The 72,089-nt window shown below is 41.2% G+C and overlaps 2 protein-coding genes and 2 non-coding genes across 4 annotated transcripts in view; 3 read left to right on the plus strand and 1 right to left on the minus strand.

Moving 5' to 3' along the window:
• Positions 1-16,318: 16,318 nt before the first annotated feature.
• On the plus strand, positions 16,319-16,390 carry trnaq-cug (transfer RNA glutamine (anticodon CUG)). The gene has a single exon. It is a non-coding gene; the product is annotated as a tRNA-Gln (tRNA).
• A 975-nt stretch (positions 16,391-17,365) lies between these two features.
• On the plus strand, positions 17,366-17,437 carry trnap-ugg (transfer RNA proline (anticodon UGG)). The gene has a single exon. It is a non-coding gene; the product is annotated as a tRNA-Pro (tRNA).
• Positions 17,438-35,147: 17,710 nt separating this feature from the next.
• Positions 35,148-42,934, plus strand: LOC132099218 (polyunsaturated fatty acid 5-lipoxygenase-like). Its single transcript, XM_059505657.1, has 14 exons — positions 35,148-35,354; positions 37,632-37,830; positions 37,918-37,990; positions 38,784-38,906; positions 39,088-39,194; positions 39,347-39,519; positions 39,730-39,876; positions 39,966-40,163; positions 40,767-40,853; positions 41,604-41,782; positions 41,933-42,057; positions 42,181-42,281; positions 42,375-42,545; positions 42,635-42,934. The coding sequence occupies exons 1-14, from the start codon at positions 35,196-35,198 to the stop codon at positions 42,812-42,814; spliced, it is 2,022 nt and encodes a 673-aa protein (XP_059361640.1). The 5' UTR covers positions 35,148-35,195; the 3' UTR covers positions 42,815-42,934.
• Positions 42,935-70,030: 27,096 nt separating this feature from the next.
• The window catches only part of LOC132099225 (membrane-spanning 4-domains subfamily A member 4A-like), a 15,962-nt gene continuing 13,903 nt past the window's right edge, over positions 70,031-72,089 (minus strand). The window contains exons 8-10 of the mRNA XM_059505663.1: positions 71,677-71,940; positions 71,318-71,549; positions 70,031-70,229 (exon numbers count right to left, since the gene is read on the minus strand). Coding sequence (XP_059361646.1) covers positions 71,866-71,940 — 75 coding nt within the window. The 3' untranslated portion in view covers positions 70,031-70,229; positions 71,318-71,549; positions 71,677-71,865. The remainder of the gene's footprint in view (positions 70,230-71,317; positions 71,550-71,676; positions 71,941-72,089) is intronic.

The following is a 72,089-nucleotide window of genomic DNA, read 5'->3' on the forward strand; positions in this document are numbered from 1 at the left end:
TCCCACAACAGCCGGACTGTTTGCGGGTGTAGAGACCATTCGCCCGTGGGAATGTTGTTTCTGGACAGCCTGTCTGGACCCAGATTCTGTAGCCCAGGCACATGAACTGCCCTCAGCGAGCGCAAGTTGCGCTGAGCCCAAACCAGGAGGCGTTCCGCCAACCTGTACAGGTTTCGGGACCCGAGACCGCCCTGGCGATTTATGTAGGACACCATAGACATGTTGTCCGAACGGACTAAGACGTGGTGGCCTTTGATTCGGGGACAAAAACGAGTCAGCGCGTTCTCCACTGCCAGCATTTCCAGACAGCTGATATGTCGGAGCTTTTCCCGTTCTGACCACAGGCCAAAGGATGGTCTGCCCTCGAGCAGCGCTCTCCATCCCAAAGTGGAGGCATCCGTCGACACCATCTTCACTCTCGAGGAAGTCCCCAGGCTTACCCCTGATTGGTACCAGTTGTTTGCTGTCGAGGGTTTCAGGGCTGTAACGCAGCTCCGATTGACCCTGAGACGCAGCCGACCAGATACCCACGCTCCGCTCGGTACCCGCACTCTCAGCCAGAACTGCAGGGGGCGTCAAGACAAACTTTAAGTTGGCTTGAGAAAGCCGGACCAGAAAGTTTGAAAAAGTTTGAAAAGTTTAAAAAGTTTAAGAAGTTTAAAAAGTTTTAAATTTGATGGTTTTCAGTCTGAGATAGATAGATAGATAGATAGATAGATAGATAGATAGATAGACAGATAGATTTTGAATAGCAAGAAACTAACATGTTGTTAGCATGATTAGCATGTTTCTAGCATGACTAGCATGCACCTAGCATGTTGCTAACATGATTTTAGCATGATTAGCATGTTGCTAGCATGTTTCTAGCATGATTAGCATGTGACTCGCATGTTGCTAGCATGTTTCTAGCATGACTAGCATGTTGCTAGCATGTTTCTAGCATGACTAGCATGCAACTAGCATGTTGCTAGCATGTCTCTAGCATGATAAGCATGTTGCTAGCATGATTAACATATTGCTAGCATGTCGCTAACATGTTTCTAACATGATTAACATGTTGTTAGCATGTTTCTAACATGACTAGCATGTTGCTACCATGTTTCTAGCATGATTAGCATATTGCTAGCATGTCGCTAGCATGTTTCTAACATGATTAGCATGTTGCTAGCATGTTGCTAGCATGATTAGCATGTTGCTAACATGTTGCTAGCATGATTAGCATGTTGCTAGCATGTTTCTAGAATGACTAGCATGCGACTAGCATGTTGCTAGCATGATTAGCAAGTTGCTAGCATGTTGCTAGCATGACTAACATATTTGTAGCACATCGCTAGCATGTTTCTAGCATGATTAGCATGACTAGCATGCGACTAGCATGTTGCTAGCATGATTAGAGGCCATGAGACCCAGCATCTTCTGAAATTCTCTGAGCGAGACGGTTGCTCCGCAGCGGAGAGAACTCGTTGAGCGCTGAATGCCCAATGCGCGCTGTGGTGACAGCTGCGCCGTCATGGAACGTGAGTCCAGAGCTATACTCAAAAACAGTATCGTCTGACTGGGGTTCAGCGAACTCTTCGTCCAGTTGACACTGAGACCGAGTTTCTCGAGTAAAATGGCCCAGTGTTCCACGAGCTCTGATCGTGATTGAGCCAGAATCAGCCAGTCGTCCAAATAGTTTAGCACTCCCATGCCTCTGAATCTGAGAGGAGCGAGCGCTGCGTCCATGCACCTCGTAAACGTACGAGGAGCCACGGACAAGCCGAACGGCAGGACTGTAAACTGGTATGTCTGGCCCTCGAAGGCGAATCTCAAGTATCGCCTGTGACGTGACGCTATCTGTATTTGAAAATACGCGTCCTTCAGATCTATTGACATGAACCAGTCTCTTCTGCGAATATGCGCGAGGAGTTTCATGGTCGTAAGCATTCTGAAACTGTGTTTCACCAATGCCTTGTTCAGCTGCCTTAGATCCAGTATGGGCCTGAGACCCCCGTCTTTCTTGGGAACTAGAAAGTATCTGCTGTACAGCCCCCCTTCGCTTTGAGCTTGAGATACAGGCTCTACAGGCCCTTTGCTCAACAGTTTTGATATTTCGGCCCGAAGTATGTGTGCTACTTCTGTTTTGACCGCAGTTTCGACGCGCGCTAAAAAACGCGGAGGGCGTTGAAAAAACTGTAGCGAGAAGCCTCTCTTTATAATGCCTAGCACCCAATCCGAAACCCCTGGAAGCGCTGACCATGCATCTGCATGAATGGCTAAGTGCTGGATGCGAAGCGCGCTCTGTTGACTGGGCAACTGCGGCGCTTCGATGTGCTGCACCATGGGCGTTATGCCTGTGGCATTTGAGGCGGGCGCTGATCACAGCGGGCAGATCGCTCCTCCTCGACCCCGTCACGGTGCTTAACCGATTGAGGGAGGGCTGAGCTGTGATGTCTGCGAGTAACTGTGGGCTGCAAGTGTGCACATTTACTGCTTTCGACTCGCTGTCTGCCGGGTTTCGTTTTTACAGAAACCACTCGCCGTGTGTGACATAGTGTTTGTGGGCACTGGGGAGTGGGCACGTTTACTATGTAGCGCGCGCGCGATCGATCTTATGGGCGCGAGCCCTGTGTGCAGGGCTGTGCTTACATGTGGAGATGGGCACTGAGGAGTGGGCATTGTCACTACATTTATAGCACCATCGGCCGTGGCCAGAACACCAGAAATAACACTCTTTTCGGGAAATATCTGGGTAGCCGTGATAATGGCTTTTGTGTGCAGGCAAGCGGGCAACTGTGCAAGCTTGCGCGTTGCAGAAAACGCTGAGACAGTCACAATTCTTGGAACTGCAACAGCGGCGTGCTTGGGTGAGAGCTCGGCCACAGCGGAACTCGTACACCAGGGCTTTCCTAGAAGGGCTAGGATGACTTCGGGGCTTCCGGCTTCAGCGTAATCCTCTGCCGTGACTCCCGCGGCGTGGGGCGACGGCTGGAAGAGCGAGAACGGGGTCTCGAGCTGCGTTGCTGACGCTGTCGCGATGAAGCAGCTGGAGACGGGGGGCGTGACTGAGAGCTTTGTGGGGCCGGTCTAGCGCGATTCGCTGCAGAACCGGAGCGCTTCGGCAAGAAGTGCTTAAAAGCTTGTGACGCTTTCTGGTCCTCGACGAATCTCTCGACAAACTCGTTGACAGACGATCCGAAGAGGCCAGCAGGAGTCAGCGGGGCGTCGAGGAAGGCAGCGCGCTCAGACTCTGCCATGTCCGAAAGCTTTAGCCACAAATGTCTCTCAGCCACCGTAGCGGAAGCCATAACCCGTCCCATGGCCTGTGTAGCGGACTTAGTAGCGCGGAGGGAGAGATCCGAAGCACTCCTCAGATCTGCGAGACAGATCGCTTCAGGTCCCATCTCATCCAGCTTGCGGAGGAGATCGCCCTGGAAAATCTGCAGCGTGGCCATGGTGTGTAGCGCAGACACAGCCTGCCCAGCAGCAGAGAAGATCCGTGCGAGCAGAGATGACGTCATGCGGCAGGCTTTCGATGGCAACGCCGCTTTCGTCCGCCGTCCAGCAGAGGACGGGCAAAGGTGCGTTGCTATAGCCTGTTCCACCGGCGGAAGTGACTGGTAGCCTCTGTTTTTAGCATCGTCCATTGTGGAGAATGCTGGCGAAACAGATAAACGAACTCTCGCCGAGAACGGAGCGTTCCAAGCTTTCGCCTCTTCTTCATGAAGCTCAGGAAGAAACGGGGAGTGCTTCGAGCTGGGAGAAATACGCTCATCCGGGAGAAAGCTACCATCCAGCCGGGAACGAGAGGGGGGCGCTGGTGCAGACCACTCGAGGCCGAGGCTCGCCGCGGCCAGCGTGAGCACTCGCATCAGTTCCTTCTCGATATCAGCCCATCTGCTGGGCCTCTGAGCAGAAGGCGCGAGATCCCCGGAGCTCGGAGCGGAGCAGCGGAGGATGCAGGATCAGAGAAGAATGCCGGGCGAGTCCTCAGAGTCACCATCGGCAGTAGCTCGCAGTGAGGGCAGCCGCCGTCAGCGAGCGCGAGCGCTGCATGATCCTCACCCAGGCAGGAGACACAGATGACGTGACGGTCTCCTTCGCTGAGCGGGGCTCTGCACGAGCCGCACGAGGGCATCTTTAAAAAGACGCAGCTCTTTTACGAGTGTGCGTCGCAGGGCGAACACACACAAGGATATAAAAGGATATAGGCGCCGGAGAGCGCAGCAGGAACGGCAGTGGAAGGCGACGAAGGCCAGCGGCTTCAGAAGTGGCTCGTCCCACTGAGATGCTTATCAGACGGCGCTTGCTTCCTTCGTGATCCAACGATGCGTGAGCTTCGCTGAAGAGATGAAAAATCAGGTGAGTCAGCCTTTTCGAACTCCTTTTATAGGGTTGGGCCACACCCGTTTCGGCGGGAAGTGGCATGAAGGGCGCGAAGCTGGTCTGATGTTGCATCAGTGCGCGCTCGATAGGCTTGTGCAGTTGCCGCAGAGCAGCCAATGAGCGAGCGAGCCGTCTCGCCTATGGCTGTGTGCTGCTGCAAATGCATTTTACAATAATTCAAAATTAAGGATAATTTTTTGCTTCAGTATTTCGTGAAAAGAGACTTTTCCCGTAGCGTCTTAGCTAAGACACAGTACGAGAGAACTCTCGTAAGAGAACCCTGTAGACTGATTAACCTGACATCGACGCTGATCGCATAATCAACAGAAAAATAAAGCAATCTCCGTGTTGTATTTTGATTAATTTCCACACAGAAGTACGCAGAAATGTAGGGAGGATGTTTCCCCATGTCTTTGATATACCACTATCCGCTGTTAAATTAAAAAATCATTTATTATATACATCTAGCCAAGTTTCGTATGTAAGTTTCCCTTATAGTTAATGCGAGCGTCACAAGACCAGAAGTATGCACACACTCGCGTCGCTGAAGCTCACCGGCGCCATCTTGTGCACCGAGCCCATTGATATTTATTGATGTTTTCAGCTAATAACAGCTGTTTGAGCCCTGTAATTTTTCCTTCACTTTGCCATGTCAATAAAAAGTTCATAATTAACAAATGCTGTTTGTTTGTTTATTTATATAAAACCTAAATAGAAGCCACAATATATTATAAAATCAGGTAGATAGAGGGATGACAATTAATATTAATAGAAGAAGAAGAATGAACTTTAATGCTAGGTATTGTCAGGATGTACACTGGAGACAGAGGTAATTGAATTCAACACAGTGTTTTTATTTAAACAAGAGTTCGTGAGAGGTGAGTAGGAGTTAGTTTCAGGTGCGGGTTCTGTGAAGTTCAGCTTGGGGAAATACAGGTGAAATGTCCGGGACACTAATACATGTCTCCTTTGCTTTACAGGGAAGGCCACTGCCCGGAGATTCTTACGAGAACACAGGTACAGGGTGTCTACAGGTTTGACCAAGTTAAATTTAAGACTTTTTAATACCATTTCCAAACAAAATTTAAGACTAAATTCAAAGTCACGCAAAAGTCAAGCACAAAACCATGAGGATATTTTAAATTATTATTTTATTTAACTGATTGTTCTTGAGAATATATTGAACAAAAAAACACTATTCCAGAAGAAGAAATTAATTTCTATTTCATGACTGTCAAGGCACTCACACACTTTGAATCCAATGTAACAGTAACAATGTGAATGCACAAACACTTGAAATGTAAGGTCACTTATGCTGCTTGAAGCACTTGACAATACTCTCACTCACACGTACACACACACACACAAATACTTTCTCTCACAAACACACACACAATATACTATATTCTTACTAACTGCACAGTACAACACAATACACTTTCTCACTCACTCACTCTCAGACACCCATTATACCATTTTTCTAAGTTCTGCTGTTTTATGCTCCAACTCGCTCTCAACCCCTTTCAGTTCTGACACTTTTTCTTTGAAACGCTTTCTAAGAATATTTGATTTCGTGATCAGCTGGGCCATGAGGGTCCCCGATTTCCCTTCTGCTTGCTCGGCGAGTTTGTCAGCATCTTTTTCAAGGCTGGTAGCCACTTCATTAAGGATCACCCTCTTCTTTTTTAGTTCCTCGAGGTGGTCCTCAGCAGCCTTTCTTTTTTGTTTCTGAGCCTTGCTCTCCAGTTTTTTCTTTTCATTTTCAAGGTGCAGACGGTACTGAGACCTGGCGGAGGCAGCAGCTCCCAGGAGCTCTTTTGTCAGGGGAACTTTAAGAACCCCTCCACAGACAGAGACATAATCACATATGATTCTCTGAGCCACCACTGCATCCTCATGCATGTTGTCAGTCTCTACCTCCTTATTTACAGAGAAGCCCCTTTCCACTGTTGCTTGGCCATGGGAGAGTAGGAGTAGTTTCCTACAGAAAGTCCAGAGCTCAGGATAGGATTTGCACAGGTGTCCATGCAGGAAAACATCAAGCCTGGTTTGCATTGGTTGGAAAGAAGAAAAGGATTCAGATTTTGCCTCCATGGTCAAAAATGTTTCAAACTGCTGGAGAATCACATCACCTGATAAAAAAAGGACACACACAAACATGATAACAATATTCAAGGTCAGGAAGAAAATACATAATCAGAAAAAGGCATCCCTATTGCAATGGGTGACTGAATGAACCTAATGTCTAGTCACATACAGTACAGATTTTAATCTAACTTTAGCCTGGTTAAGTTTAGTACCGGCAGAGACTCCTCCTGACAGCTGCCTGTGTTGCAGAAACTTCTGGACTAGGCGTTTCATTCTTTCCTTGGACACGTCAGGGTCAGAAAACATGTTTCTCGGGTCCAAGGATGCCATTTGCCTCACGACTGAGTACTTCAGTGGGCTCGTAAGCTGCAGTTTTTGGATGATTTTAGTCATGTAGTCCATGCAGTCCTGTCTAAATTCCAACTGCCTGCGCTCACTTATGCTGCTGTTGGGACTACTCTGGATTTCCTAACAGGGGGAGTCGGAACAAAGACATTTCCTGATTAGACTACACTACCCAGGCCATCTCTTCATTACAGTCAGATACACATTCTGCCTCCATGCCTCTCTCTCTCCCCCATCTTGCACATGCATTATTTCTTTATTCTCAGATGATTTCTTTGATTTTGTATGTGTATGATTATGTATTTGTTATAATGTCAGGTGACACATGCACTAAATGGGCAGTTTAGAAGCCAGTAAGTCAAAAGTTTTGATCTTCTCAAGAATAATAGCCAATTGCTTGATCATTGTAACAGGCCTTTCAGGTTGCATAACAAAAAATATTTTTGTGTGTAATATCAAGAGTTTATGTGACTGATCAATCAAAGAAATCAACAAGTCTATTCCAAAAATACTGGATAGTTGCCGCCCAAAATATCACACTACACAAACTTCTTTAATCTTAACACATACATTGATCCCTTAAAGTACACTCACACAGTATGGTCTTATTATATTTTACCTTAAGGACTGCTTCTGCCCCCAAGACAATCTCCACATTCTTTAGCTGGACCCTTGCTGCCATGTCACTTGTGTCCAGTTTGACTAGCTGTAGTGGAGTGATGTGATGGAGGACCTCTGATTTGATGAACCTCTTCAGCAGGCTCTGAGAAGACATACAATGCAATCAGAATCAGGTTTCATTGCCAAGCATGTGTGAGAATACAATTTGTCTCTGGTTCTTAACTACTCTCTAATGACACAAAAAATACATCTAGACACATTTAGACCCACTGAAGGTGAATTCAAATAGAAACAATATACACTGTAATCTACGGCAGCTATTCATTACCTTGATGAGCACAGTCAAATCTTGACTGATGAATGGCAGCACAGGCTCATCTGTTTGGTACTTTGTCAGAAACGGGGTGAAGGTCCTGGAAAGTGCCATAAAGAAATGGAACTTGGCCATGATAAGAGGGTCGTTCCTCGCCCCAGCAAGACAGTCAAAGGATGATGTTCTAGGATTTGGAAGCTTTTTCTGGGTAACTGCATCCACATACATTTCTATATGTGGCCATATTTCAATGGCTCTGTTCACCACTGGTAGATTTTCAATCCAGCGATGTCCACAGAATGGCAATGGAAAGACAGATGACTTTGTTAACGTGGTGAAGTCTTCTCTTCGGGCAGGGGTGTTGTGGAATACTGTATGCAGTGCTTGAAGCACCTTATCTAGCTGCCAGACACTGAATCCACCTTTAAATGCATTGTGAAGTGTATGCAGCCCACAGCTACCCACTACAATCAGTTGTGAACCACCAAATGCCTCTGCATGCTCCTGCTGGAGATGTTCAAAAAGCTTCCAATTCACATTTGGGCCATCCATCGAGACTGAAATCATGTTTCTCAGGTCAAGGTCCTGCACACACTCCAGGAAAATAGAAAAAAGGCATTAGGGACATGACAGTCTAGGTCACAAAAAAAATCTAGATGTGAAGAAGCATTTACACCACTAGGCAACTTGTGTGACAAGCCTACAGCCACCTTTAATTAGCGTGGGATAGCCTATACCAAGATGCCAGGAGGTAAACACAACCCTATTCTAAATAGGTTATGACATACATGTGATAGCTGGTCGATGAGCTTTTTGAAAAAAAACCAAAACAAAATGCCTTCATCTCAAAATAAAGTTTAATATAATAACTATCAGGAGGAGCCCTATCATCATAAATGGTCCTCCTGACCGAACAAATCTGCTTAGCACAACACAGCAGTCCGACCACTATTCTGCTGCTATGATGTTGGACAGGATAAGTATATATTAAAAAAGAAAAAAGAAAATCCACAACAAAACAAACTAACCAATTGAACCAATGGAACCTACTGACTTAAATGACTTACAATTGCCAATTGCTTTTCTAAAATGCTTATATACCTTTCATGGTTTCATTTAACCCTTTGATGCATAGTGTGCACTACAGTAGTGACCAATTTAAAGGTTTTCTAATATATGCATGGATGTGGTAGCCTGGTAATATGGATGTGGATGGTATCTTTGCAAAGTTCTCACTTCAATGGAAATCAGTGACTCATCCAATATTTCGCCACTCACTGGAGAGTAAATAAATATATTATAAAAATGTGTGTTTGTGTATGTGTATTATATATATATATATATATATATATATATACACACACACACATACAAACACACACATATACATACACTGTAATTATCATGTTGCCTTAGCTGTATAATTTTCTCGTCCTGTTAATCGCTGTGTTTTTATAGAATATCCATGGCTGGACTGGCCATTGGGCATACCGGGCATTTGCCCGGTGGGCCGACGTGCTTTTTGGGCCGACATATCTCATCCTTTTTTTTTTTTTTTTTTTAAAACGGCCCATAAAATTTGTACATCGACGGCCCATTCGTTTTGTTTTGTTTAGCTTAATTGGCGGCGCTGGGTTTGTGCCGGTGTAATGCATTGGTCAAAGTCAGTGTTAGTTTTTTTTCTGACAGACCAGCCCATGAAACACGTAGATCAGCGGCCCATTGGCTCTTTTCTTGATTGACACTGGGCTGGCCCAATCACAACTTTAAACGAGTGAGCGAGCGGCAGCAGTGTCAGTGTGTATCTGTAAAAAAAAGATGGAGAAGAAACGCAAGGAATGTGCAGATAAATAGCGTGAAAAAATAGAACCAGGCCCTTAAAGCAGACACTGTAAACTGTGTCAAAATATATGTTTTCTGACCTTCATCAGCTCCTGTGGCAGATGATGATAGTGAGGTCGGAGGATCAGGAGAGAGATGAGAAGCCTGCGGTAAGCATAACTACTTTCAAAACACTTAGGCCATGTCATGAGTGTAGATTATTTCCACATCTGCATAGTTGACGATTACCGCAATTCACTAGAAATTTAATAAGAGGCGTTTGTAAACCATGTTTTCCGCCAAAATAAAGCTTGATGCAGTTTGCGTCAAAATAAAAGATCATGTGCTTATCTCTTTCAAGTATAGAAATTGGTACAACTAATTAAGAAAGTTTCCTTTATTTTTTTGTGCATTTGTTTTACAAAATATGGCTATTACTGTCATTGGATTAATATTATAACTATTATTATGTATAGGTGTAATGTAAATAGACACTAACTAAAAGAGGTTTGAATTTTTCTTTGTTTAATTTGCACACTGAATATGGGTTGGAGCTTTTAATTTTGAACTCTCAAAGTGCACCAGATTAATGAATTTAACATTAAAATGCACAAAATTTTCTCACGGGGGGGGGGGGGGCATGCCCCCAAACCCCCTAGAAGGACCGAGGACACACCACCATAGTTTTAACAAAAATCCTGTAAGAAACACTGGTATTGCTATGCCAGAGCCGCTTATAGCTTGTTTTAGGATTCACCGCTGTGGAGTATAGTTCAACTGTATTAATAAATATAAAATTGACTTATTTCATCTGTTAACTCTCACTCGTTCCTATACTCACTCATTACATGGCATTAGTGGTTTTAATGAATAGGAGTTGGTATGCATATAATTAAGGGCGTGCAAAGATGGGTGGTGTTTATGATCATATAGTGGGCCGGTCTAGGCAAAAATGCCCAGGCCGATTTTTTGTCCCAGTCCAGCCCTGAGAATATCTATATCATATAAATATGACACTATATTATTTTATGAATGGCTTTATATAAAAGATTTTTTTTAACTAAATAAATTAAAAAGTCGAATAAGTTTAAGATTAAGAAAAGCATCACTCAACATCTGTAGATGTTAAATGTTGTATGTGAAAAAACGTGGTGTTTAATAACTCATGCATCAGAGGGTTAAGGAAGCTACAACCGGAATCGTAGGCCTAATATTATTCATAGCTAGCCGGGTTTGGCCAATACATATTTTCTATCCGAATAGTTAACAGACAATAAAGCACTTACTTTGAAATGATGTAGTAGGTCCTGAGCAGTCGCATGTCCCAAAAATTGTGAGCTGTAGAATCCCGACTGAACATGGTTGCTTTTCCAGAACCGTACCTGTAGGTCGAGTTGCTTATTCTTCGTGGTATGGTTTAAGCTCTTGTCAAACATGACGACAAATGGCCCACTGGACTGGACTTCAGCTATAAGTTATTTTTTAAAATACCGGGCCAGACCGAATGCTGCCACGTATTGGCTTTTATCTTTCCCACAAGAGAAAGACTGAGCAAGCACGGAGTCAGGAAACATTGCCTTAAAAATGTCATCGATTCCGTCATTTGACCTGTACGATTGATGGCTCGTCACAGTCCTCAGCACCCAAATTACTTCTGCCCTCAGTGTCGGAGTAGAGCCAAATGTTGTTTGGATGTCTGACGATGCCTGTGCTTGTTGAGCTGGCTGTGTCCTCGCACCCTCTTTTCCGTTAGCAGTGGCGGTACAAAAGTCATTTATTTGAAGCTGATGTTGGCGGGTTGTAGCAAAAGCTACGTGTTTCCCGCTCTGCATGTGAGACTCCAGCGCTTTGATCCCCATTGTACCCAACTTAAACCGTTTACAGCAAACCGCACAGTAAGCCTCACTGTCATCTTTGGGCACCGCTTTCAGCCACCACGAGAAACTTGGATTTTCGAGCCATTTGTCGCTAAATTTACATTTACCCATATTTGCTTGCCTTGTCTCGAGACTACGCCGACTAAATCCAGATAATTCAGTAAAATCCACCGCTGGGGTCAGGGTTGCCAGATCTGACTGACAGTTTCCAGCTCAAACACGACGTTAAACCCGCCCAAATCATGAAAAGCCCAATTTGGCAGAATATCTGGCAACACTGAGGCGTTGTCAAGCAAGCGCGTACCTAGCAACATAACAGATTTAGAACCTGCGCAGGAGATTCTCCTCAAAACGAAAAACGTTTTCTTTTCAAAGTGTAAAAAAAAACATTTTAATGATGGAAAAAATCTTTGTACAATTAAGATGAAAGTTTAAGACCCTTGGGTTCAGATTTAAGACAAATTAAGACATTTTAAGGCCTTATTTTAGGAAAACGGAGTTTAAGACTTTTTAAGACTTTTTAAGGACCCGCGGCCACCCTGCAGGAGACATCGAAGCTCGTAGGGAATTCAGGTCACTGATTTGTCACAGGCATCCTGGAGACAGGAGAACAAAGACACACAGGTTAACTTCTCAAAAGGTAAGTATACGTTACTTCTAGAGGTCTTCTGAAGTCGAGGTGCGCTGGAGATAAGATTGTAAGGTCAATTCCTGTTGGAGGCTTGGTGAACTGGTGCTGAGGTGAGTGCTTTATAGTGCCATCCTGAGGGTGATCAGGTGCGGGTGATTAATACTCAGGGGAGCGTGAGCGTTGTGGATTGGCTGGGACTGGGTCTGTCTGGTCCCTGACAGGTATGTTTTCACGTATGAGGAATTTGTTTTTATGGCAGAAGCTTCCGCAGTGGAACAGAATGACAGCGGTAGAACAAAAACACAGATGATAAAATAATAATATTATTTATATCAATAAATTATGTATATATAATGTATTAATAAATAATATATAAAAAACAATATTAATACAAATATTAATAATCAGAAAATATTTAGGCTACTTATATTAACTGAAAATAAATTGTAACACTAGGTTCTATAAACTTGTCAAAGCACAGTTCTTTATGGAACCTTATTTATAAAGGATTCTATTCAGAACCAAAAAAATGGTTGAAAAAAACCCAATTTGGTACTGTTTAGAACATTTTACCGGGAAACTTTTGAGGATGTTGTTGAAAAAACAGATTATACAATGTTTTCAATAAAATATTGGCATAATGTTCCACAATAATAAGGAAGAACTTTCTTTCAGCCACATTAGGAGAAAGCTATGAGGATATCGTTTTGAGATCTGAGATGACGAAATGTTCTTGAATAAAATAGGTTTATAGTAATGTGACATGTTAAAAAAGCTAAAACATTCCTAAAATGGCTGCCTCCAGTGGTCAGCAGAAGTCAACTGAATTCCAGGGTCTCGATTACAAAAGGCATTTGATATCTGTTGCCGAACATGAATAACAGTTCCAGGAGACGACAAGCGCTGATTGGGCCACGTTGAAATCCACCAATAACTGCTTACTCACCAATCACTGCTTACTTTTCTTGTGACGTACGGTAATTTGAAATTGACAAACCACGCGAATGCCGAACGGTTGTTGAAGATATTGGTGTACAGTGTTTGTCAGAAAGCCTATTTCAGGAACTAGACACTAAAGTTCAATTCATGTTTCCTAGAGGGACGCATATTACTGTTACTTGCCAGTGAAGACCTCTGTCTGTCTTTGTTTATGCTGCTGCTATGATGTCTGTAATGTGTTCATATAATACAAGTCCGAACAATATTGTATCAAATAATTATGTGTTATGCATGCTATTGCTATTTCTGATGTTTATACTGCTCGCTGTGTCCCGTTTGATCGGCTATTTGCAGCCGCAATTTGCCGCGATTGTTGTGCTGAGTCATATATAATGTCCATGTCCATAAGGTCCATGTATCTGTCACAAACGTAATACTTCTATAATTACGTATACAAGCGGGTATCCCCCCCCCCCCCCCCCCCCCCCCCCCATTGTGTTATTGTTGACCATATTGTCACTTTCAGTACAGGCATTGGTTAAATATATCTGGGTTACCATGCATATCTGCTGACAAATATTAAGTCAGTAGATGTTATAGGCAATTAATACATTTGGTAATCAGAGTAATTTGTAAATAATTAAATAATTACACATGCTAAAACTGAATTTGGTAACAAAAAAATATGGTGAGAAAAAATGAAACATTTCATAGGGTCCTAATCTTGTAATTTTTGTTCAACTTATGTTAAATTGATTTGAAAATGTATAAGTTTCATGATTTTATTTAATAAGACTTACTTTATGATTAATAAACTTTAAAAAGAAGTGGAGTAAAATTAAAACTGGAAAAAAACTGAATCCAGAAAATTTAGATAACAGAATTTGGACATAAATAAAATGGAATTTAGGAAAAAAATTAAACAAATTTCACAGGGCCCTATGAGTGTGTGGTAATTTCAACATTTACTATTACAATTACTGTTATTATTATTATTATTATTATTACTACTACTTCTAATACTATTATTAGTATGGTTCAGTACTGTTTTTTTTGTAAATGAAACACTATTTTCTTTTTTTTTTTTTTCAGTATCCATTTTAAAAACTATCGGTTAATCGGTATTGGCCAGTGTGGTCAAACCTTGCTATCGGTATCGGCAAAATCCAATATCGGTTGACCTCTAATAGCAATAGCATGCATAACATATAATTATTGGATACAATATTGTTCTGACTTGTATTATATGAACACATTAAAGAAAACATAGCAGCAGCATAAACAAAGACAGACAGCGGTCTTCACTGGCAAGCAGTGTTGCCACAGTTACTTTGAATAAAAGTAACTTAGTTACTTTACAGATTACTTGATTTAAACAGTAACTTAGTTACTTTACAGATTACTTGATTTTAAAAGTAACTAAGTTACTTTAAGAAATTACTTTATTAGTTACATTCAGCAGCTGCCTACAACATAAAAATGACAACCGGTTTTGCCAACACTCACTTTATTGGAAGTGTATTTTTAACAGTAACATCAACAATCTATCTCCTGACAATTAAAGTTGAACTTAAAAACTATTTCCTGAAAATACATGTTTTTACAAAAAATAAAGGCAGTCTTTCTTGATTTAACATAAATACTTGTTTTAATAAAAAATAAAAGTGTTTCTTGACTTCACTTAACATAAATGTTTTAATAAAAAATAAAGGCAGGCTTTCTTGACTTAACATAAATACTTGTTTTAATAAAAAATATTAGATTTCTCTCCATCACTGCACACTCCTCCATGTAAGAAGAAAAAGCTGTTCTGTGAGGCAGCGCGGCATTGACAGTGGTAGGGATCTTGTTTATTATGGCACGAAACAAGGGCGAGTCAACCGTATTTAATGGCAGCATTTCCTCCACAACAAACTGCGACCGTAGCATCGAGCAGAGTGAAATACGTAGCAAAGTGGCCTCCATTGAACAGCAGCCTCTGGTTCGATGGTCTAGGGGTATGATTCTCGCTTAGGGTGCGAGAGGTCCCGGGTTCAAATCCTGGACGAGCCCTCTTCTGTCTTTGCAGCATCTTTTGCAAATCTTGAGCAGTTTCAGTCCATTCTGCCATCCTTGGGCCAAACATACGCCACTTTCAATTAAGACTAAAGCTGCGTCTGCATGTTTTCATGCCCACTTCTCGCTGCTCTTCTTAGTTCCTCATCTGCAGTTTAAACTTTGCCTTGACATTTTTCTAAACATTGGTTTAGGAATGCAGCCCAAGTAGTGGAGATATGGCAAAAAAATAGATTCTTGGATCGCTTCACGGCGCTGTGAGCCTTCATCTTGCGTTTGCTAGTTGCAGGAGCATCTGAGGGCTTGTTGGTGTTGGGGTGTGTTTTTTTGTTTTATTGCTGGTACGGGAGCAAGAGGGCCCGAGCTCAAATCCCAGATGAGCCCGCTTTGCAGCTACTTTTTTTGAGTAGTATCTGGGTACATGGTGGCTCGTTGGTTTAGGGGTATGATTCTTGCTTTGGGTGCGAGAGGTCCCGGGTTCAAATCGCGGACGAGCCCACATTGAGCATCTTACTGAGAAGTAGCAGTCAGTTCTGCCTTCTTTTGGCCAATAATACTTCTGCATGTTTTCATGCCCACTTCTCCCTGTTCTTAGTTCCTCATCTGCAATTTAAACTTTGTACAACAGAAGGGGGTGTGTCTAAGATGGCTCAGATTGGCTGCCATGCAGGGTAGCCATTTGCGGTTGACTGGAGGCTTGTGTCCTTTGCTTTGATGTTTTTCTCAATATTGGTATACTGGGAAGTCGTGGCCTAATGGTTAGAGAGTCGGACTCCCAATCGAAAGGTTGTGAGTTCGAGTCTCGGGCTGGCAGGAATTGTGGGTGGGGGGAGTGCATGTACAGTTCTCTCTCCACCTTCAATACCACGACTTAGGTGCCCTTGAGCAAGGCATCGAACCCCCAACTGCTCCCCGGGCGCCGCAGCATAAATGGCTGCCCACTGCTCCGGGTGTGTGTTCACAGTGTGTGTGTGTGTGTTCACTGCTCTGTGTGTGTGCACTTCGGATGGGTTAAATGCAGAGCAAAAATTCTGAGTATGGGTCACCATACTTGGCTGAATGTCACTTCACTTTCACTTTCACTTTACAACGTTCGGAGAGAGTTACACTGAAGATTTAAATGTCCCAGGTTCGATCCCAGGTTTACTCAGAGTGTAGCCGTGAATGCTTTTCGGACACCATTCTAATGCTTGCTGATTAGTTGCTTTTCGAAGAGCCTCCTTGAGTGTTTTCTACACTTCAAACAGATGTGCAGACACTGTTGGTTCCATGGTGTAACGGTTAGCACTCTGGACTCTGAATCCAGCGATCTGAGTTCAAATCTCGGTGGAACCATCAAGAGTCTGTCTGGCAGTGCTTGGTAAAGAGGAGCTTGGGGTATGTCACAACTTTCTCTGTGGCAGTGTGTCTAAAAATGTATTGCTACAGTGGCCTCCTTTAACCATGGCCTCCAAACAATCTAGAACTCACATAAAACTGAGCAGGAATTAAATTGAGAAGACAGATGTCACCTGACCCTCTGTGGAGAAGCATTACAGACCTCAGACAGCTTCTAATAAGCAAGATTTGTGTGGCAGTGCCACGATGTAGATTTCTGCCATTTAATTCAGCTCATGTGTTTTCTCGTTGATATTTTAATCAACATTTATCTACGAAGGCAGGCCAAGCTAGAGCCGGTACGTAAAAATTGAGTTTCTCAGAAATCTGGTCAGTGCATGAACTCTATTTCTGCCCTTGTCAGCTACAGAGGCAGGATGTTGGAGCGACCGTAGCATCAAGCAGAGTGAAATACGTATCAAAGTGGCCTCCACCAAACAGCAACCTGTGGCTCTTTGGTCTAGGGGTATGATTCTCGCTTAGGGTGCGAGAGGTCCCGGGTTCAAATCCCAGACGAGCCCTCTTCTGTCTTTGCAGCATCTTTTCTTGAGCAGTTTCAGTCCATTCTACCATCCTTGGGCCAAACATACGCCACTGTCAATTAAGACTAAAGCTGCGTCTGCATGTTTTCATGCCCACTTCTCGCTGCTCTTCTTAGTTCCTCATCTGCAGTTTAAACTTTGCCTTGACATTTTTCTAAACATTGGTTTAGGAATGCAGCCCAAGCAGTGGAGATATGGCAAAAAAATAGATTCTTGGATCGCTTCACGGCGCTGTGAGCCTTCATCTTGCGTTTGCTAGTTGCAGGAGCATCTGAGGGCTTGTTAGTGTTGGGGTGTGTTTTTTTGTTTTATTGCTGGTAGGGGAGCGAGAGGGCCCGAGCCCAGACGAGCCCGCTTTGCAGCTCCTTTTTTGAGCAGTACCTGGGTACATGGCTTGTTGGTCTAGGGGTATGATTCTCGCTTTGGGTGCGAGAGGTCCCGGGTTCAAATCCCAGACAAGCCCACATTGAGCATCTTACTGAGAAGTAGCAGTCAATTCTGTCTTCTTTTGGCCAATAATATGTTTTCATGCTCACTTCTTAGTGATGCTTTCCTGTTCTTAGTTCCTCATCTCCAATTTAAACTTTGTACAACAGAATGGGGTGTGTCTAAGATGGCTCAGATTGGCTGCCATGCAGGGTAGCCGTTTGCGGTTGACTGGAGGCTCGTGTCCTTTGCTTTGATGTTTTTCTCAATATTGATTGAAGATTTGAAGATTTAAGATGAAGATTTAAAGGTCCCAGGTTCGATCCCCAGATCAACGACTCCTTCACCCTGGCTCAAAAAGGGTTCTAACAGAACTGCGCCGCCAGTATTGGATACTTTGAGGCTGAGGAGCAGTTTGTAAACACCAGCACAGCTGTCGAGAATGTCAGTACTGGCGCACCAAACTTAAAACCCCAAGTCTGGCAGATCTACCCCCCTGCAGATTAAATTTGTATAAGACACCTTTCTATTTTACTGGTGTGGACTGCTTTGGCCCATTCGCAGTCAAAATATGGCAGTGTCAAGAGAAAAGCTGGTGGATAATTTACAAATGCTTAACGACACATTGTGTGTATTTGTTGGAGCATATGGACAGTGATGTTTTCCTGCTCTCCCTGCACCATTTTATAGCCTGACGCGGCAAGCCTATGGAGCTTTTGCGCGACAATGGCACCAACTTCGTTGGACGTGATTGTGAGTTATGGGAATCCTTTGATGCCATGTAACCAAGGCTACAAGAACAGGTGGCGGAGCTGAATTGTAAGCTGATATTTTTCCTGTCAGAATTTGACACTTGCAACTTTTTTCATAATTCTGAGAAAAGTCACTGGCACTCATGCATTTAAATACAGAGCCACTATAATCTGGTTTCAAATTAGCAGAAATCTGTAAGAAATGTTATGATCCATAGACAAAATAAATGAAATTTAGTTGTTGTGACTCACGTTCTGACATATGCTACAGCTGTGCACAAGGTAACCCGAGTTTAAGTCTCGGCTCAAGGTTCGGGCCTTCAAGCCAATGTCAAGTTGTGTTATTAATGTATAATTGATTACGTAGATTTGTTTTAAATTATAGAAGCAGTATATATATATATATATATATATTCTCATAAGGTGTCATGTATACTTTCAGTAAATTAGTCTTTTCATAGTTTGTGAAGACTAATTAGGCTGGCTAGTTTAGAAAGTTTTCAATATTGTTCGTTATCTTAAGATGTAATAATTTCTATTCTTTCGGTTTACACTGTTGTATGCTCCTCTGTTATAGGCCATGAGGAAGAACTCTATCATGCACACAGTGAATAGAGCTCAGTGCTGCTAACTGGGAGAACAGCTGGAAAACTGGAGGAGAAGAACATTGGAACATGCATATTTTTCTGCAAAGACGATGAGCACTATGAGCAAACAACAGTCAGATGCTTAATTATGCACGCCACTTTAGTGAGTTCTAAAATATTTGATGTATTTGTCACAGGCCGGAATGGCCGACCCACCACCACCCCTAATGGGCGTGTCACCTCAAGGAGCAAACCAGTGAAAAGGCAGGACAACAAAGTTAAAAGAATAAAAGTCTTTTAAATATTCTGGTTAATGAATAATAAATAAAGCAGAGGCAATCGTCGTATCTTCTCTAGGCTTCAAGTGGACGCTGGACTCTGGGCAGGTGGCCGTTCGGACAGCAGAGCTTAACAGTGGAGCGGCAAAGGCAAGGTAGATGGCAGGTAGCATATAACGATTCCTCTTCAAGGGAGGTTAGACTCCAGGTAGGTAGACACTCGGACAGCAGGGCTCCACAACATGGATCAAGTAAATCCTCAACCAGCAGGGCTCCAAGCAGAGAAGAGGTTACGTATCTCACCAGCGCAGCTGTAGGCTTACAGGGCTCAGCCAGAGAGGATGACAGGTGTTGCACCAATGCAGCTGTACACTCACAGGGCTCAGGCAGAGAAGAGGTTACGTTGATCAACCAGTGTAGCTGTACGCTCACAGGGCTCAGGCAGAGAGGATGACCGGTATTGCACCAATGCAGCTGTACTCTCACAGGGCTCAGGCAGAGGTTAATAGTATTTCACCAGCGCAGCTGTACACTCACAGGGCTCAGGCAGAGAAGAGGCTACTTATCTTACCAGTGTGGTCTCTAGACGGTGTCGGTCTCTGCAAGACTTTCCATCGACTCTGGTACTTTGCCCCACAAAGCAGAAGAGACTGGAAAACCTCTCTGTATAACACCTCTTCGATAGACAGAGTCATTTAAACAACATAGCTCAGCAGCCCCAGCATGGGAGAAAGTGATCAGCTGTGATTTGGAGTGGAAAAGAAAAACCACAAATCCACACTTACTTAAATTCACCAGAATACTGCAAGAACTCACTCGTGCTCACTTAAACATTTGGACTGCAAAATTGAACAGACTCACGGTGAACCCAAGGCATTCCTCTCACCATCCAGCTGGCATTTCCTTCCCAATATATCAAATAAGCAGGGGCTGCACACAAGTCAGTTTAACACTGTTGTTCACTGGCATCAAAGAAATCAGGAAGACGTTTTAGTTAATTTCCAGTTTTCAGACACATGACTCAGCCTCCACAGTGGAAACGGCAAATCTTTATCTTCTCATCAGTAATCATCAGAAGCCAATAAGGAGAGGAGTCGAAGCTCAGTCAAACTCACAGCATGTTTTTCCACAATCCTCATTATTCATTTAAAGAATATATAGCTCTTCACCCACTTGAACTGTTAGAAGTCTTCACAATCTCTGCTCTACTGCCTGTATTCCTCTGAGTCCACGACAGCCAACCCTTCTCTCATTCAGAATGGCTTTTATAACCCTCTCTCCTAATACGTGTCCCAATCACGGATCATAATCCCACGCATCGCCACCTGACGTGAGTTTTCTCATCAAGCCTCGCCCACCGCCACGATCTTTTCATAGGGAACCGGAACCGTTCTGGTGTTCTGCTGTCATTGTTCCCCAGGGGAACATATCCCAAAAAGAAAAAGTTCCGTCAGGCCGCTTGTCACTCCGTGACATCTTGGTTTGTTTTGTTTTTAGGTTCATACAATTATATGTTTTAAGAATGTAATAGCTAAGCATTTTTTAATGTTTAGGATTCTGGGAACAAAATAAAACTAAAAATTTTGTGAGAATGTTAGGGAATGATGTTCTAACAATGTTATCACTAAAGATTTTTACAATGTTTTTAGAGAATGTTATCCTAATTTTTGAGAGACTGTTCTGGGAACCAAAATAAAACTACCCACTAAAAACATTGCTAGAACAATGCATGGTAATGTTCTTAGAACATTTTTAGAACACAATATTTCTAGCTGGGGAGTTGATTGCGACTGCAATCCTGCTTCCAAAGTTTAAAACTTATTGGACAACTGATGCTGCCATCCTCAAAACTGGTTTGTTGCCAGGCATTTAAAATTAAATAAAGAGCATTGACATTCTAATTAGTGCAGATTTGTTTTGTTTTTTTAATTAATCGCAAACTGATTTTGGAACTAACAAACATTTAGATGGAATAATGGGTGTTCTAGTATTGCATATAATTTTTGGGACATTTGGGAATATTCTATTTACTTTTATCAGTAATGTATTTTTTTGTTGTTGTTTTTTGAGCTGTGGAATGCTGAGATAATATATTTTAAACTAGATAAGTATATATAAGCTTTATAATTTTAAAAGCACTAAAAATGCTTTTGAATCAGCTTCCAAGTGATGCCACTTCTTCAGAGGAAGAGGATTTCTTCAAGCCACTGAAGTCATCCCTGGCACAACCAGGCCCAGCAGTGCTTGATGGCTATCTGGCACGTGCTGGTGATGAAATGGGTGTCCTGAAAACCTTCCCACCTCTACTGAAGTTGTCATTAAGGCTCAACACTCCCCTACCTGCATCTGCTTCTTGCGAGCGACTCTTTAGCACTGCTGGCCTCATTTTCAGTCCAAAAAGAGCTAGAATAAATTCCAAGAACTTTTAGAACCAGCTTTTGTTAAAGTTGAATAAAAATATTGGCCCCTTTTACTCAAGTATGGCTTTCATGTAGTCTTTACACCTCTGCACACAGATACGTAGATACGTAGTACAACGATTCAATTTCGTTCAAGAAATTACAAATCCGGTCTATTTCCTGTTCGTGTCAGTCAATAGCTGCATGTGGTGTCCACGTTTGGAAATAAAGGACTAAACCACAGCCTCTGATATATTTGTTTAGTGATTTCATATATTCTTTTACTCATCTCCCTCTCACTGGTGTAACATTGTATTGTGTGACGTAGTCCAGTGGAGGCGTGTAAGGAGCCTGGATAGCCCACAGTCACTATGCTACACCATATGCTACACCTCTACTGGATGTAAAATGCTAGGCAGTACATTTTGTCATTTCAGAATGTAAAGTTCTACTTCTGTAGTTATTTTTGTGAAAATAACTCAAAAGTAATCATAAAACACTACACAACCACACAAACAATTTTCCCACTTCAGAACTGGGAAATTCGTCTAACCTGTCCAAGAAAAACAGCAACCATTTGTGCTCTCTCACAACACAACACCAAATCCCCCGTTGTGAACACTGCAGACCGACAGCGGAAACACCACCACACACACACAATACTGGCACCCCAATTCTGAAGGGAAAAGAAAACAGGATGAGATACAAGCAAATCACACACATACACAAATGCACTTTCCACGTTATGGTGTGTCAAAAACATTCATGTGCTGCAGTACGTTACACAATAATGGTGACCGCTCACTAGCTGATGCTCACTGTTGGAAATCCCAGAGTTATCCTATAAAAATACAATTTAAAGAACACACAAAAACATGCAAAGCACAAATACAACAATTTCCAAACAAACAATACAAAATGCAGCAACATTCACAATAAAACAATAATAGTGACAAACACGTAGCTTACCCCAAGTCCTCTGGTCAACAAATGCTGGAAACTACTGAAGGTGATCCTTGCTTGATGAAATGAGATCGTCAATCAATTGGATTAATATTAATTAGACAACGGCAACAAATGCATCGTCCGATATGAGGCAGAAGAGTGGTCTTTCAGAGAGAATAACAAACTCTGATCCATCTGGACGCTTTCAGGTTCAGGCATTCATTACTGCATGCTGAACACAATTCATATGGCTCTAGAATGATGTCAGTATTAAAACATAAGAACTTTAAGATTTACAAAAGGAAAAAATTACCATCTCTTTAACTTAGGCATGAATGAAAATAATAACAAACCTGCGGATAACTCGCACCACCCTGCGCAATAGATAGACATTCAAGTTAAAGACTCACAGAGATAAACATTCGCTCACGTATCCGTATTACTCCTCAGTCACACTGTAAATTAAGTGAGTCTCAAATTACCCTTTTTAATGTGGACTGATCATAATACAATCACAAACAATAGCATTTATCTCCTGGACAAACAGGGCGCACCAATAGAACACGTCACTTCCGAGACCCCGAATGATGCACTTAGACGTCAGTCTCATCTCCTTTTATACCCGTGGTACGTACCATTTCATCCCCAATAACTAAAATGGCATCACCACATTTAAATTTTCATGAAAGTCAAAATGTGTTTTCTTCTCACATCTGTTCTCTTTAGCTACAAACTCCAGTTAATTGGTAAATGTTTTTGGCTGTTTGGGAGCTAGCATTGCAAACGGCGACTTTACTGCTTGAAGTCTCCATCAGTAAAGTGTATGGTCAGATTTATGTAGGGCTCTGTTGTTCAGCTGGACTGCATAATATTTCACTTATGATAGCTCAGTTTCCACTTGTGCCTTGCATTTGTAGTACAGCCTTTGGATGGCAACTTGTGAAAAATAAGTGCGTGATGGTTAACATAACGCTTGAGTGCCTCGATCATGTTTGTAAAACCTGGGTTGGTAACCGTGTTAATTGATACTTGTCTTCCATAAGGTGAAATATTATCGCATCTGTGATATCTTTCTGCCACTTTGAACCCTTCTCATCCTTACACATAACATACTAATATGCTTTTAATATCCAAATCCGTTAAAGGATTTTTAGGCTGCATTAATTAGGTAAACCGGAACCGGGAACACTTCCCATAACACCCAATGTACTTGCTAAATCATTAGAAGAATGGCATCTACGCTAATATTAGTCTGTTTCTCTCTTATTCTGAGGTCACCGTAGCCACCAGATCCAGTCTGTATCCAGATCAGAGGGTCACTGCAGTCACCCGGATCCAGTACGTATCCAGACCAGATGCTGGATCAGCACCTAGAAAGGACCTCTACATCCCTGAAAGACAGCGGAGACCAGGACAACTAGAGCCCCAGATACAGATCCCCTGTAAAGACCTTGTCTCAGAGGACCACCAGGACAAGACCACAGGAAACAGATGATTCTTCTGCACAATCTGACTTTGCTGCAGCCTGGAATTGAACTACTGGTTTCGTCTGGTCAGAGGAGAACTGGCCCCCCAACTGAGCCTAGTTTCTCCCAAGGTTTTTTTCTCCATTCTGTCACCGATGGAGTTTCGGTTCCTTGCCGCTGTCGCCTCTGGCTTGCTTAGTTGGGGTCACTTTATCTACAGCGATATCATTGACTTGATTGCAAATAAATGCACAGACACTATTTAACTGAACAGAGATGACATCACTGAATTCAATGATGAACTACTTTAACTATCATTTTGCATTATTGACACACTGTTTTCCTAATGAAGTTGCTTTGACGCAATGTATTTTGTTTAAAGCACTATATAAATAAAGGTGACTTGACTGGATTCATATGGTGTAACACTGGCAAACACATCTGAAATAGTTTTTCAACTTGGACAACAATCAGATATGGCATTGCACTCATCAAGTGTTCCTGTAGCTCAATTGGTAGAGCATTGCTTTATCAAGTACAAGGTGGTGGGTTTGATTCCTGGGAACACATGATGGGTAAAAACTGTTAGCCTGAATGCACTGTAAGTCACTTTGGATAACAGCGTGTGCTAAATGTATACAATTAAAAACATTTAATTAAAATTAAATCATACAGAGCTCTGTGGTGCCGACAAATTCTTTGTGTTTCCGTGTGTTGTGGCAACAACTGCATGGCACTACCAACAAAGTACCTTTTTTTGGCCAAAGTACCTGTTTTTGGGCAATTTCTATAGGGAATTGTGAAACAGGTAAAATAAATGTTGACTTTGATGATCTCATTATTCAAGGACTCCAAGTGGAAGGAAGCAGAAAAACCAAAAAGCAAGTGAAAGTGAAGAAGCGACGCTGAACAAAGAAGCAACCTGGAACATCAACACCATATGGACTTCAAATTGAGAACTGTAATACAACTGATGCAGAAACAGGGAGCTTTGAATAAAATAATAATTAAGTTGATAAAACAGATGGCTGACTATAACAGGATCAGTCTGGAGCTGCAAGCATTAACAGATGACCTAGAATCATTACAACTTAAAAGAAGATAAGGGTTTCAAATGTATGTTTTTGATCACACCTATTATATCCCAATAGCTATAGGTGTTGACTTGAGTGGTTTGAAGTTGCTAGGTGCTTTGCTTATGCAGCAGTTAGAAAAAGGTAGATGATGCATTTTGCACTGAATTTGTAGAATGGAACATCTACCTAGCTGTGCTTTTTTGCTATAATAACATGCAGGTGTGACCTGTGTGGTTAACACAGCTATGCTTGGTATATGCTATAGATGGTTTATATGTGACCAGTTATGTGTGGCTAACCCCCCTCTGAACATTTGACACTCTGTCTAGAGACTGTGAAGAAGGTTGTGTATGATGTGTGCATGAATACATGTGATTACCAAATAAGGAGTGATGCGGGGGTGGGGTTAATGCAAATTGTGTGCAGGAGCTATAAAAGGCCCGAGAGTATTGAGTTTGGGGACGTACAGTACCCCATGGTGAAGACTTCCTCGCTGTTACTTTCACACTTTTTATTGCTTATGAGTTATTGTCTATTAATAAAGCAAGCCATTACAAATTATGTGTTGAAGCTTTATTAAAAGAAGAGTCTCTGAGTAATTTATTTATGAATAACATGTTCTTCTTGAACTGAATATTCCTACTAAGCGTCAAGAGGCTCGACTGAGCTGAGCAGGTGTGTTGTCGGGGAGGAATCCAGGGCCCGTATTCCTAAAGAATCTTAATGCAAAAAGTAGCTCCTAGTAACTAAATTCTAAGAAAATAGAAATGTGGGCGTTTACTCTTAAATTAAAGAAAAAATCCTAGTAAAGAAAAAAGTAATTCAGAAAGCATCTTAATCCTTAGGTCTTTAGGTCAAACTTGTTAGGAGCACAGACGAGGACCTTTAAGAGGCTTAAGAGTTTCATTAGCAGAGGAGAAAATGTCAGAAAGACGAAGAGGCAGAAGAAATGTGTTACAGACAATGGATGACAGTGAGTTAATAAGACGCTATAGATTAGATCGTGCAGGGATCATGTTTGTGACTGATCTTATTAGAGACGTGCTAACATCTCCGATACAGTGCCAGAAATGCCATAGCGCCAGAAATTAAAGTAATCACTACATTACGATATTTGGCAACTGGGAAAATGCAACAATGCAATAGTGATGATTTGGGTCTGTCACAAGCTTCTGTAAGCAGAGTGATCACACAAACAATTACAGCACTTTCAGAACATCTTATTGTGTCGCAGTTCATTTCGTTTCCACTGGACATTCCCACCTTGCAGGCTCAAAAAAACTGCATTTATGAATATAGCAGGCTTATAGGTGCGCACAAGCAGGGGGAATGAACCGTTAATAGTTTGTGCTATATGCCCATGTCTGCTTCTTGTCCCGTGCTGTGACACCCGCATTTGTGTTATTACCATCTGTATAAGTGGCCATCAGCACATCAGCACTTATTTGCATCGTAATTCATTGTAAATGCTGCATTTCTAGCAATCTCAGGCATTTTCTGTAATTGGCAAACAAAGTTAAATCTTTTTTTTATTTTCTTATTATTCTTATTTTTCTTACTCAAATTATTCTAATTGTATTTTTCTAGTGCTCAAATAAATCACTTATATGATGTCTAAGTTTCTGTCTAGTGTTTTATAATTGAAAAAAAAAACTATGCAGTGGTATGTTTACTGACTAAATAGTTTGTAGAAGCCTTTAATACTATTAGGAAATATATTTTTATATTTGGGGGGGTGGGGGATGTAGACATAGTCTCATAAAAATATTTGCAGGAGTCTCATTTTTCATGATATCTTATTCAGATTTGAAATTGAAACTCATGAGACGTGACTTTCAACACATTACTTTTCTAGATATCAAATAAAAAAATATTTATGCGTGGTAAAAAAATTCAAGGTACTTCAGTGTCTATAACTTTTAATATTTTTGAGCATTATCAAATCTGTTACAATTATAAGGTAGGAAGAGCACTTTCAGCTGTGAGTCCCATAATGGGAGGTGCTGGCTAACAGGTTAAAGATTTTATTATGGAACTTACAGAGTTAATGGGGTATATTACTACAAATTATGACTGTTTGCACTTCAGCACTTGGACCTAGTGCTCACTTCTAGGCTTTCTGTCTCTAAACTTGAGGTTTCTGATGCAGTGATCTCTGACCATAAGCCTATTTTATTCTCTTTGTCACTGCCAAATCTACCTACTCCTTGTGATGTTGTCAAGTTGTCTCGATCTTATTCCTCTCGGTTTCACCTGGATTTTAACGAACTGAGCTCACAATTGTCCTTGGACACTTCACTTTCTGATCTGAATGTCGACCAACATTTCGACGTGCTAAATAATGTATGGATGGACATTTTAAATGAAACTGCTCCTCTTAAAGTTTTTAAACCAAAACCTAAATCTGAAAGGTGGCCAACTCCCGAAATTCATTCTTTAAGACAGGCGTGCAGGAAAACAGAGCGAAAATGGATAGATTTCATTCTTCACACGAGGTATTTAAGTCTGCTCTTCGGTCATACCAGACTGCGGCCAAGGCTGCAAAAGAAGCATATTTCTCTAGTCTGATTCTAAACAATAATAATAATAAACCAGGGCCCGTATTCATAAAGATTCTAAGAATCCTCTCAGAAAACTCTTAATTTAGCTTAAAAACTTTTACGTAGGAGTCTTAGCTTAAGAGCGATTCGGGACCGATCTGAGAGCAACTCTGAGTAAGGAAAAGACAAAAACTTTCATCTTAGTGAGGAGGCGGGGTTGACCCCGTTGCTATGTATGACACAAAAAAAATAAAGCCAGACTGGACAGAGGAACAGTGTTTACTGTTAGCCCAGTTAGTGGATGAACACAAGGCCATTCTTAAAGGAAGATTCGGGCCGGGTGTCACAGCAAGGGACAAGAAGCAGACATGGGAGCATATAGCACAAACTATTGACGGTTCATTCCCCCTGCTTGTGCGCACCTATAAGCCTGCTATATTCATAAATGCAGTTTTTTTGAGCCTGCAAGGTGGGAATGTCCAGTGGAAACGAAATGAACTGCGACACAATAAGATGTTCTGAAAGTGCTGTAATTGTTTGTGTGATCACTCTGCTTACAGAAGCTTGTGACAGACCCAAATCATCACTATTGCATTGTTGCATTTTCCCAGTTGCCAAATATCGTAATGTAGTGATTACTTTAATTTCTGCGCTGTGTAGGAGATGTTAGCACGTCTCTAATAAGATCAGTCACAAACATGATCCCTGCACGATCTAATCTATAGCGTCTTATTAACTCACTGTCATCCATTGTCTGTAACACATTTCTTCTGCCTCTTCGTCTTTCTGACATTTTCTCCTCTGCTAAAGAAACTCTTAAGCCTCTTAAAGGTCCTTGTCTGTGGTCCTAACAAGTTTGACCTTAAGACCTCTTTTAAGGGTTAAGATGCTTTCTGAATTACTTTTTTCTCTACTAGGATTTTTTCTTTCATTTTAAGAGTAAACGCCCACATTTCTAAGAATTTTCTTAGAATTTTGTCACTAGGAGCTACTTTTTGCATTAAGATTCTTTAGGAATACGGGCCCTGGTCTTTTGGTCACATATCCAGGTCTCAGAGGTAAGAGCAAACGGTTTATATCTGCTAATGAGAATGTACATTAGATAATATATGGAATCCCCTCGACTAATAAAACAGGATAAGTTAATGACAACATTTTCATTTTGGGGTGGAGTATCCCTTTAACTTTTATAAAGAAAATCTCTTTGGGTTTGAGACTTTAGTCTTAGCAACTTTAGGGATCTTTTCTATTCACATACAGCTTGTACGCATCATATGACCCCTTTAAGTTCTGCAAGTTGTCAACAGCCAGATCAAAACCTTAGATAACCTGCTCTCACACACGTAAACACAGAAATCGAACTACTTGAATGCAATGTGACCCATCATCTTTTGCTCAGGAAAATCAAAAAAAAAAAAAAAAAAAAAACTCAAAAATGAAACCCAATCAAACCTTCATCCTAATCAAATGGTCAAAGCACAGAAAATATGAAGATGTGTTAAAAACACGCATTGTATTGTATAGTGATGCCAGATGTCCCACCCTGTCAGACACTTTTTCTTCTAAACAATGACCTGGGCCCGGTTCCCCAAAACATTCTTATCGCTAAGTAGTTCTTAACCTATTCCTTAACCTCTCTCTTAACCTTATGGCATGGTTCCCGACACGTTCGTACGCTAAGTATATCTTCTGTAAGTCACACTTTCGTAAGGTTGGTCTGGACCATTCGTAGCTCTCTCTTAGCGTTATTTGAGCTCATGATGCTACTGTTCAGCAGTCTTTAGAAACCAGCGCAGCGAAGTACAAGTCAAACTATGGTACGTTGACAATTTTGTGGCTCAACAATGATTTTCTGTTATTTTTTTAAGACTCATAATAAATTATGTTCGCAATGGATACAGGCCTATTTATGAAGTTGACTTTATTTGGTTACAGAACTAATAAGGTGGTAATTAGCCTAGGCTTTTTCGTAATGTAATTAAAGCGAATTGGCAATCATTTTTTTGATAATTAAAATCTGGCAAACAATTTGGCTCTAAATGGCTAAGATCTTTAAATGGGTAAGCATGGTGGTGTCCAGTAAGCGACCAACTATGGCAGCGATCCAACATGTTCTTGTATTGAATCAAAGACGGAGCCGGACTCGGAGCCGTTTAGTCCATGTCAGTTTTTTTATTCGGCAAAACTTAAGCCCTTTTGACATTTTGCCTGACGTGGCTATATTAAAAATCCCTCCCAAGACAACTCATTGTGGAGCAGCTGGACCTTCCCAGACCTGCGCTGGCCAGGCTAACGCGGCGGAATTCTGCTTCAAGCCCTGAAGCCCAGCGCTACGTTTTTTTTATTATTATTATTTATTTATTTATTTATTTATTTATTTTGCTACAGAGAGATTCATCGAGGTCGTAAGAGAGGGCTACGGCCTAATCAAGACCTCAGTGTGGAGGTGTGTCCACACAGTCACCAACGCCCTTTTGCGCCATGCCGGGGATTACATCCTGGTGGATGGCACACTCATCCCTATCGCTTTTCATCAGTGATTGATCGGGAGGAAATATCGCGAAAGGGATACGCGACCATAAACATGCAGGTTATAGTGGACCATAGGAGTGTGATCTTCGACTTGGTGGCAAGGTCCAGCAAGACTTCAAGTTCCCTGACGAGAAGCTTGGTGCCCTTGTTTACGTTGCTTCCCCAGCATATTTTGTATCTAATTCTCTCTCTCTCGGTTCATTGTAGATAGGTTGTTTTTTATTAAAAACATAAACCAATTGCAATCAATACCGCATTAAACAGAAGTAACTGCAGCTGCTTGCCAATCAATTCTGATTGTAAAGTACCTTACTATTAATATAAAAGTGTATTATATAATTTTCATAAGTCGTTAAACCCATGTCAAAAAGCGGCACAACGGGATAAGGAGGGTGGATGATTAGCGAGGGATACCCGGTTCGTCTAACCGTCACAACATAGCCTATAGTGTGAACATATTACTGACCATTTGATAATTTAATTTATAGTCTATATTCTACTGATAACTTAAACTATGTTAAAATAAATGTTACTGAAATAATTTGAGGAATGTTTCATTTGCATAGAACGTGTTGTCTTTCTTAACGCTGTAATGTACCTTCATGTGAAGTGGAAAATCGATTCATGAGCAATCGATGCCAATTAATTCAGCACCCTGACTTTGGACAGCGCTCTTGTAACGTCGGACGTAAGAGGCAGCATGCTAAGAAGCTTCCTAAGGGACACTTCGGGGAACACACTTAGAAACATCAAAAACTTTGGTAAGATATATCTTTCGATGTTTTCTTAGAGCGCTAAGAGTAAGAATCGATCTTACTGCTATAGATATTGTACCCCAAAGTGATGATATTACAGACCATTTCCTTGTATCGTGCATGCTGCGTATAACTGATATTAACTATATGTCTCAGCGATACCGTCTGGGCAGAACTATTGTTCCAGCCACCAAAGACAGATTCGCAAATAACCTGCCTGATCTATCTCAACTGCTATTTGTACCCAAAAATACACATGAATTAGACGAAATTACTGACAACATGGGCACTATTTTCTCTAATACATTAGAAGCTGTTGCCCCCATCAAATTGAAAAAGGTTAGAGAAAAACGTACTGTGCCATGGTATAACAGTAATACTCACTCTCTCAAGAAAGTAACTCGTAGTCTTGAACGCAAATGGAGAAAAACTAACTTGGAAGTTTTTAAAATTGCATGGAAAAACAGTATGTCCAGCTATAGACAGGCTCTAAAAACTGCTAGGGCAGAGCATATCCACAAACTCATTGAAAATAACCAAAACAATCCAAGGTTTTTATTTAGCACAGTGGCTAAATTAACAAATTACCAGACGCCACCTGATTCAAATATTCCACCAACGTTAAATAGTAATGACTTTATGAATTTCTTCACTGATAAAATAGATAACATTAGAAATACAATAGCGAATGTAGATTCTACAGCGTCTAACACTTCAGTTTCATCCATCGCACCCAAAGATAAACTGCAGTGCTTTACAAATATAGGACAGGAAGAGCTAAATAAACTTATCACTGTATCTAAACCAACAACATGTTTATTAGATCCTGTACCCACTAAATTACTAAAAGAGCTGTTACCTGTAGCCGAAGAACCGCTTCTCAATATCATTAACTCGTCGTTATCTTTAGGTCACGTCCCAAAACCATTCAAGCTGGCGGTTATCAAGCCTCTTATTAAGAAACCAAAACTAGATCCTAGTGTACTGGCAAATTATAGGCCTATTTCAAATCTTCCATTTATGTCTAAAATTTTAGAAAAAGTTGTGTCTGCTCAATTGAGCACCTTCCTGCATAAAAATGATCTGTATGAAGAATTTCAGTCAGGTTTCAGGCTCCACCATAGCACAGAAACTGCACTTGTTAAAATTACAAATGACCTGCTTCTTGCGTCAGATCAAGGCTGCATCTCATTTCTAGTCTTACTTGATCTTAGTGCTGCGTTCGACACCATAGATCATGACATACTCATAGATCGATTACAAAACTATACAGGTATTCAAGGGCAGGCTCTAAGATGGTTTAGATCCTACCTGTCCGATCACTACCATTTTGTTTACTTAAATGGGGTGTCATCTCATTTATCATCAGTAAAGTATGGAGTGCCACAAGGATCCGTCCTAGGTCCCCTTCTATTTTCAATATACATGTTGCCCCTTGGTAATATTATTAGAAAATACGGAATTAGCTTCCACTGTTATGCTGATGATACTCAGCTATATATCTCAACGAGACCAGATGAAACTTCCCAATTATCTAAGCTAACAGAGTGTGTTAAAAATGTAAAAGATTGGATGACAAATAATTTTCTCCAATTAAATTCGGATAAGACAGAGATATTAATTATTGGACCAAAAAACACCACACAGAATCTTGTAGATTACAATCTGCAACTAGACGGATGTACTGTTACTTCCTCTACAGTCAGAAATCTGGGTGTTATATTGGACAGCAATTTGTCTTTTGAAAATCATATTTCCCATGTTACAAAAACCGCATTCTTCCATCTAAGAAACATTGCCAAGCTACGAAACATGTTATCTGTTTCTGATGCAGAAAAGCTAGTTCATGCTTTCATGACATCTAGACTGGACTATTGTAATGCACTTCTAGGTGGTTGTCCTGCTTCGTCAATAAACAAGCTACAGGTAGTCCAAAATGCAGCAGCTAGAGTCCTTACCAGGTCAAAAAAATATGATCATATTACCCCAATTTTACAGTCTCTGCACTGGCTACCTATTAAGTTCTGTATCAGTTACAAATTATCATTACTTACCTATAAGGCCCTAAATGGTTTAGCTCCTGCGTACCTAACTAGCCTTCTACCACGCTACAACCCATCACGCACCCTAAGGTCACAAAACACTGGACTTTTGGTAGTTCCTAGGATAGCAAAGTCCACTAAAGGAGGTAGAGCTTTTTCACATTTGGCTCCCAAACTCTGGAATAGCCTTCCTGATAATGTTCGGGGTTCAGACACACTCTCTCTGTTTAAATCTAGATTAAAAACGCATCTCTTTCGCCAAGCATTCGAATAATGTATCTCTTAAATTGTGAGTGTAGTTGCATCTGCATTTTTATTCTTTAACTTGGGTTAAACTAATTTTTACTTTGTTGGATCAGCAGCTATGCTAATGATGTCTCTATTTTGTTTCTATGTTTTGCCACGGGATTTACATCCCGTGGTAACTAGGATTTACACAAGCTCCAGTCTGGATCCAGAACACCTGAGAAGAGATGATGCTGACCCTCAGAGGACCCCAGATGATCCTAACCTTGAATCAACAAACAGAACTAACAAATATTGCTACATGTGTGACTGCATCATATAATTACTATTAATTAATAATATTGATAGTTCATCGTCTAGCTGACTACGTCTTGTATTATTATTATTATTTTTATTTTTCTAAAATCCTGTCAAACGTGCACAAACTACTAGCTACTACTAAATATTGTAGAAACATAATTTTCTGTAAAGTTGCTTTGTAACGATTTGTATTGTAAAAAGCGCTATACAAATAAACTTGAAGAGTGAACGTTATCGGGGAACCGGGCCCAGATCAACACCTCCAAAGAAGACCACCCTTTATCCTGAACTGAATATTTTGTGAAATTATTCATTGTTAATATACAATTGAGTTTCAGTTCACTAATTTGTAGTTGTTTTTACAATTGATAAAATTTTGTCCAATCTGCAGTTATATTTTCAAAACTCTAAACACAATTATCACATTATTGAATTATGTTTTGGTAAGGATGACAGCTTTTTTTATATCATAATTTTTTTTAACACAATTATGATATTAATGTATGAAACTCACAACAATAAAATAAAAAATAAATAAATAAACACAAAAACACTGTCCCTGTTTTTAAATTCGTAGATAATGTAAAGTGAGATTTCAGTGATATTTTGACCACTGAACTAGGAAATGTCCCCGGTTTTCATTTCAGAAATCTGGTGACCTTATTGTAGTGTTAGTGTTTCCATCTCTTGATAAAGATCATACAGAGAGACCACAGCCCCAAAACTGCTGTGAGAGAAGACAGACAGTCTGTTGTAGTGATGGGAAAGCAAGTTCTCGTGTCAACTGGTTCTTTTGAACAGTTAGTTTCAATGAACCAGTTAAAAAACCAGTTCTTTTGTGCCCATGACGTCATTCGCGGTGACGTAATGATATCAAGATCATCCTGGGATGGGATGAAAATACACATTCAAATATATAAAATCAGTAATCATGACTTCAGTTAAAACATCAAAGTTTACAATTAAGCTTTGCAACTAAGAACCTCAATACAGTAACAGGCAGTGATGTGCGTACAAAGATTTTTATCATATAAAGTATATAAATTGGCGCAGAACCCTTATGAAAGTTAACCATGGTTTTACAAATAAAACCAAAAAACCATGGTTACCATACGTATAGTTAAACCATGGTAACCACAAATTAACCATGGTTTTGCTATATTATCCATAGTTTAACCATGGTATTTGTAGTAAATCTGTGGTTATACAAATGGTAGTCGACATGCCAAAAAACCATGGGTTACTACAGTTTTACTATAATTAAACCATGGTTAATTTTCATAAGGGAAACCATAATCCTTACTATTCATAATCCTCATGTTTATGTTCTATTTACTACAAACTCAGTTTGTGAATGTGTAATCGTTAACTATAAAGTACAGATACTTAATAAATTATCCCTTATTAAACAAAGTTTTAATTATGGTCCAACATTCATGACAAATCCCTTTGCCCTTTAACCGAATCTTCAACTGAACAAAGTGCACAGATCACATTCATTTTTTTTAAAATAACTAAATAAAATACAATATATTTATATCATCACACTCTCAGATGTTTAATAAAATACTTGGATTAGATGCTTTTCGTCCTCTCGAAACGGTTCTCGGTTGAGAGTAACGGAGATCCGAAAACCGAATCAACCGGTTCAAGCAGTTCCTACCGTTTGAGTAAATCACTTCGGGATATTGGTTTCATCCAGAGGGAGTGTCGGCCAAGTTAAAAAGTGAATAATTGAAGTAATTTGTGGATTAGAGTTTACTGGTTTACTTGGTGAACTGGTTCGACCGGTTCACTAAGAAGAACCACTTAAATAGAACGATTCGTTCGTGTTCGGGACATCATCACTAACTAATCTGTTGTACTTGTGTTCACATATGAGCAGGATGTTCACGTACACGGTGTCTGTCACTACTGGCAATCAGGAGTTTGCTGGGACGAATGATAACATTTACCTGACGCTGGTGGGCTCGGAGAGATGCAGTGACCAGACTCTACTGGACAAATCCTTCTTTGACAGCTTTGCAAGAGGATCGGTAAGAATTGTTTTCTCCCTTAAAAATTCAGTGGAAACAGCTATGCCATGTATTGAACAGTACAGGTTGTTCACTGTTTAAACATGAAGTTATTCCATTCATTTATTGATGTCTAATGCTTATCAGATATGTTTTATCACTCATTTAATAATGGCTGTCATTTCAGACTTTTGTTTTCTCAAAAAAGTGAGAAGTCTCAGTCAGCAAATCATGCAATATTATATAACACATTACTTTTTAATGTACAAGATTTTTCAGATAAGTAGCCAGTTACTTTGTTTTGCATGTACTGATTGACAACTGTCCTGTGCTCATGTTGAGAGGAATCAGGAGTGAGTTCAGATGCGTTGTGTGCGCTGTGTGAACAGGATGATACTGTAGTTTGAGAGGAATCAGGAGTGAGTTCAGATGCGTTGTGTGTGCTGTGTGAACAGGATGATACTGTAGTTTGAGAGGAATCAGGAGTGAGTTCAGATGCGTTGTGTGTGCTGTGTGAACAGGATGATACTGTAGTTTGAGAGGAATCAGGAGTGAGTTCAGATGCGTTGTGTGTGCTGTGTGAACAGGATGATACTGTAGTTTGAGAGGAATCAGGAGTGAGTTCAGATGCGGTGTGTGCGTTGCGTGAAGGGGATGATACTGTAGTTTGAGAGGAATCAGGAGTGAGTTCAGATGCGTTGTGTGTGCTGTGTGAAAAGGATGATACTGTAGTTTGAGAGGAATCAGGAGTGAGTTCAGATGCGTTGTGTGTGCTGTGTGAACAGGATGATACTGTAGTTTGAGAGGAATCGGGAGTGTGTTCAGATGCGGTGTGTGCGTTGCGTGAACAGGATGATACTGTAGTTTGAGAGGAATCAGGAGTGAGTTCAGATGCGGTGTGTGCGCTGTGTGAAAAGGATGATACTGTAGTTTGAGAGGAATCAGGAGTGAGTTCAGATGCGTTGTGTGTGCTGTGTGAAAAGGATGATACTGTAGTTTGAGAGGAATCAGGAGTGAGTTCAGATGCGTTGTGTGCGCTGTGTGAAAAGGATGATACTGTAGTTTGAGAGGAATCAGGAGTGAGTTCAGATGCGTTGTGTGTGCTGTGTGAACAGGATGATACTGTAGTTTGAGAGGAATCAGGAGTGAGTTCAGATGCGTTGTGTGTGCTGTGTGAACAGGATGATACTGTAGTTTGAGAGGAATCAGGAGTGAGTTCAGATGCGTTGTGTGTGCTGTGTGAACAGGATGATACTGTAGTTTGAGAGGAATCAGGAGTGAGTTCAGATGCGGTGTGTGCGTTGCGTGAAGGGGATGATACTGTAGTTTGAGAGGAATCAGGAGTGAGTTCAGATGCGTTGTGTGTGCTGTGTGAAAAGGATGATACTGTAGTTTGAGAGGAATCAGGAGTGAGTTCAGATGCGTTGTGTGTGCTGTGTGAACAGGATGATACTGTAGTTTGAGAGGAATCGGGAGTGTGTTCAGATGCGGTGTGTGCGTTGCGTGAACAGGATGATACTGTAGTTTGAGAGGAATCAGGAGTGAGTTCAGATGCGTTGTGTGTGCTGTGTGAACAGGATGATACTGTAGTTTGAGAGGAATCAGGAGTGAGTTCAGATGTGTTGTGAGCGCTGTGTGAACAGGATTATACTGTAATTCTACGTAGACTGATGTCAGCATGTATTTACTCATCTCATTCGCACAAAAATAGATTCAGTGTTCCTCAAAATGAAGGACATCATGCATCAGAATGCAAACATGTTAAATAACACACTTGTGTATTTAAATCTATTTTATTAACCAGTATATTTGCTGCTGTCTTTCGATCATCAATCATTCTAATAAACAGAAATTCCTTTAGATAAATGTAACATATGTTTATTTTTCCCAATTCCTAACAATGCCCCTTAGTTACATTGTTTGATGGAAGAATACTGTTTTTGTTAATATCATTACCCTTTATTTGCTTTGTTTTATTTAGTGTAACCCAGCTACATATATGGAATAACTAACAGCGCCTCTTAGCTGTTATAAATTCATTGTAAACCACGCCTCCTTGGGGCTTATTGCTTTATTGCCCAACACTGCCCATTTTTCCAATCAATGGTTCCACAAACTTCCTCACTTGTCCACTTCATTCATAGTAATTTAAATCCCTCTGTCAGGTTTTAAATACATGTGTCACCAATCCAGTGATAATTAGGGTGGTAGTTTGGAATCATTGGACATGATTCTTCAGTTAATGTTTGCACACCAGCCATGTGATTCAGTTGTGGCTAACAGAAGCTGTTGTTAAAGGTGGCATCTGTTGACGTCAGCGTGAAGGAGATCCTTGGAGACATAGTGCTGGTGAAACTTCAGAAGGGGAAATTCTTGTTCAATGATCAGTGGTACTGCAGATGCATCAATGTGACGACTCCGTCTGGAGAGCACGTCGAGTTCCCCTGTTATCGCTGGATAGCCAATGAACAGGAAGTGGTTCTTCGAGATGGCAAGGGTGAGTCCCATCTTGACTGAATGAAGCCTGTCTCAAATACTGTTGTTTGTGTGTAATTTATGCATGTATTTGTGCATGTACATTTAGGTCGATTACCTCAGGATGATAATATGAAAGAGAACAGGCACGCGGAGCTGGAATCCAGACAACAAATGTTCAGGTTTGATGCCGCAGTTACTATCCGGTGTAAACATTCAAAAGATATTTAATCATTTGTTAATTTATTACACCTCCATGCCATCCTGCCTCTATGTGCACAGGCAAAAGACTGTTTGGTCTCGCACCAGCGCCCCCCTGCTGAAGAAAACAGCATATGCTGGTTAGGTATGTTTTGACGCTGGGATGCTGGTTTATGCTGGCCCTCTGCTGGTTTATTCTGGCCCTCTGCTGGTTTATGCTGGTTCTTTTGCTGGTTTATGCTGGTCCTTTGCTGTTTTTTGCTTGTCCTTTTGATTTATGCTGGTCATGTGCTGGTTCTTTTGCTGGTTTATTCTGGTCCTTTGCTGGTTTGTGCTGGCCTTTTGCTGGTTTATTCTGGTCCTCAAACCAGAAAAGGACCATCATAAAAGAGCAAAAGGACCAGCATAAACCAGCAAAGGGAACAGCATAAACCACCAAAGGACCAGCATAAACCAAAAGACCAGCATAAACCATCAAAAGGACCTGGCAAAACATACCTAACCAGCATATGCTGTTTTTTTTTTTCAGCAGGGCCCCTTGCTGTCAGGGGTGGTATATCATTTTTAACCATTTCCCCTCTCACCTTTGGCGGGTGACAATTCACAACGTTAACACTACTATAACCAAAGGATTTTTAAATTTAACCAGTTTATAAAAATTAAATAAACATGGCTCCTACACCAAGCCTTGTGTTGTGGGTGAATAATACATTTTCATATAACCTAAAATAATTTTCCAAACAACTGAAAGATTAATTTAGCTGTTTCTTGAAGGTGGAAGGAGTGGCGCACTGGTTTCCCCCTGAGCATCGATGCCAACACAAGCACTGAACTTCCTTTGGACATTCAGTTTGAAACGGCAAAAAGTGTGGACTTCTCTTTGAATTTCCTTGAAGCGTAGGTTACACCATTTGTGTTCATCTCTTTGCACGTATCACAAGCAGATATGCATGCTATTGATTTCCTGTGACTATTGCTAGGAAATATCTCAAAATAAATGGAGAATCAAGTGTAGCTGAAACTGAACCAGACATTGTGAGCATTGTTGATTTGTTCTTGTCATGATCTTCTCTTTCAGGATTGCCAATCTTGGTCTTAATAAATTTATGAAGTTGTTCCAGTCCTCTTGGACCAATATTGAAGATTTCAGAAAAATATTTGTGAAAATCAAGAACACCGTGTCAGGTTTGAATGGTTCTTACTTAGTTCTTTTATTTTTATTCACTTTTCTCTAATACTAAAACAACCCTTCTTTTGAGTGCATGTAAATGCAAACAGGCTGAGACACACATACTCCTGAACTCACTGGCAGCTGACTCTATTATTCCCTTTGACAGAGCATGTGATGCAGAACTGGAACGAGGACTTAATGTTTGGCTATCAGTTCTTGAACGGCTGCAATCCTGTGATGATCAGTAAGTGCATGAATCTTCCAGACAACTTTGCAGTCACACAGGAGATGGTGGGATGCTCCCTGGATAGAGGTCTCACACTACAGGAGGAATTAAAGGTCAGAAGAAAAACAAAACATTTATAAAAAATTTAAATGTGGCTTATAGAGGACAAGCTGTGAGTGAGCAGGTGTGCAGCAGAATTCAGGATGTTGTCTGGATGAAGTTTGGATGATCTGCCACAAAGAAAGCTGGAGCAGTGGTCAATTCTGGATGTGAATAGAATAGAAATTCTCCAGTGTCCAATACTAAACATCTCTGTGTTACAGGCAGGAAACATCTACATAGCAGACTATGGAATACTGGAGGGAGTGCAAGCCAATGCCACAGACCCAGATACCCAGCAGTATTTGGCTGCTCCCTTCTGTCTGCTTTACAAGAACAACCAGAATGAAATCCTACCGATTGCTATTCAGGTGCCTGCAGAAATAATCTAATAAAAGAGTTGGTGCTCAAACTAAGCCTTGGAGTTTTTACCAAATACTCTCTTTGCTCTGTGAAACAGCTCAGCCGTCAGACCACCGCTGAGATCTTTCTCCCAAGCGATGATCAGTACGACTGGATGCTGGCCAAGATGTGGGTGAAATGCTCTGACTTCAATGTACACCAGCTGGTCACACACCTTCTCAGGACACATCTGACCTCTGAGGTTTTTACCATCGCCATGTACAGACAGCTCTCTGCAGTCCATCCTGTATACAAGGTAGCATCCTTCAACGTTTTCATTGCTGTGAGATTTAGAGGAAGATTTACCAACACTCTTTTGGCTTTATGGCTAATGACATGCAGTAAAACATTAGTGATGAGAAGGCATGGATGCAGTTACTGTTTTAGGAGTTTCCCATTTATTTATGGGAGGAGTTAATTAAATTGAATCACACAACAACATTTTGTGATGCTCAGTTTACTGGTATATGCCATTATTTAATGTCCAGACAAAGCATGTGTTAACACATTTAATATGTTTACAGTACTAGATTACACACAGGTTCTTGTTTTTCTAGGATCCAATCATGGTTTTTGTGTCCTTCATTAATAAAATTAGCTGAGTATCTCAAGGGTATAACATTCAACATACATTTTCCAGTTTCTGAATTACTTCTGAATTCTGATTGGATGAAGTCTGTTCAAATCATTGTAAAATACATAGGTGTCCTTTATCATATTGCTCTTGCTATTAAAGCAAAAAGGCACTCAGGGCAGGTGTTACAATGATTTTGGTATGAAGCCTAACACCGAAGGCTTCAATAAAGCACTCTAGGCCATTGCCAGACTTATTTTTAAATGCTTCATTTTCTCCTCACAGCTGCTGATACCTCATGTACGTTACACCGTTGCCATCAACACTGCAGCTCGTGAAAAACTCATCAGTGAATCTGGGGTCTTTGAGAAGGTATCTTTAACCCTTCATAAACGCTAACTTGTTAGGAACTACAGCTTTTCTCTTCATGTCTATCTGCTTCGTTCACATGACTTCAAGGTCTGGAGATGCGTAGAGTTTTAAATATCAGACTCAGATATTCAGTCATCTAACTGTTTGGGGCGAGAGTCACCACAGAAGCCCCAATACAATATTATCGTAAGCCACAATACTGTTCCCAAAGTTAACGTTATTCAAGAACACGATTCCACCTGAGGGCTCAAATATAGGAATATATCCCTTGCCTTCAAAAGCCTACAAACACTTTGGTGATTCCATAGATTAAAATATTCACAATAGGTTCATTATTGAGATTCAAAACAAGTCCATGGATAAAAACCCCCTGAACTTCCTACCTCCTTGTGCATCAGATGCACTGACCAGCCATGAAGAAAACAGGAAATCATGAACGAGTCCAGTACAGCATTCTGGGAGATGGAGTTAACATAAGTTTTAAGAGATAAAAATTTGACATGCTTACTGATTCCTTTCACTTTTCACATGGTACTGACATATATTAAGTATTAATATGTAGAGGTTCTACAACAGGCCAAAACTAAAACCCCATTAGACTTGAATATTATGATATGCTGCATTGATTTTTTTCTCACCACTGCTACTAGCTGTAGGCTCTGGCTTCAAATTCACTGCACTTCTTTAAACAAGCATTTACAAAATTTAATCTGAGACAGAAAAAGTAATCACTAGTGTCCTACCTTGAAGGCTAACGGCACCGGTGGGATTGCAGTTGTTGAAGTGATTCAAAAGGCCATGAAGACTTTAACCTACAAGTCCATGTGCTTCCCTGAGTCAGTGAAAGCTCGAGGAGTGGACAACAAGGACGACCTGCCCAACTACTACTACAGAGATGATGGCATGATGGTCTGGGAGGCAGTGAGAAGGTAACTGATAAAATACACAAACAATTACAGATGTTCAAATGCTGAGGTTGAGATTTAATGACAATAAAGAAACGAGTAAACCATTTGATGCCTGGATTTGTTTTTGAATTTGCTGATTCATCATTGCTATTGCTATTCATCTTCCTCTAGTTTCGTTTCTGATGTGGTCAGGATCTACTACAGCAGTGATGAGTCTGTTCAGGAGGACGAGGAGATCCAGGCATTTGTTCAAGATGTTTGTTTCTCTGGTATGAAGAACTGTCCCAAGAATGGTGGTGAGTACAGAATTGATTTTCTACAAGTTTGCATGTTCTTATGATGGCATGTGTATTGTGTTTGCATGGTGTATAAAGTCACATTTCATTGCATATAGGTCAAACTGTTTCCAATGTTCACAGAATTTCCAGAGTTCCTGAAAACTCGTGAGCAGTTGGTTGAGTACCTGACTGTTGTGATTTTCACAGCTTCAGCACAACATGCTGCTGTTAACTTCGGACAGGTGGGATGATGCACTCTTTTCTGGATGAATCTAAACTATATGCCTGGGTTGGTATCTATTGGCTGATATTTGTGTGCTTGTCCTGTGTTCCAGTTTGACTGGTTTGCCTGGGTCCCCAACAGTCCTTCCACCATGAGGAAGCCTCCTGCCACACAGAAGGGCCAGGTGGATATGAAGTACATCATGGAGAGTCTGCCGGACCGTGGACGTGCCAGTTGGCATCTAGGAGCAGTCTGGGCCCTCAGTCAGTTCCAGGACGGAGAGGTTTGATAACTGATTATTCATAACTAGTTTTAATATACTTGTAACACAAAACAAAGAAAACATAGTATTTTGTCCAAATCTTCCCCCAGCTGTTTTTAGGTGTGTATCCAGACAACTACTTCACTGAGCAACCAGTCATGGAGGCCACTACGACTTTCCGCAAGAAATTAGTTGAAGTGACCAACATCATCAAGAGCCGAAATGAAAAACTGAAATTGCCCTATTGGTATCTGTCTCCAGACAGAATCCCCAACAGCGTCGCCATCTGAGAGAACAACTCTGGGAAATATATATATATATATATATATACACACACTTTTTAACTTGGCTATTTGGATCTACATCACAAAATAACTCCATAAACAAAATAATTACTACAGTAACTGTAAGGATTTTAGTGAAAATGGTAATCTGGAAGAAAATAAAACATCACACACACACACACACACACACACACACACACACACACATAAAAAACACAAGTGAATACACAAAGAATTGGATGTCTATACAAAATAAAAACAAAGAAAGAATCAACATTCACAGTAAATTAAATATGATGCATTAAGGGATTCTCATCAGCACCCTGTGGGAATGTGTTACTTCAGGAGAGCAACCATCTGCAAACAAACTTTTTTTAATTTTTATAATCATTATTCATTTATGTAGTTGTATTTGATTAATCATTTGATCACGTTACATTTATGACATTTCATCATTTATCCATCATGTTATTATTCATAAATAATGTCATTTAATGTTTTTATTTTTTATATTATATTATTATTTCCTTTCTATCTTATGATTTTTGGGTTTCGTAACAAATTAACACTTGTTGGATTTGTACTGATTAGATGAAGTCTGAGCATTGAAAGATAACTAAGATTACGCAATAAACCAATTCTGCTCATTTTCACCATCACTTTGTCTCCTGCTTTTTGCTCGTCAAATTTGATTTGGTTACCAGACAAGACTTGCTGTTGACAGGTTTTAATGGTTGACAAAATGGATATTTGCTGGTAGGATTCGGCATCTGAGAGGTTGGAAATCTTCTATACAAAACTGTAACACAAATAAGACATTATTTTGGCATTAAGATCCAAATAATAACAATACTTGTGTCTGAAGTACATGTCTAAACAAACCAGTATGAACATATGGATTTCTTGAAATAGCGTAGTACTTCACAGAGTCCATAAATAGATGCAGAAATGCACATCGACAGTAGGGGTGGGCGGTATGATGGTAGTTATCATTACCACGGTATAAAGTGTCTATTGTTAGAGATTCTGCTACATGTATTTTGCGGTATGGAAATATATCCACATTAAATACACCCTAGAGTAAGGCTGTAGTACTCGAGTCCGATCCTGGACTCGAGACATTTTTCTATCATCTCGGACTTGTCTCGGACTCGTTGCGTTTGCACTCGGACTTGGTCTTTGGACTCGCCAAATTTTCTCGATGGTCTCGACCGAGTCCATAAAATAAAATACAAATTCTCCTTCAAAACAAAACCACATTTGCATGAAGTTGCGACTGAAAACGTGTGGATAACGCTAGGCGCGCCGTTTTCTCTTTTTTTCCGAAGCACTCTGTAGCCTGCGCTATGCTCGTGCTCCGGTGGCGTCTGCTGTTGCTAGGCAACCATGACCCGCTCTCCATGAAGACGCAGAAGTTTCAGCAAAGGATAAATGGATTTCCAACACTAAAAATCTCCTGCAGTAGCTCTGCTAATAAATTCATTTAAAAAATGACTATCCTTGTACAGTCGTGGCCAAAAGTTTTGAGAATTACATAAATATTAGTTTTCAAAAAGTTTGCTGCTAAACTGCTTTTAGATATTTGTTTCAGTTGTTTCTGTGATGTACTGAAATATAATTACAAGCACTTCATACGTTTCAAAGGCTTTTATCGACAATTACATTACATTTATGCAAAGAGTCAGTATTTGCAGTGTTGGCCCTTCTTTTTCAGGACCTCTGCAATTCGACTGGGCATGCTCTCAATCAACTTCTGGGCCAAATCCTGACTGATAGCAACCCATTCTTTCATAATCACTTCTTGGAGTTTGTCAGAATTTGTGGGTTTTTGTTTGTCCACCCGCCTCTTGAGGATTGACCACAAGTTCTCAATGGGATTAAGATCTGGGGAGTTTCCAGGCCATGGACCCAAAATTTCAACATTCTGGTCCCCGAGCCACTCAGTTATCACTTTTGCCTTATGGCATGGTGCTCCATCGTGCTGGAAAATGCATTGCTCTTCACCAAACTGTTGTTGGATTGTTGGAAGAAGTTGCTGTTGGAGGGTGTTTTGGTACCATTCTTTATTCATGGCTGTGTTTTTGGGTGAGAAGCAATCCCACACATGAATGGTGTCAGGATGCTTTACTGTTGGCATGACACAGGACTGATGGTAGCGCTCACCTTTTCTTCTCCGGACAAGCCTTTTTCCAGATGCCCCAAACAACTGGAAAGGGGCTTCATCGGAGAATATGACTTTGCCCCAGTCCTCAGCAGTCCATTCACTATACTTTCTGCAGAAGATCAATCTGTCCCTGATGTTTTTTTTTGGAGAGAAGTGGCTTCTTTGCTGCCCTTCTTGACACCAGGCCATCTTCCAAAAGTCTTATTTTTATGCAACGCAATGATGGCTGCACGCGTTTCTTTGCAGGTCACTATGGTTAACAATGGAAGAACAATGATTTCAAGCATCACCCTCCTTTTAACATGTCAAGTCTGCCATTCTAACCCAATCAGCCTGACATAATGATCTCCAGCCTTGTGCTCTTCAACATTCTCACCTGAGTTAACAAGACGATTACTGAAATGATCTCAGCAGGTCCATTAATGGCAGCAATGAAATGCAGTGGAAAGGTTTTTTTGGGATTAAGTTAATTTTCATGGCAAAGAAGGACTATGCAATTCATCTGATCACTCTTCATAACATTCTGGAGTATATGCAAATTGCTATTATAAAAACTTAAAGGAGCATTTCACCCGTGGGAACATTGATCTTCATTGAAAGTGGGTCATATATGTAGTCGAAATCTATTAAAACTTTCGAATTTGGTGCCTTTTTGACCGAGTTATTACAGAAAGTAACTTTAGGGCTCATTTGTATGGAAAACCACAACTCCCACAATGCAACACATTTGCACAGCTCCACAAGCCACTCCCACTAATCCAGAACACCGCTGTTATGCTGTTAGGCGATATTGTCTACAAGACATTGAGGACACAGTTAGCGATGTATGGTATTTACGTGCCACAGTAGTAAACAATGCCACAGTAAGCTTTTTGTGCATTAAAAAAGGTACTGCACAAACAGTTTACAGTTGACGTTACGTAACTTATTAACCGGGAATCATTTCGTGATAATAATGCTTGAAGAAATTGTATACATTTCACGAAATGAATAATAAATTAAATTGAAACACTTATTTTACAGTTAGACGTCCATTTGTCCCTGCAGGCTTCGGCTGGCGTTTCCAGTTTACCTTCGGAATTCTGAAATATGTCTCCAGGACGCCTCTGTCCATATGCGGGGCGAAACTAGGATGGTTCACAACGCAAACATCCGTGTCCTTGTCTGCCTCAGACATTTCTTCGAGGAGAAATTGGCATCTTTCAAATTCTTTCAGCAGACGGACTCTAGCTCTGTGTCCGTAGGCGCACAACGAGAGCACAGGCACCACCAGTCCGCACCAGCTCGAGCACGCCCGGGCTCCTCGGACGCGACAGGCAGGTCTCCGGCCTCGGCTGCAGCCGCCGCCTCCTGTTCCTCCATCAGCCTCAGCTGCTCTGCACTATATTGTGGCTCGTATAGATAGCCACGAACATCTGTTTCGAGCAACAGACTTTGAAAATCCTCTTCTTCCATATCATGAGTTGTTCCTCCAGCCATTCTCGTAAATCTGACTCCATAAGCGCTTGTTAGCTTAGCTACATAGCTTCCAAACAAGATGGCGGATTTTCATTTTCGTTTCTGTAAGTTTAGTCCCACCCACTGATCTGTAATAGGCCTGTAGGGTGAGTGGGTCCCACCCCCTGGAATAATAATAAGCTAGTGTCTGTAGTCTCTACACTTTTCAATGAATTTTGACTTCCTGCTTATTATGACGCATAATGACGATTTTTACGTCATAATAAGCAGGAAGTAAAACAATTAAATCCTTATTTCTCCCATCTCAGGGAAAAACAAAGGAAAAATCCATGATCATTATAATATATGACTGGGTTTCTAACAATACAAATCTAAATGCAAATGGGTGAAGTGATCCTTTAAGCAGCAACTTTTCCAATTTCCAATATTTATGTAATTCTCAAAACTTTTGGCCACAACTGTACAGTACAGCTATGATCAGCTTATCACAATTGTTAGATTGTGTTTTATTTACGTCTACACCTAGATAGCCTTAAACTTACCATTTACAATAATGAAATACTAATTAATGTTGTACAGTCTAGGGGTTGCAAGACTACTGATTTCTACTAGTTGAGTTACTCGACTACTCGTGGTTCATGCTATTGTAAATGAAAACACATTAAATAGTTTTTTTTATCAATAAACGTTTGTTAATGTATAGCCTTATGCAGCAATTACATATGTAAATTTGTACATATTTACATTTTCATGTAACAGCCAGTATTTGTATTTGTATTTGTAACAACATTTTCCGTATCATTCGGATACAATGTCTTTCAGTTACTTGATAAGACCGTTAGGACTTTTTATCTTTTTTTTCGTAGTTATCACTGAACAAGTATGTCGTATTAAACTAAAATAATAATTAATTTCTAAAATAATATTTATCATGCAAGCAGAGAGATGTCATGACAAACTTTAAGTGATCATTTGAGCACGACAGAATCTTTTCAATGCACACATTTTCATTACGCAGAACTCTTTAAGCGAGTTTGGTGAACTTCACTAAACAAATGTGCATGTGCCGCTCAAACCAGCAAAAGATAATGATGGAAACATCTAGGACAAGTAGAAAAAGTATTTGTATCTTAGCTGATTATTAGCCTACTCTTGAGAGAGAACTGGTTTGTTTTTGAGAGACTGAGACGCACAGCATGGCTGTTTGATTGGTGAGCGCGCTGTGCTTAATAATAATAATAATAATAATAATAATAAGTTTTATTTATATAGCGCCTTTCCAGAGCTCAAGGACACTTTACAATAAACAAACAACAATAAAGGCAGTTGACAAAGAAAGCAGACAGAACAACAGTAGGCAATTGAGAGTGCAAGTACAGTAAGTGAGAATTGGGTAGATGGGGCAGCAACCAGCAGAAAAAAAAAACTAAGAACTATAACAATCATAAAATAGGTGTGTTTTGAGCATGGATTTGAATTCAGAGATCGTGTTAACAGAACGGAGTGATCGGGGGAGAGAGTTCCACATTTTGGGCGCAACAACACCGAGGGACAACGAGAAGGCTGGAATCAGCGGATCGTAAAGAGCGAGTAGGGGTGTAGGGGAGAAGCAGGTTACAGAGGTAGGGGGGAGCCAGGCCGTGCAGAGTTTTAAAAGTGAGAAGGAGAAATCTTGAATTTAATACGGTAAACCACAGGAAGCCAGTGAAGATCATGCAGAATTGGGGAAATATGTGCAGAACGCTTGGTGTGGGTGAGTAGTCTGGCAGCAGAGTTTTGAATGTATTGTAATTTGGAAATGGAGCTAGCTGATAGGCCAATGAAAAGTGCATTGCAGTAATCAAGACGTGAGGTGACAAATGCATGGATGACAGTTTCAGCATCTGAGATACTGATAAAGGGACGGAGCTGAGCGATACGACGTAGATGAAAGAATGCCAATTTAGTGATGGAATTAATGTGAGAGTGGAAAGATAGAGAGGAATCAAAAATTACACCAAGATTTTTAACAGTACTAGATGGTTTGATAAGAGAGGCAGCGATCTCACAGGTGAAGTTTATTCATGCTTATTCATTCATTCGTTTCATATCGTAGCCTAAGGTTTAAATCATTGCCTTTTAAATATATACAAATAATATAATGTGTGTGATGTATTATTATAGGCAAAATGACTCTAGCAAAGATCTGATTTCTGAGAGATGCACTAGAGGCAATAGCAATGCTGTGTTTGATTTGCGCTCTTTGCACATTCACAAGTTTACATTCATTCACTTCACAGTTGTAACTTTAGAGGTCTGTTTATAATATTGCGGTGTTCCCCTGATTCAACTGTTATTTACCAAACACTGGACTGTGCCAGCTTCAGCTGAGTATTCAGGCAGAATTATTCCTTGTACATTATTTGTTTTTGAAGCCATTATCCGTGCCATTCCGAATAAGGTATTCAGCTTCAAGCAGAACCGGGGCCGGCCCTAAGCAGATTTCTAAAAGGGGGCCCCATACCTAATTTTTGTATATATATATATATTTATTTATTTATCTATCTTTCAAGATGTAAAATAGATTTGGGCAGTTGACAAATAAAAAAAAAATCATTTTGGAAGTGCAGCTTCAGAGAATGCTCCAGCTCAGCTCTGCTGTAGCCAACTCCACCATCATCTCACCTTAGTCCCGTGATTACTCTCTGAGCTCCCGACACGGGTCCCCCTGGTAGCCACAGGGCCCTATGCAGCCGCTTATATTGCTTATTCGGTAGGGCCGGCACCGGGCACAACCCTCATTATTACATTACATATTTTATTTTTACATGCAACATAGATAAGGTCATAGAAAGTAACAGTTCCACGCAATATTGTAATCCTAAAATTCACGTCATACTTGCAAACACTTTTGTATGCATTATGGTTAATGCATGCTGGAGTAGTCGATTTTTTCAGACAGCGCTCGACTAGTCTATGCAAGCCCTAGTACAGTATGACAAAAATTGGCATGCCCAGTAGAGCCAAACATATCCCTTCCAGCCTTGTCCGCGCGCATTTGTCATATGCCGAGCTTTGGATGTGTGTGTGTGCGCTGCACCAAGGCATCAGTCATTTTAATTTTTGTCCATAGACATAATGTCAGCAACAGCAACATTATAAAGTAAATAAAATGTAAATAAAGTACATAAAAATAACTTGACCTTACAGCTCCAAACTCGGTTCTAGAGGGCCAGTGTCCTTTAGAGTTTAGCTCCAACCCTAATTATACACACTTGAACCAGCTTATCAAGCTCTAACTAGACACAGTAGAATCTTCCAGATAGGTGTGTTAAAGCCAGTGGGAGCTAAACTTTTCAGGACATTGGCCCTCCAGGATCTACTTTGGAGACCCCTGTCCTACAGAGTTGTTACTTTGCACATGCTTTTTGATCATTACAAATAATAATGTAAAATTATTTTCTTAGAATAGGAGATATGCTGTCTCTCGCATCACATACATTATCAGTAATTAAGCATGTGGTCTTGAAGAGGATCCTTTTTTCTCTCATTTGGACTTGGACTTGACTTGGACTCGAACCTCTTTGGACTCTGTCTTGACTTGGTCTCGACTAGTCCTGGACTTGGACTTGACTTGGACTCGTCAAAGCTGGACTTGACTACAGCTCTACCCAGGAGTAATAAAGAAACATGTATGAATAAGAAAATAAAGACTGGGACGTGATGGCCCAGACAAACCATCATTTTGATTGAGATTTAATGCTAAAAGTTTGATGTATGTTGAACCAACATTGACATTTACATGAAAGTCAACAGCCAAAATGAGTTTTATTCTCTCAAAAATGTTCTCTATAGTTACAAACTCCAGTTAATTGGTAAATGTTTTTAGCTGTTCGGGAGCTAGCTTTGCAAACGGCGACTTTTCCGCTTGACGTTTTCATCAATAAAGTGTATGGTCAGACTTATGTAGGGCTCCATTGTTCGACTGTACTACAAATTGTTGCTGCATGATATTTCACTTGTGATACCTCAGTTTCCACTTGTGCCTTGCATTTATCGTACAGCTCTGGGAAGTGCGTAATTGTATAACATAACGCTTGTGGAGTGACTGGATCAAGTTTGTAAAACCCAGGTTGGTAACAGTGTTAATTGGTACCATGTCTTTTGTGAGGTGAAATGTTATCACAAAATGTTATCGTTTCTGCCACTTGGAAACATTCTTTAATGGTGTAACACTGGCAAACACATCCAATATAGTTTTTCAGTTTAGACAACAAACAGATTCGGTTTTGCACTCGTCATACAGAGCTCTGTGGTGCCGACTTAAACAAATTAGTTGTGTTTCCACGTGTTGTGGCAACAGCTGCACGCCACTCCCAACAAAGTACCTGTTTTTGGTCAACTTCATCCTTTATGTAGCTAAAATATTTCCAAATGGGGGAAGGAGGGAAGTTTAGTGGTGCCTAGGACAAAAGAGGGGAGGGGGCCAAGTTCGGGAGTGAGTTCAGCTTCCTGACAGCCTGGTGGATGAAGCTGTCCTTCAGTCTGCTGGTCCTGGCCTGGAGACTCCGCAGTCTCCTCCCTGATGGCAGCAGACTGAAGAAGCTGTGTGACGGGTGTTTGGGATCACCTGCGATGCAGAGGGCTTTACGGGTGAGACGGGTTCCGTAAATGTCCTGGAGGGAGGGGAGAGAGACACCAATGATCTTCTCAGCTGCTCTCACTATGTGTTGCAGAGTCTTTCGGCAGAACGCGTTGCAGGTGCCATACCACACAGTGATGCAGTTCGTAAGGATGCTCTCGATGGTGCCTCTGTAGAAGGTGTACATGATGGGGCCCGGGGCTCTGGCTCTTCTCAGTTTGTGGAGGAAGTAGAGACGCTGCTGTGATTTCTTAGCTAGTGCTGCTGTGTTTTCAGTCCAGAGAGAGGTCCTCTGTGATGTGCACACCCAGGAACTTGGTGCTGCTCCCTCTCTCCACAGTCGCACCGTTGATGGTCAGAGGAACGTGCTGAGTGTGCGCTCTCCTGAAGTCAACAACAATCTCCTTCGTCTTCTCCACGTTCAGAGAGAGATTGTTGTCACTGCACCATCCGGCCAGGCAGCTCACCTCGCTCCTGTAGTTTGTCTCATCTTTGTTGCTAATGAGACGATGGGATGATTGTGTTGAATGCTGAACTGAAGTCTAAGTCTTTTTTTGTCTAGATGTGTGAGAGCTGAGTGGAGGGCAGTGGTGATGGCATCATCGGTTGACGTTGTAAGCTCCTCTCTGATAGGGGTGGGAATCTTCAGGCACTTCACTTCATCTTAAAAGTAGGGGTGTGAATATTCACTGGTTTCACAATTCAATTCAATTACGATTATCATTATCATTGTCGTCACATTCTCAGTTTTTAATATTACTGCACATGGCTGCATTTTCATATAAAAATGTTTTGTGCAAAATTAACTTTTATTATTATACATGCACAGCAGGTGTTTTTTTTAAACAATTGTTTATTTAAAATAATTGTTCTTTAAGTTCCCAAAGTTTACATACAATAGTTGAAGATTTTTCTTTTTTATCCTCAGCATTATTGCTGTTTGAGATCATAGATGGTGGCAGCTTTAACAGGATGCATTTACACTAATGCACAGATCTATTTCGATATCAGATGTTTTGTCCAGCTCTGAAAACATAACTGACTGTGTGTACATCAATTTTGTATAATGCAAGTGCATTTAACCGCAGCCGCAATTGAGCTTCAGGACAACAAACACAAAGCGCACGTTTGAGTCTATGAACAGCATTTGAGTTTTGTGCATCTAATAGTACTGCATTCCAAGTGGCATAAATGAAACCATATCTAAATTACAACACGGCGGGTGGAAGCACAGACTGTCCAGCAATGTGCACTTCTCACAGCACAAATTCTGTGCAATGAAGCCTGCCACATCTCTAGCGCTCACATGTACCATATGCAGGAAAAATAAACAAGTCTAGAATCGATTCTAAAATGTTCCGAATCAATTCAGAATCATTGAAGAGAGAATCGCGATGCATCGGAGAAACAATTTTTTCTCCCACCCCTACTCTCTGGGTGGTTTACATAAAGCCCAGTGTTGTTTCCTCATGTTGGAAATGTTAATGTGTTGGTTTATTTTTGGGAACACACTAAGTCTGCGTAGCTGAAATCCCCAGCTATGATGAGAAAAGCATCAGGACGTGCAGTCTGCTTCTCAATGATGTGCTGGTACAGTTCATTTAGTTCTGTTGCTGTTGTTGGAGTTGGGAGGGATGTATACAGCAACGAGCAGTATGGCTGTGTAATACCTCAGTAGTTGGAGCGACTGACTTAATAATCATAAACTCCATCATAAGTGAGTAGTATTTAATTCTGTCTGCTCGATAGCATGTCAGCTGATCGAGCTGAATAGTGCAGTCTGGAACGCTGTTGCTGAGCCATGTTTTCCGTGAACACCAAAAACACAACAGTCTCTTACAGTCCTCTGAGTTAAGTGTAGTAGTCAGATGTAATACAGTTTTTTGTCCAAAGAGCGTACGTTAGTCAGTACGATGGTGGGGATAGCTTGCTTGTGTGGGTAAGCCATTAGCCTAGCCCGGATACCTACAGTAGGTGGCCAGCCTATCTGGGCCTTACGCGCGGCTAATTCAATCGCGTGTTAAAATCATTCGCGAAACTACCGCCAGGTGGCGCAAAGGGACGGATTTATATATATAAGCTAAATGTTTTAATTTCATTTTCATTTCGGTTCATTCTTGGTTTAAAAAAATCTTCAGGTTCCATATGCAGAGCGGAATGGGAACGGTCCAGCATTTAGCAATAATTAGTATTAACTCTGTTATTATTTTTGATTTTTCAAACTACCAGCATTTTTGAATTATGCCTTATGTGTGACCAAAAATTAAGTATTATTTGTTTCAGCTGTTTGATCGCGCTGGTGCCTCGCGCACATATTCACTGGAAACAGCGTGAGCACTCACTGGAAATTCACTGGAAATTCGGCGTGAGCACTTTGACATATTGTTAATTATGATTTTTTTTTGCTCGATACTGAAACGCACACAGCCTATTTACCTCATGAATAATAGTTAAGCTTCAAATGGGCAACATCACAAATATGGAAACGTTTGATTTCTCCCGATTGAGAAAGCCCAACCTTACCTTATGCTTAGCTTTAAATTATTATTATTTTTTGATTTTTTGTTTTATTACTAAGCCTATATTATTATATACTGCAATTATATTTATCCATTAGAATTATATATTTTTAATTATTGTTTTGTTCTGATAAATGTGTTAAATTTAAAGGATTTGTTGTAAAATATTTTCTTATAGCCTATTTTTTTCCTCTCACAAACTCTGATTTATTTTTTAGCATGTTTAAAAAAAAAACATGCAGCAAACGAAAATAGGTGATTGATCCGTTAAAATGAAACCTATACACGACTCATATTGTTTTTTCCTCTGACAAACTTTATTTTTTAGCATGTTTAAAAAATAAAAAATAAAGAAAACATTCAGCAAATGAAAATAGGCGATTAATCCGTTAACCTGTTAAAATGTGTTACTCTTGGTTAATAGTAATTATAATTATTTTACTTCAGAACAGAGCCTGGGACTAATCTAGGCTATCCATGTTTTTTTTTTTTTTTTTTTCATTGCACCTGAAAATGACTTTGTTCATTACATTCACTTCACGCGATCTGGCGCAGATCTGCCTCCCGCGATGCTCAGCTGTGGACGCTTTAAAAATGTTTGATATAAAGCAGTGGTTCTCAACCCGTGGCCCGTCACGAATTCAAATGCGGTCCGCACCACATGCTGAATTATCCATCCATCTTCTACCGCTTATCCGGGGCCGGGTCGCGGGGGCAGCAGTCTAAGCAGAGAACCCCAGACTTCCCTCTCCCTAGACACTTCCTCCAGCTCTTCTGGGGGGACACCGAGGCGTTCCCAGGCCAGCCGGGAGACATAGTCTCTCCAGCGTGTCCTAGGCCTTCCCCGGGGTCTCCTCCCAGTGGGACGCGCCCGGAACACCTTCCCGGGAAGGCGTCCAGGAGGCATCCGGAACAGATGCCCGAGCCACCTCAGCTGACCCCTCTCGATGTGGAGGAGCAGCGGCTCTACTCTGAGCTCCTCCCGGGTGACTGAGCTTCTCACCCTATCTCTAAGGGATCGCCCAGCCACCCTGCGGAGAAAGCTCATTTCGGCCGCCTGTATCCGGGATCTTGTCCTTTCGGTCATGACCCAAAGCTCATGACCATAGGTGAGAGTAGGAACGTAGATTGACCGGTAAATCGAGAGCTTCGCCTTGCGGCTCAGCTCTTTCTTCACCACGACAGACCGGTACATCGACCGCATTACTGCAGAAGCTGCACCGATCCATCTGTCAATCTCCCGTTCCATCCTTCCCTCACTCGTGAACAAGACCCCAAGATACTTAAACTCCTCCACTTGAGGCAGGAACTCTCCACCAACCTGAAGTGGGCAAGCCACCCTTTTCCGACTGAGGACCATGGCCTCGGATTTGGAGGTGCTGATTCTCATCCCAGCCGCTTCACACTCGGCTGCAAACCGTCCCAGTGCATGCTGAAGGTCCTGGCTTGATGAGGCCAACACGACAACATCATCCGCAAAGAGCAGAGACGAAATCGTGTTGTCACCAAACCTGACCCCCTCCGGCCCCTGGCTGCGCCTAGAAATTCTGTCCATAAAAATCATGAACAGAACCGGCGACAAAGGGCAGCCCTGCCGGAGTCCAACACGCACCGGGAACAAGTCTGACTTACTGCTGGCAATACGAACCAAGCTCCTGCTCCGGTCGTACAGGGACCGGATAGCCCTTAGCAAAGGGCCCCGGACCCCATACTCCCGGAGCACCCTCCACAGGCCGCCGCGAGGGACACAGTCGAATGCCTTCTCCAAATCCACAAAGCACATGTGGACTGGTTGGGCAAACTCCCATGAACCCTCCAGCACCCTGTAGAGGGTATAGAGCTGGTCCAGTGTTCCACGGCCTGGACGAAAACCACACTGTTCCTCCTGAATCCGAGGTTCTACTATCGGCCGGATTCTCCTCTCCAGTACCCTGGCATAGACTTTCCCAGGGAGGCTGAGAAGTGTGATCCCCCTGTAGTTGGAACACACCCTCCGGTCCCCCTTCTTAAAAAGAGGGACCACCACCCCGGTCTGCCATCCCAGAGGCACCGTCCCCGACTGCCACGCGATGCTGCAGAGGCGTGTCAGCCAAGACAGCCCCACAACATCCAGAGACTTGAGGTACTCAGGGCGGATCTCATCCACCCCCGGTGCTTTGCCACCGAGGAGTTTCTTGACTACCTCGGTGACTTCAGCTTGGGTGATGGACGAGTCCACATCTGAGCCCTCAGCCTCTGCTTCCTCAATGGAAGACGTGACAGCGGGATTGAGGAGATCCTCGAAGTATTCCTTCCACCGTCCAACGACATCCCCAGTTGAGGTCAACAGCTCCCCACCTTTACTGTAAACAGCGTTGGTAGGGCACTGCTTCCCTCTCCTGAGGCGCCGGACGGTTTGCCAGAATCTCTTCGAGGCTGACCGATAGTCCTTCTCCATGGCCTCACCGAACTCCTCCCAGGCCCGAGTTTTTGCCTCCACAACCACCCGGGCTGTAGTCCGCTTGGCCTGCCGGTACCTGTCAGCTGCCTCAGGAGTCCCACAAGCCAACCAGGCCCGATAGGACTCCTTCTTCAGCTTGACGGCATCCCTTACTTCCGGTGTCCACCACCGGGTTCGGGGATTGCCACCTCGACAGGCACCGGAAACCTTACGGCCACAGCTCCGAGCGGCCGCTTCGACAATGGAGGTGGAGAACATGGTCCACTCGGACTCAATATCTCCAGCCTCCCTCGGGATCCGTTCGAAGCTCTGCCGGAGGTGGGAGTTGAAGATCTCTCTGACAGGAGACTCGGCCAAACGTTCCCAGCAGACCCTCACAGTACGTTTGGGTCTGCCGAGTCTGTCCAGCTTCCTCCCCCGCCATCGGATCCAACTCACCACCAGGTGGTGATCGGTTGACAGCTCCGCCCCTCTCTTCACCCGAGTGTCCAAGACATACGGCCGGAGGTCGGATGAAACGACCACAAAGTCGATCATCGACCTACGGCCTAGGGTGTCCTGGTGCCACGTGTACTGATGGACACCCTTATGCTTGAACATGGTGTTCGTTATGGACAAGCTGTAACTAGCACAGAAGTCCAATAACTGAACACCGCTCGGGTTCAGATCAGGGGGGCCGTTCCTCCCAATCACGCCCCTCCAGGTGTCACTGTCGTTGCCCACGTGGGCGTTGAAGTCCCCCAGTAAAACGACGGAGTCCCCAGTCGGAGCACTTTCCAGCACCCCTCCCAGAGACTCCAAGAAGGCCGGGTACTCCGCACTGCCGTTCGGCCCGTAGGCACAAACGACAGTGAGAGACCTATCCCCGACCCGAAGGCGCAGGGAAGCGACCCTCTCGTTCACCGGGGTAAACTCCAACACATGGCAGCTGAGCTGGGGGGCTATAAGCAAACCCACACCAGCCCGCCGCCTCTCACCATGGGCAACTCCAGAGTGGTGAAGAGTCCATCCTCTCTCGAGGAGTGTGGTTCCAGAGCCCAAGCTGTGCGTAGAGGTGAGCCCGACTATCGCTAGTCGGAACCTCTCAACCTCACGCACAATCTCGGGCTCCTTCCCCACCAGTGAGGTGACGTTCCACGTCCCTAGAGCTAGTTTCCGTGTCCAGGGATCGGGCTGTCGAGGCCCCCGCCTTCGACTGCCGCCCGATTGTCTAAGCACCGGCCCCTTACGGTCCCTCCTGTAGGTGGTGAGCCCACGGGAAGGCGGCCCCACGTCGCTCCTTCGGGCTGAGCCCGGCCGGACCCCGTGGGGAGAGGCCCGGCCACCAGGCGCTCGCATACGAGCCCCAACCCCGGGCCTGGCTCCAGGGTGGGGCCCCGGCTGCGCCATACCGGGCGACGTCACGGTCCTTAGATTTAGTCTTCTCATAAGGGGGTTCTGAACCGCTCTTAGTCTGACCCGTCGCCTAGGACCTGTTTGCCTTGGGAGACCCTACCAGGGGCATATAGCCCCGGACAACATAGCTCCTAGGGTCATTCGGGTACTCAAACCCCTCCACCACGTTAAGGTGGCAGTTCAAGGAGGGGCACTGCCACCTTAACGTGGTGGAGGGGTTTGAGGGGTTGCTACATCTGTTTTACAATTTTCTGTAAAGTGTCTTTGAGTACTTAGAAAGCGCTTACAAATTAAATGTATTATTATTATTATTATTATTACTGCCTCTAAGAACATATTTTTTAACTCCCCCCCGCTTCATCAACATCCGAACATAACACCGAAGACCAATTCAGTGAATTCAAACACTCAATAAAAACCTCACGACTATATTTTTTCAATGACCTGATCTTAATTGTGTTTTGTTTCTTCAATACAACTTTATACTTTTTCCTTGTACAATAAATTAATGAGTGGTCACTCATAGTACAATTTACAACCCCACTCCTAGAAATCAAAGATTTCTCGGATACCAAAATGAAATCAATGACCGTTTGACTCATTTTAGCCACACGTGTGGGCTCTTGAATTAATTGCTGTAAATCAAAAACCTGGAAAAACCTATTTAAGGCTTTGTACATCCCATGCTCCTTGTTAGAAACATCAGTATTAAAATCACCTATCATTATAACCTCTTCCTTAAAATCACTACCGGGGACAAAAGATTCTCCCAACAACTGATAGAAATAATTCTGATCAGGAGGTCTATACAGAGCCCCAATTAATATAGGGTTACTCTTAATTAACTGTACATCAAACCACACAGCTTCAATAAGATCGTGATTTAAGTCCATTCTACGATTAAAACAAATATCAGCCCTAATATAAATACATACTCCACCCCCACAACAATTTCTATCTTTTCTTAAAACAACATAATTTTCGATTTCAATTTCTGTATCACTGATCGAGGCGTCCAGCCAGGTCTCTGAAAAGCACACAATCCCAACTTTACTATTGCACATCATCAGTCTTAACTCATCTAATTTGGAAAAAAGACGAACATTGAGGTGCATAATGTGTAGACCTTTAGTGAAACTGAAGTCCAGGAACGGAGACTCTGCCTGCAGCCTTTCCAGCACGGAGGCATCAATATGAGTTTGTGCAGACCTCTCTGTGTGTCCCCTGCCGCCAGCCTCCGACCGCTGACCATTCCGTTGGCACAGCCCGTCCGATGGTAAAGAAACTTCCCCCCGCCGGGGTTCTACTGAGGTTCTACGTCCATAATTGCTCCCACTGAAAGGCGATCTCCGATCTCCACGTGCTTGCCGGCTTGTTGTTCCAACTTCTCATCTGACTCCTTTACCGCACACCTGCCGTCCAATGCACCCTCCATGTCTGCGTCGTAAAATCTCAGATTCCCCGAAGAGATTGATTTTCAGGCCCAGGGCACTGATGAATGTCTCCCAATAACAAAAGGCAGAGAGATATTATCAACTTATCTCTCCTGCGTTCTCTTTGGACAATGCCATGCGCGTATTTGTTTGTTGAGGAGTACCACCAAGAATTCGCGAGGCTCACGTTTCGTCCAGAACAAAAAAGCTTGCAACTGCCAAGCGGTTTTTGGTCATATTCCCATTTACAAACATGAGCATTAAAAAATGGTTGGTTTAAAAAGTTGCAAACAAAGGAGTATATCAAAAGGGCTACAAAAGCACCTGTAGCACCTGTAGAGCTTGCCACCATCTTGTCACCTGCAGATATTGTTGCTTCTGGTTTGTAAAGCTACTAAAGATGACTGAGAAGATCACAAAGGTGATTGACGATAAGCTGGGATCGCTTGCACAGACTGTTCAAGCCCATTCGCAACAACTTGAGCAAACGACGATCAGACTTAATGAAGCCGAAAACAGAATTGCTGTTCTGAGTCTTCAGTTGATACAGCGAACGTGCGGCTCCAGTCTCTCACGCGCCAAGTTTCGTCACTCGCCGAACACCTGGATGATATAGAAAATCAAGGCCGGAGGAAAAAATTACGCATCATTGGCCTTCCTGAAAATCCTGAAGGAACTAATCCGACCGCATACCTTCAGACTTGGATCCCAGAGTTCCTCGGCATTGAGACAAAGTCGGGGATGCTTAAACTGGAGAGAGCTCATCGCATCTTTATGCCGAAAGCCGACGCCAGGGGTAGGCCTCGTCCGCTTATTGTTCGCTTCCACAACTTTCAGGATAAGCAGCGGGTTGTGGATGCCAGCAGACGGGCGGCACAAAAGGGAGTTCTGATGTACAACAGCTGTAAAATTTTGTTCTATCAGGATTTTTCCGCTGATGTTCAACGCAAACAAAAGGAGTTCTATGTGGTGCGGCAAAAGCTACAGCAGATGGGAGCTCAGTATGTCATGCTTTACCCATCCAAACTCCGAACTACCATCGATAAAGCTACTAAAGTTTGTGAGTCCCCTGATGAAGCTCTGGCCTTTATTGACTCGACAAAGTAAACATTTTCTCTTGAATAGAGGTGGACTGTACCTAATGCCTTTAGGTAGGCTTATATAATTTTATGGATCGTTATGTTTCCCGCTTGCCTTATGGTATGCTGGAAAAGTCATTTTAGTTTTGCTTGATTTCGTACTCTCTAATTTGTCAATGAGTGAGACAGGTTGCGTTAAAGTGCATGGTTTCTTGAGTTGTTCAGTGTGTTTATCAAGTAGCCATAGTCTCTTTGAGGTTGCTTAGCAAGAGCCTCTTGCGCTGAACAGCGCTTTGTTGGTGCGCATTGTTCCCCTTGTTATGGGGAAAATACCCCTTGTATATGTATTGTTCACTGTTTTCTTCGTTTTTTTATTTTTTTTGTTTCTTGTTTTTTTTTTTATAATACTTGTTATAATGTTCACTGTTGAAGCTCAGGCAGGCTCTTTTTCATTTGAGTACTTAATTTGTTACTTTATATAAAGGGAGGAGCAGTTCCATATCTCTGTATTTGCTCTATACATTCAAATTTGCGCTATACATTAATGCTGGGTAGTAAATTAAGAATATGCACTTGGAATGTTAGGGGTTTGCATGGTACACTAAAATTAAGGAGGGTTATATTTTATTAAGAAAACGGTAGATATAGCTTTATTACTGGATTGGCCAAATCTTTTTTTCGTCATTCACAACTAGTAGTAGAGGGGTTGCTATACTTATTAATAAGAACATCCCTTTTAATGTTGTAAAGAACGACAAAGACCGATTTGGTCGATATGTTTATCTTAATGGGGTTCTTTATGGGGAAGAGGTATCGCTGCTAAATGTGTATTTTCCTCCAAACTCTTCCCCTGAATTTCTCATCTCAACCCTTGCTAAATTCTCTGTATAGACACAGAGAATAACACTTCTCAAATAACACTTCAACCCCAACCTCCTCAGGAAAATCTGTATTCTGAAAGTATGTAGGATAAGGAGTGTAAACCATGTCATGTGTCTCAACATCTGTTTCTGACAACTTTTTATCTCTTTCAGCTCGTGTAACCGGTCTTGTGGGAGAGGGGAAGGTACAGTGTCTGAGCTGATCCCTGTGAACTACTTTAGTGGGACCCCCTGGCTCAGGACGTATAGTAAATACTGGTAAATCTGCGTGATTCTGTCTCAATACCAAATACGGTACGGACTCCCACTTACCTTGGATTTTGGACCCCTAAAACTTATGTATGAGCAACAATACTCTGTCACCAGGTCTAATGAGTGCTCCTGCAGCCTTGCGATCATAGACTCTCTACCTTCTCTTGGAAGCGTCTTGAGCGGTTGCTTTTGGAATCTCCACTGCAGTCCTCAGTTGTTCATGGTGATTCTTTACCCACTCATCCAAATCATCTGCTTCATCATCAGTCAGATCCTTTCCTCCTAAAACATCCATGGGCAACCTTGCGTCTTGCCCAAACATCAAGTAAAATGGGAAGTAACCCATCGAAGAATGAACATGGCTATTGTAAGCCATCACTAGTTCAGGGAGATAAGTCTTCCAATCATTTTCCTTTTCCGCAGGTAATGTCCGCTGCTTGTCATGCATTGTGTGATTGAACCGTTCGCATTGTGCATTTCCTTGTGGATGATAAGGACTGGTGCGACTCTTGCTGATTCCATATATCTTACAAAGTTCCTTGATTACACTTGCCTCAAAACACCTTCCTTGATCCGAGTGCAACCGGGCGGGATATCCATAGCAGACAAACCAGTTACGTACAAGAGTAGTGCTGTAGTAAGTGCTATCTGATTTTTAGTCGGGACTGCCACGGTAAATCTGGTAAACATGTCTAAACATGAGGAAGCATTTACTTGGCTTCAACTTCAGTCCATGTTGACGCAACCTGGAGAAAACAAGCTCCAACTTCTCACAATGAGTCTTGAAATCCACGAGAACACAATAATATTGTCGAGATAGATCAACAGAATGTCAAAGGCCAGATCACCTAATGCTGCTGCCATCAATCGCTGAAAGGTGGCCGGAGCATTACATAAACCAAACGGCATCCATGTCCACTCATACAACCAGAATGGTTTTGTGACAGCAGTCTTCTCACGATCTGATTCATTTACTGCCACTTAGAAGTAACCTGCTGTGAGATCCAGAGTCGAAAACAACTGCGCATTCCCCAAAGCATCCAAGGATTCCTCCACAAGGGGAAGTGGGTAGGCATCCTTGAATTTGACTTGGTTGAGTCTCCTGTAGTCACAGCAGAAATGAACACCTCCGTCTTTCTTTATCACAATGACTGCAGGTGAGGCCCATGGAATGCGACTCTCCTTCAGTATACCTTGATTGACAAGATCCGGCAAATGTGTCTTAAACTCTTGGAAAACGTGAGGTGGGACTCGTCGGTGGCGCTGCTTTATGGGCTGTGCGTCTCCTGTAGGAATGCTATGCGTCACTGTCACTGTATACATCGGATATCCAAAATTTGTGTCGCTCTTGGAAAAAACATCACTGTAACGTGCCAGCAGGGCATTTAACTGCTCACTTTGCAGCTCAGACAGTCATCCTGATTTACTGGCACTGGGATTGACAGTTGCTTGGGCTGATTCTCCATCTTAACACTGCACTGCATATGCCGCTTAACTCGTAACTCACCATCATTCTCTTCAAATTCCACTATTTGCTTTGGGACTACTTTATGAGGCTTGGATACAACTTCAATCCTGGATCTCGGCATCAGCCTAATAGTCTCCTGACAGAGATTTAGCACTCGCACTAGGATTATTCATTTATCTGGGCTTGCAAGCACATTTGCTACTAACAATCCTTTTGGAAGGGTAACAGAATCTGTGCACTCCACCAGTACTTGGCGCTTCACTTGCTGAGGTATACTGAAGTGGCCTTCCACAATCTTCTCACTTAAGGGCGGGATTGTCACAACATGCTTCCCAAACACCTTAACAAACCCTATCCTTCCCTCTGGGCCTTAGAGTCCCTCACCTTTATTCATTCTCGCTATCACTCTCCTTACGGTAGCATCTGTGCCTCGACTGACTTTACTTTCCTGGCTCATCTCCTTTCCAGAAAGTACAAGGTTCTTCAATTCACTAAGGACATTCTTTCCCACGATTCTATCCAATCCTTTGGATAGTCGACTGGTGTGACCTGGTTCACCACGTTTAACAGATATATTTCCCTTCACTGTTTTTTAGTGGCTGCCTTCTCGTACCAGCAGGTTGAGAGTTAACTCTCCCTTTACTATGGACAATCCTGTATAATTCTTCCTAACGCGCAGCTATCTTCTCTATTGCTTCGTGCAACTTTTCTAACGTTAGGGAGGATGAACTGTCACCAGTCGCAACTGTAGTGTGAACTGCAGCTCTCGCACGTACAGGGGTCTTAAAGCTACCTTCAGACTGTGCTTCCTCTTCCTCAGACCATGTGATGGCATCCTGCATCAGCTGTGCAAACGCCAAGCTTTGCTCTTCCTTGACCCTGCGTTTCATGTCTCTTCTTATGACATCATTCCTTAGTCCCAGGACTAACTGCTCTTTCGGAACACTCCCTTCATCTGATACTCTACTTGCCTTGTACAATTTCTCTCGTAAGTCATAAGCATAGGCACGTATGGTTTCACCGGGTGCTTGTCTTTGATTATAAAAGTCTTTTAACCTGGTACCTTACCTCCATAGGTTTCCTGTAGCAGCTTGACGATGGACTCCTTACTGTAATCCCCTTCTTCCAGCATGAACTTAACAGTATCTTTAGCTTCTCAGCTAAAGGCCCATTGGCTTTAGATCCTCATCTGGCACTTTCATGACTCGAAATGCTGATTTCATGGAAAGAATCCACTCTTCCAAACCTCCTTCTCCAGCCTTAGTGGTACCTGTGAAATCAGTGAGATTGTGATCCCTTGGGATATAGTGTAACACCAGCTTTTAACAACACTTTTAATGCTACATATAGAAATACAGGGACCAGAGACCTTCACTTTTCAATGAGCCATGTGTATTACACCACAAATCACCATACAGTCAGTAATACTACAATATGCATAGTTATTCAGTTGCAAGGGAGACATTGAATAGTCCAGACAATCATAGTGGCGTCTTTCGCTACTATGAACTCCGTCTTAGGGATAGTAGGAACAAGATGAAACAGTACTTAAGTGCATTGTTGATGAGGACACATCTGCCTGGAACCATACGAACTGTAGCTTGTAAAATGTACAATAGATGACAAAGATGTTATTGGCAAACTGAAGACAATTAATCCCCTTTTTGATCAAGGTCCTAGTTACAATTGAGCTGCCTCCAAATGCCTGCATGTTGAACCCTACTTGAGTTTAAGAACCTCAGGTTCCTCAAATCAGGGCCAAAAATACAAGAAAGCATTATTGAGAAAGTTTCGCCATGTGGTTAACACATCCTTCCTACCTCATACTTGTTCTCTTATCCTTTTTATGCTACCAGGCATCTCACTGGCTAGAGTGCCTCTAGTGACAGGATTAAATTAAAGTGACGGCTTGTTCCACTAACCTCCTCTGCATACCAGCAAACTCCTTCTTCAGCTCTTCAAGTTCCGCCATTTTTCTTCTTGCTCACAGACCTGGGACAGAATACTACAAAAAGCAAAGATCAGGGCAAGTATGATCCTGTTCGTGACGCCAAATTAATGTAGCGGAAAATTTCACTACAATGTAGGGGTGAGTTTAACTTCTGATACAATATTGGACTAGGGAATTTGCAAGAGCTAGGTCTCCAAACCATAGTACATTTGAATCCTTTACTTATTTATTTAAGTATGTTTTTATCTGCCTTGATAAGTATGCTTCTCTCTCTAGTAGCAGCGACTGATGAGGATTGAGGCTCTGGAATTTAATCATGTACACGATAGCTACCCAGAGTATAATGCGTTGATTAACCCCTATTCCCCTCTATCATCCCACAAGACAGGAGGAATGCCCCTACTCCAAGATAACAGAAGTCTGGGTTATTTTTACAGTGTTTGGTAAACACAAAATAAACAAAAATAACAGAAAATAAAAAACAACAACCTCTTCCTTTGTGAATTGACCGATGAAAGTGTATGAAAAACAAAAACAGTTTTTACTTATATCAAACTTGTGTTCAAAGTCTCTTTGTTTACTGCTGTAATCCCCCACAACAATCAGAAATTTAAAAACTCTGATCTCCCAAAAAGTTCTGATGATGTTCAGTTAAACCAACAGTTCTTAGTAAATTTTTACATCTCACTTCACAGTATTTTTTAAATGACAATCAACATACCCGTGTATAAACTCAATATTAATCTTTTTACCTCACCACAGAACTGGGCTGATGTTGGAGCATCCTTATATGGCAGGGTAATCAGTCAATCAATGGAAATCTGTTAATATCAAGTACTTTCCTTTTAAGAAAGAAAAACAAGAAAGTACATTTCTGAGAAAAATCTAAAATCAAAATCAAAATCGCTGTCCATGTGAATGCTTCTGGTAAACAGGAAAATCTTGCATCAATGCACAAAAAAAAAACCAGATGTAGTTTTGTTCAAAAGCAAGCTCTGTTCTCAGTTCATAAAGTCTATTCAAGTATCAATTAAAAAAAAATATTTTAGAGAAAAGTAAAACATAATGCTAAGTCCCAGAGTACTGGTTTAACACTCAAACAGGAAATTCAGTACTGCCAAAAGAGCATCATGGAGTCTGCAATGCCGTCCGCGTCCACCCAGCAGCAGTAACGTGTCAAAAACAGCATGTGAAGAATTTTCTCAAAACAATAGCATCACCAGTCACTCATTCAGAATTCAGCTTCGTTTTACAGTACCTCAGTTATCTTCAGACGGAGGCAAACACCATCTCAGCAAATGCAATTAGCAGCACCCTCTCGTATCACACAAACACACAGCTTGGTTCCACAGCAATCACGTTCTCTCGTGATAGGACTCGCAGCAGCACGAGGTCGGTCCAGCCCCTCATCAGCTCACCTCGATACTCGTCAAATGGTGTTCCCGAAAAAAACAAAGGAACCGCGAGAAATGGCTTTATTTCTTTACTCTTTGCCTCTCTGGCACTCTCCGTTCAACCGTCGCGTGCGCACCTCTCCAGCTTCCCCTATTTTCTGCCCCTCCTTATCACTTCCGTTCCACCCACATCCGTTCCGGTCTCAGCTTTTGATGTCTCTATTTGAGAAGAGATGATGCTGACCCTCAGAGGACCCCAGATGATGCTAACCCTGAATCAAATCAACAAACAGAACTAACAAATATTGCTACAAGTGTGATTGCATCATAAAATGATTGCTCTTAATAGTGTTCATCATTTGGTTGACTACGTCTTGTATAAATGTTTCTGAAAAATCCTGTCATATGCACAAACTGACAGTCACCACTGATAAGCTACTACTAAATATTGTAGAAACTTAATTTAAAAGTTATTTGTTTCGTGAAGAGCGCTATACAAATAAACTTGAATTGAAAATTGAATTGAATTGATTGAAGCATTTCCTTTTCAGTTTCTTCCATTGGCAAAAATAGGTAATAGTAAACAGTTAAGTTAATAATTACAAGATCCAATTACAAGTTTATTAGAAACTCTAGCTCTAGAAGTAAATCCATTAGAAAAACAACAACAAAAAGTATGTAATGTTATATTAGTGTTATGATTTTAGCAAAGTTAAAGCTTTAGTAAAATCTTAGTGAGTTTGTACCTGATGATCCTTTGTACTCAGCTGTCTTTGGAGAATTTACACCTATCTCTTTGTTGTTGTTCTCTCAGGTTGTACACCACATGAAACCTACCAGTTGTAGTTTAGATATTGTTCCTGCCTGGTTGCTCAAGGAAGTTTTTAGCACTCTTGGGCCGAGTTTACTCACGTTTTTAAAATTTTTCTCAGTTCTGGCTCAGTCCCGGATGCATTTAAACATGCCGTGGTTAGACCCCTGCTTAAAAAACCAAAACTTGATCCTAATGTTGTCGAATTTTAGACCAGTGTCACATCTGTCTTTCATTTCGAAGGTGTTAGAAAAGCTTGTTTTTAATCAGTTACAAGCTTTTCTACAACAAAATTCTGTGTTTGAGAAGTTTCAATCTGGTTTTAGATCACGTCATAGCACCGAATCGGCACTGTTAAGGGTTCAAAGCGATATAGCACTATCTGTAGATTCAGGGGACCCTACTGTATTAGTGCTCCTGGATTTAACAGCAGCATTTGATACAGTGGACCATTCAATTCTTCTTGCACGTCTTGAGCATTGTGTAGGCATTCAAGGCTCCGCACTTAAATGGTTCAGGTCATATTTAACAAATAGGAGTTTCGCTGTCACAATGGGAGATTGCTCATCATCGTCTGCCCCCCTCTATTGTGGTGTGCCCCAAGGTTCAATTCTGGACCCCACCCTGTTTTCTTTATATATGTTGCCACTAGGGGCTATAATAAACAAGCATAATCTGTCATTTCATTGTTATGCAGATGATCTGCAGATTTACCTGCCTTTAAAATCAAATGACAGTGTAGCATTAAACCGCTTGCAAAATTGCCTTAATCAAATTAAGCTGTGGCTTTCTCACAATTTCCTTACTTTAAACGAAGATAAAACTGAATGCATTGTTTTCAATACAAGATGCATGTCAGTAAATTCAAATTTAAGTTTGGGAGCTTTGACTCCATGTGCCAAACAAACTGTCAGGAATTTGGGCGTGACTTTCGATTGCAGCATGAAATTTGATACACAGATTAGCAATGTAGTAAAAATGAGCTTCTTCCAACTTCGTCTGCTGAGTAAGGTTAAGCCTTTTCTTACAAGGCACGATTTGGAAAGAGCTTTACATGCCTTTATTAGTTCAAGGTTTGATTATTGCAATGCTCTTTATGTCGGTCTGAGTCAAACATCTCTTTCCCGTCTGCAACTTGTACAAAATGCTGCTGCTCGCTTTTTAACCAGTACTCCTAGAAGAGCACACATTACTCCGGTTTTAGCTACTCTCCACTGGCTTCCAGTGCGTTTTAGGATTGATTTTAAGATTTTATTGTTTGTTTTTAAAGCTCTAAATGGGCTAGCCCCTGAGTACCCGTCTGAGCTTTTAACTCTGGGTGGACAAAATCGGCGGTTGTGGTCTTCTGATCAATGCACTTTACAGGTCCTTAAGTTTAAGCATAAACAGTGGGGTGATAGGGCCTTTGCTGTTGCTGGCCCTAAGCTTTGGAACAAGCTCCCCCCTGACATGCGTACTGAAACAGACGTTGTACTCTTTAAAACCAAACTTAAAACGTATTTGTTTAAATTGGCATTTAATACGCAGTAGCGGTGTAACATTGTAACATTTTTTATTTTTCCTTTGTCCATTGATGTTTTTAAGTAATTATATATAGCTTATTGTTTATAATTTTATTCGAATATTGTGTTCGAATGATGTGTTATTTGTATCTGATGTGAAGCCCTTTGGACACTTTGTGGCTGCTGTAAAGGGCTATAGAAATAAAGTTTGATTGATTGATTGATTCTAAGATCTGTAGTGATAGTGTGGTTTTAGATGTGAGTACAGAAACTAGCCACTAGGGGTCAGTAGCATGACACTTACCGGCAGAGAATGCAGACTGAGACTGAGTAGAATGTGTTGTTGCGGTTCCTGCTCAAGAGCTGATAGTGAATAAAAGATAAGTTTTGTCATAAGCTGTTTTTAGACTAACAAGATAGATTTGAGTTCTGAAACATTACAGGATGTTTTTATAGTACAATAACCTCTTATATGTCAAACGATCAAAGAAATTTTGCTCAGAAGACAACAAGATGCTGTGCCACAATTTGGCGCTGGATGTTCAGAAAGACTGAAACTACCGTATTTTCCGCACTATAAGGTGCACCTTCAATGAATGGCCTATTTTAGAACTGTTTTCATATATAGGGCGCACCGGATTATAAGGTGCATAGAATAGAAGATACTGCAGTCAAAGGTTTGACTGGGTTTGCGTTATGCATCCACTAGATGGAGCTGTGCTAAAGGGAATGTCAACATTTTGACAGAGCGCCTTGATCCATATATAAGGCGCTCCGGATTATAAGGCGCACAATCGTTTTTTGAGAAAATTAAAGGCTTTCAAGTGCCCCTTATAGTGCGGAAAATACGGTAATACATTTACATTTATGCATTTAGCAAACGCTTTTATACAAAGCGATTTACAGTGCATTCAGGCTAACAGTTTTTACCAAACATGTGTTTACCAGTTTATACCTAACATGTGTTCCCTGGGAATCGAACCCACAATCTTGCACTGATAACACAATGCTCTACCACTTGACCCACAGGAACAGACGATGTTGTACTTTTATTATGTTCTCACTATTGCTTTGTCTGTTATTATAGATTGTTTAATATTTACTAAGCCTGCACTTAACCAACTAACACTAGCACTTTTCCTTTTCTTGTCTTTTTATTAAAAAAAAAAAAAAAAAAAAAACCTACCTATGCGTTCTATACTAGACTAACTGAGTTAACTGCACTTGTACACTGTTGTTGTTCTCTTGTTGACCTGACTGCTTCTATTGTTCTCATTTGTAAGTCGCTTTGGATAAAAACGTCTGCTAAATGATTAAATGTAAATGTAAATGTAAGTATTTACTCATTTTTTTAACATAAATCACAGCAGCGTTCATATATGAAGGACGTAGACTGTCAAACATACAGAACGTTTAGCCAATCATAGCAGTGGGCATTTACTTTTGAGTCAACAATCCACCTCACCTATTCAAAAAGAGCGTTCTGGTGAGGGGGTTGAAAACAGGACAGAAAACAGCCTATAACTCCGAATAATTACATTTAGTCATTTTGAAATTGTTTTTTAATGTAAAAATCTTTATCATTATAAGTGGACCTCAGAGAACAGTACAAAATATAAAAAAGGCAGGTCATGACCCCTTAAAATTATTGTATTAACATTCTGTAGTCTACAATGATAATGCTGTCAGCTGGAAGATAGAGTGATTCAATTAAAAAAAGGCATTTAACAGATGCTATTTTTCAAAGAATTTTACAAAAGTGCTGAGGCAGCCATAAATCTACTTATTACCAAACTTAAGAAAAGACATTTCATTGCAGATAACATTTCCCAGAAGGAAAAGAGAGGCAGGTGGTTATAACAATCATAATGCTTTATTACTATGTAGTGTAAATAAGCATTTGAGTATAAATTGAATACAATTCTGGATGTTGTTTCTCCTTGATGTGAAGTCAGTACAAAACATTTAACTGTATATTTTGTAAGTGTTATAAGTGTCACATGTTTTCTATGTTTTTATGTCAAGAGACTATTATTTTGAATGATTTTCTATACTCTCGGTGATGCAAAAAACTACTTTCAATCCAAGTCAGACGGTGGGTGGTATTTTAGTATGCAAATTTATTCAAAGAATATAGAAAATGAGAATACAACTCATAAAAAGTCATCACTCGCAAACAGATTATTAAGTATTGAAACCAGCTTCAAATATAGAAAATACAATTCCCAAAATTAATATGGTTTTAAAAGCAATCCATATATGATGGATGTTGCCCAATTAAGGTTAATACAAATGATTATAATATTCAAAAGTAATCAAACTGTTAAAATGTATTTCAAAAATAATAATACAAAGCATATAAGAACTTGTATATCAAAAGTCAAAAATAATACAAGTCAAGGTATTAGAATTCAAAATATCTAAATAAAATCAAAGTATTTAAGTAAAATCAAAGTATCTACCAAAGTATCTAAATTGAATAAACCTGTAAGATGTTCAAAGTATTCAAGTGAGCCTGAAACAAAAGATAAAAGTAAAGATGAGGGACCCAAGTTCAGTTAGGTAGAGAGTGGAGAGAGAGCTAAAGGAGGGGTTTGCACCTCCTTAAGTAGTCCCTTCAAGCAAAGAGTCTTGTGATCCAGAAATGAAGTCATGTCTCAAATAGATAGAAAGACATTGGTCATATGCCTCTGGTGCATATAAAAATACCAGATGAGCCTTGCAGTCCAGTTTCACTTCCACATTTTAGAAGATCAAAACATATAATTACCGATTTTGGCTTTGCTCAGTTAAATGCAGGGTTACAAATACCTCAGGAGATTGGCTGTATTGTCTCCCTTATCAAAACTCAGAAGGATTACAAAATAACTTGAGATACAGACATGTGGAACTAAAACTCAATACAGAATCACAAATAGCTCTAAAACAACATTGTGGAACTAATATTCAGACATACAAAATCATAAAGCTCAAAATATAAACGTTTTGTGGAACTAGATGGAAATCTGCATCTTTTTGTTCTATTTCTATATTGATGTAGAAGTCTTCTAAAGTCTGCAGCTCAGTTAAGGCCTTCAGAACAGACTGTCCTGTGCTTTTGAGCACGTAGCAAATGTACACGTGACTAAACTCCGGATACACCACTCGGTTTATATTGTTATTTTATATTGAGAGATAGTGGACAGTGGAAAAACAAGTGTGTTACACAAAAGCATCACACACTAGTGCAGGACCACAACCCTTGAACAAAGAAAATATGTGGTATACTAACCATCAATAAACTGCCTTATGTATACTGAAAAAATACTAAATAATATATTGTGTTAGTATTTAGTATATTACAATATATTAAATAATACATACAGAATTAATGCTTTTCATATATTGCAAACATGTAGCAGTATATTTACTTCTTTATCGTAATGAATGTATTCAATATTTCTTCATAACATATAGATATACATGTGATGACACATGGTACATTTTGTGTGTATACACACAATCAGGTGTTTCAATAAAACAATTCCATGTATTATTTTATATGCATCATATCAGCATTTGCAATATATTGAAAAATATAAGCACTGGTTTACCATATATGGAAAGTATTATTTAATATATCGCATTATAGTTTACAATGCATTCCCATATATTTGTTTCATATGGGAACACTGTCCACTTATTTATGTTTATTTGAATTCATTGTATGGTGGAGGAACATCTGCAAGATAATGATGAACGGAAGCGGAGCTGGCCACAGGGATCTGCAAGAAAACAAAAAGCGAATATTATCAATTAAAAAAAACAATCTGTAAGCTGATCATATATGTAACTATTATTGCACCCATTACTGAGTGCTTTACACGTTTCTAATAAATGGACAAATCAACCATAAATTCAAAGAATGCTTTTT

This window comes from Carassius carassius, chromosome 22 (assembly GCF_963082965.1).
Source record: "Carassius carassius chromosome 22, fCarCar2.1, whole genome shotgun sequence".
Classification (NCBI taxonomy): Eukaryota; Metazoa; Chordata; class Actinopteri; order Cypriniformes; family Cyprinidae; genus Carassius; species Carassius carassius.

Coding starts and splice junctions, on each gene's coding strand:
- LOC132099218 (XM_059505657.1), top strand. CDS start 35,196: ATGAGCAGGATGTTCACGTACACGGTGTCTGTCACTACTGGCAATCAG. Junction 40,854..41,603: donor AATCTGGGGTCTTTGAGAAG/GTATCTTTAACC, acceptor CCTACCTTGAAG/GCTAACGGCACCGGTGGGAT. Junction 42,546..42,634: donor GTCAGTTCCAGGACGGAGAG/GTTTGATAACTG, acceptor ATCTTCCCCCAG/CTGTTTTTAGGTGTGTATCC.